Raw genomic sequence first — 70,278 nt, 5'->3', positions numbered from 1 at the left:
ATGCTCTCCTCGCGGGTGCGGTCGCTGGGCAAGGGTCACCTTACCTCGCCGCCCCACACCTGGGGATTCCGACCCCCCCCCCCCCCCCGGCCTCCAGCTCGCGACGCTACGGAGGCTTCTTCACCTCCCCCTCCCACCTCTAGTTCTCCGCTCCCGCCTGCGGAAAGAGTTCGGATTCTAACTCCGCTTCTGAGTGAATTTAGTTGGCGTCTCTGGCCCTCTCTGAGCCCTAATATCTGCCAGGTATTTCGATAATTATGACAAAGGTGACGATATGTCGCGTTCTTACATGATGCCAGGCGCTGTGTGGAGAGTTTGCTTTCTCTATCTTCTGTAACCCTTCCCACGACTCTAAAGAGAGGAGCTGTTTGATTTCTTTATACAAAGGAAGAAACTGAGGCTCAAAAAGCTTTCCGGAAGCCAGAACCTGTTGTAATGGGTGCATTATTACAGCAAGGGCACTTTATTGTAATGCATTTCCTTCCTGCCCGGCTAAGCAGTCAGCCTCCTGAGCCCTGGCTAGGCCAGAGGCAGGGAAACTGAGACTTAGAAGAATCACCAAGGTCACACAGCATTAGCAGGGCTAAAATTCTGTGCTCATGTAGAAGATGTTATTATGGACCCTCCTCCTCCTGCAGTTAAATTACTAAGTATCAGCAGGTTTTCTTTTCCCACAGAAGTTTGCAGGAGGTGGCAATAAACCAGCCCCCCCCTGTCTCCCCTTCTGGAAACCAAGAAAGCTGATCCTGAGATCAGCTTCAAAGAAGAGAGATCACTAATTAATTACCTGAACTCCTCATCCCCTTAACCAGCTCCCCACCCTACCCCCAAACTCCCTAGGCCATGTTTAGCAATATTTTAATGATTTGGAGAGAACATTTTGCCAAGCACAAGAATTGCTAAAGAATTGGATGGATAATGACCAACTAGAGGGAATTAAAATATTACTTCGTTACCTAGTATGTATTAATTGACCAGCAATTCTACCTGCTGTAATCAATTCCAGAGAACCCTACAGACATCCACCGACACAAAAGATGTCTGCTCAGCAAGTTTCACTGAGGTACTTGCAAGGGGAGAAGTTGAAACAACCTAAACGTCAACATGGTATAAACTAGGAATGGAACATCGCTGCCAGAGGACTGGCTCTGCAGCAGGTGGGAAATGTGGCTCTGAGAGGTATCTAGTTCCTACTGTTACTGGAGAAAACAAGTGTTAGACTTGGGTCAAGATAGAACCCATGTGTATCTGGAAATGAATTTAAAACAAGAGAGGAGTTCCTTTGGTGGCACAGCAGCTTAAAGATTCGGCTTTGTCACTGCTGTGGCTCTGGTTGCAGCTGTGGTACAGGTTCAATCCCTGGCCCTGGAACTTTTTGCATGCCCCTGGCACAGCCAAACAAACAAGCAAAGAAAACACACACACACAATTTCCAAGACAACACTGTATGATTTCTCTTCTATGAAATCCTAAGAGACACAACTAGGAGTTCCCTTTGTGGCTCGTTGGGTTGTGAACCCCACAAGTATTCATGATGATGCGGGTTCAATCCCTGGCCTCGCTCAATGGGTTAAGGATCCTGCATGACCATGAGCGTGAGCTGTGGTATAGATCACAGACATGGCTCAGATCCCACGTGGCAGTGGCTGTGGCTGTGGTGTAGGCTGGCAGCTGTAGCTCTGATTAGACCCCTAGCCTGCCAACTTCCATATGCTGCAGGTATGGCCCTAAAAAGCAAAAAAAAAAAAAAAAAAAAAAAATTTAATTTTTAAAAAGAAGCACAACTAACCTAGGGGAAGAAATCAGAATAGTGGTTGCCTCCGGGAAATGGAAGGTGAGAGTTGCCAGGGAAGGGGGTACGGGGGGAGAGGGAGGGCCTTTCTGGAGGGATGGAAACGTTCTGTCATGATGAAGTGTGAATTATATACTTTTGTGGCTTTCATTGTATTTAAATTCCAACTCAGTTAAAAGATATTAAAGGAGTTCCCAATGTGGCACAGGACATTAAGAATCCAACTCCAGTGCCTCAGGTTGTGGAGGTATGGGTTCAATCCCCAGGTTAAAGGATCTGGTGTTGCTGCAGCTGCTTTGTGGATTCAGTCAGTGGCGGGGGGGGGGGGGACGACGACACTTCCCTATGCTGCGGGTATGGCCATAAAATAAAAAAACATTAGAAAGAAAAAAAGGAGGATAAACAGCAAATTGTTAATGTCAGCACTGTGAAGAGGAGTGAGAAGGGAAGGAGAGCAACATGAAATTGGATGATCTTCAGAGAAGTATTTCATTTCTCTTTATTTATTTACTTTTTTCTTTTTAGGGCCGCACCAGCAGCATATGAAAGTTCCCAGGCTAGGGGTCAAATCGGAGCTGCAGCTGCTGGCCTACACCACAGCCACAGCAGCACAGGATCCAAGCTGCGTCTGTGACCTACACCACAGCCCACTGCAATGCAGGATCTTTAAACTGCTGAGCAAGGCCAGGGATGGAACACACTTTGGCATGGATATTCGATGGGTTCTTAGCCCGCTGAGCCACAACAGGAACTCCTCATTTCTCTTTTAAACAGTGTTATTGAAGTGTAATTGACACACACAAACTGCATATAATTAAAGTGTCCGTGGGAGTTCCCATCGTGGCACAGCGGAAATGAATCCAACTAGGAACCATGAGATTGCCGGTTCCATCCCTGGCCTTGCTCAGTGGGTTAAGGATCCGGTGTTGCTGTGAGCTGTGGTGTAGGTCGCAGACACAGCTCGGATCCGGCATTGCTGTGGCTGTGGCAAAGGCCTGCAGCTGTAGCTCCAATTAGACCCCTAACCTGGGAACCTCCATATGCCGTGGGTTCAGCCCTAAAAAGCAAATAAATAAATAAATAAATAAATAAAGTGTCCCTGGTGGCTCCGAGGGTTAAGGATCCAGTGCTGTCACTGCTGTGGCTTGAGTCACTGCTGTAGTGTGGATTCGATCAGTGTGGATTCGATCCCCAGACCAGGAATTTCTACATGATGTGGGTGAGGTGAAAAAAAATGAAAAATTTCTCCAATCTGGTAAGTTTTGACCTACATATGTACTCATGCACCATTACCACATTTAAGAAAATCATATACTTCATCATCCTTAAAAGTTTTCATCTGCCCTTTGGCATCCCTCCCCACCTCCCCTTCCACCCTGTGCCCTGGCACTCCATAGATCAGTTTGTATTTTCTAAATTTGACTCTATTAGAATAGTATCTACAGTCTATAATGTATACAGTATATCCTTTTTTTTTTTCTTTTTCTGCGACATACGGAGCTGCCCATGCTAGGGATTAATCAGCTGTAGCCACTGGCCTACACCACAGCCTCAGCAACGCCAGATCTGAGCCACATCTGCAACCTACGCCACGGCTCACGGCAATGCCAGATCTTTAACCCACCGAGTGAGGTCAGGGATCAAACCTGCATCCTCATGGACACCAGTCAGATTTGTTTCCGCTGTGCCATGATGGGAACGCCAAGATATGCACTTCTTTTGCTCATTAAAAATTATTTCTGTGAGTTCCCTTCATGGCTCAGCGGTTAATGAACCTGACTAGGATCCATGAAGATTCGGGTTGGATCCCTGGCCTTGATCAGTGGGTTGAGGATCCCGAATTGCTGTGTCTGTGGTGTAGGCTGGCAACTGTAGCTCCGAATCGACCTCTGGCCTGGGAACTTTCATATACCACAGGCGCAGCCCTAAAAAGCAAAGAAAAAAATTTTATTTGGAGGAGTTCCCTCATGGCTCAGTGAGTTAAGGATCTAGTGTTGTCACTGCTGTGGCTCCAGTTACAGCTATGGCATGAGTTTGATCTCTGAAATTCTGCATGTCAAGGGTGCAGCCAAAAAAAAATTTTTTTTTGGATAATTACAGACACACATGCAGTAGTAAGAAATGATGCACCCCTTATATCCTTCACCCAGTTTCCCTAATGGTAGCATCTTGCATAACTACAGCAAAATATTACAGGATTTTACCTGATTTCTAATGAAATTCGGATTTCATCTGATTTCCAGGCACACACGTGTGTGTATGTGTGTGTGTTTAGTTTTATGCAATTTTTTTCCTTTCCTTTCCATTTTTTTTTTGGCTAAGCCCATGGCATGTAGAAATTCCTGGGCCAGGGATCGAACTCGTGCCACAGCAGCGACCAGAAATGCTGCAGTGACAACACCGGATCCTTAACCCACTGCTCTGCAAGAGAATTAGTTCTTTGCAGTTTTACCACATGTGAAGATTCATGTACCACCAGCCGAGTGAAGACACAGGAATTCTGTCACAAGGATCTCTAGTGCCACACTTTAATCTTTTGTTCATTTATTTTATTTATTTATTTATTTATTTATTTTTGTCGTTTGTCTTTTTAGGGCTGCGTTTGTCTTTTTAGGGCTGCACCCATGGTATATGGGGTCCAATCGGAGCTACAGCTGCCGGCCACAGCCACAGCCACAGCCACAGCCACGTCAGATCCATACCACGTCTGTGACCTACACTGCAGCTCACGGCAATGCCGGATCCTCAACCCACTGAGCGAGGCCGGGGATGGAACCTGCACTTTCATGGTTCCTAGTCGAATTTGTTTCCCCTGTGCCACGACAAGAACTCCTGTCCATTGCTTTTAATTTGGTTGTTGTTCACTTATTATTGAGTTTGAGAGTTCATTCTATATTTTGAATACAAAGAATTTATCAGATATATGATCTATGTCTGTTATCTCCAGTTTGTGTCTAGTCTAGTCCTGAGCTCCGAGGCCAGGGATCGGATTTGAGCCATAGTCTTGACCTGAGCCGCAGCTGTAGCAATGCCAGATTCTGACCCACTATGCCAGGCAGGGATCAAACCTGTGTCCCAGCACTCCCAAGATGCTGCCATTCACATTGTGCCACAGTAGGAGCTCCCTCCTTAATGGTATCTTTTGAAAAGCAGAAGAGTTTTAAATTTGATGAAGTCCAATTTATCAATTTTTAATTTTATGAATCATGGTTTTCTTGTCATATCTAAAAAATCTCTGCCCCACCCAGGAGGAGAAAGCTTTTCTCTTTTACTTTCCAGAAGCTTTATTGTTTTAAGGTCTATCTATGATCCATTACACATGGATATTTCTTGAATATATTTTTAAAGAGAAGTGTATTTGTTTTTGGCCACACCCTCAGCATGTGGAGGTTCCCGGGCCAGGGACTGAACATGTGCCCCAGCAGCAACCGAGGAATTCCTAGACAGAAGTGTATTCATATAATACTCTTTGTAATACAAAGCCAGCTCAAAATGTTTAGTATAACTCCCTCTGGCCCCACAGCTGATTAGGATGAAGCGGAATGTCAGAGACATTTTGCAGGAGTTCCCTTGTGGCTCAGTAGGTTAAGGAACCAGCATTGTCACTGCTGTGGCTCTGGTTACAGCTGTGGCGTGGATTTGATCCCTGGGCCCGGGAACTTTCACATGGTACAGGACCAGCCAAAAAAAAAAAAAGGACCTCCATTAGTTAACTGCACTTAACATTCATGAGTGTCCACCTCCTCTGGTCCTGTGTGAGCCAGATCAAGACTGTTTATGAAAATTGCCTGATAGGCGCCTTAGCCACACAAAGCAAGGCTGAGTTCTACGTTGGAGGAAATCAGGGAGGCTTCCTAGAGGAGGTGACCTACCCTGTGGGCACTTTTTGTGGGAAAAGCACAAGGAGAAAAGGCCTGAATGAAGACACTTGGGGGCATGTAAGGCTTTGACAATGTGAGGAGAGACAGTTGGCTGTGGAATAGGGGAAAGGGCTGGGGCTTGGGGTCCAACAGCTCAGGATTTAAATCCTTGTTATACTGTGTGACCTAGAGCAAGACCCTTTCACCTCTCTGAGCCTCTGCTTCCTCATGGGCAAAATGAAGTAAGAGCTCCTACCTCTTTAGGTTATTTAAAGGAGTCACTGAGATTAGGCTTGCAAAGCTTCTAGTGTGGTGTAGGCACATAGTAGGTCCCCACTAAACAGTAGATAGTAATAGCATCTGTTCACTCCTAGGCCAGACCCCCTGGGGACCCATTCAGTTGTAGTTTTGCTTCTGGGGCAGGGGGAGTTAGCGAGCCCCAAAAGATGGTCTTTCACACCCCTTGAAATATTCCCTTCACTGTGTTCCCCTCAAACTTCCCAGATGAAATAACGACACCCCCCCATAATACATACCCAGCCTAAGCCTGTGGGGAAACGCTGGCTTCATGTCACTCCAGAAAACGTTCAGTCCTCCCAGACACTGGTTTTTATCTCTTGCATTTTTAAGGCCTGACAAGGAGTTTAAATAAAGACCAAAGACCGCCTGTTTATATTTTTGCCAAATGGGCATTTCTCTGGCCCTCTCCTTGGGAGTGTGAACTGAGAGAACAGTTGCCTCCTGGTCCTACGACCAGGTCAGCTCAGGCAAACAGTCCCTTCTTTTGGGGGCCGGGAGGTTTGGAGGACTCATTCCATGGACCCCCACGTTCCCGTGACTTGTCTCTCCGGAAGCCCTTACACACACCTGGCACCAGCTGAGCTTCAGGGCTGCTCCCGGGGGCTGGCAGCAGCTGCGTGATTATAATGCCCCATTTTACAGATGGGGATACTGGGGCCCAGAGAGGAGAAGGGACCAGCCCTTTCCCCCTTCAAATCCTGGCTTTCCCACGGACAAGCCGTGTCTCAGTTTCGTCAGGTGTAAACTGGACCTAAAACCTTACTTGTCTCTGCGGAGTGGCTGTGAGAATGAACTAAGCGATGCCATGAAATGATGAACGGGAAAGCCTTTATTGTGATCGTGTCTCTGTCACTGCTGCTCCCTTTCTCCAGACTTTTTGTTTTTTGTCTTTTTAGGGTCACACCTGCGGCATATGGCGATTCCCAGGCTAGGGGTCAAATCAGAGCTGCAGCTGCTGGCCTACACCACAGCCACAGCAACACGAGATCCGAGCCACGTCTGCAACCTACATCACAGCTCACGGCAACACTGGATCCTTAACCCACTGAGCGAGGCCAGGGCTCGAACCTGTGTCCTCATGGATCCTAGCTGGGTTCGTTAACCACTGAGCCACGATGGGAACTCTGACTACAGCCCCCTTTTTGCCTTTACCATCCCTCCTTTGGTTTCCAGTGCTCAAGGCAGACAGCTCCCATTTTCTAAGTGCTCCCTCTGAGTCATGGTTCCAAGTATGAAGCTAAGACAGGGAGCTCAGGAGGGCAGAGACCTGTCGCCTTCACTGCTGTAACCCAGGGCTGAGTGAGCGCAGTGCCTGGCCCACAGAAGGTGCTGAGTGAATGTTTGATGATGAGAGTAAACCAACCCACCACATGGGTGATAACATTATGTCCCCTTTACAGCCGAGGTCACTGAGGCCTGGAAAAGTCGAGTTAACTTCTTTCAGATCACTCGGCAGGGATCTGGTCCTGAACCTAGGCTGTCTGTGTCCTAAGGCAGTGGCTGGGAGGGGCTTGTGTGCATGTATGATGTCTACACTGCAGGGCGCATCCTTGTGGATTCGTGCTCATGTCCAGCACATTCCCCACTGCCCCTACCTCCCGGGAGTCTTGGCCTTGTAGGCTCCAGGGCGGTCCTGCCTGTGCCACGTGACCCGCTCTGGCCCTGGCCCTGGCCCGGCAGCTGTTCCCCAGATGTGCCCACAGCGCTGTCTTCCAGCCGCCAGGCTGGCGCCTCTGGGCTGGGACTGCCGGAGCTGCGGGGGAGAGACCTTTGGCTCTGGCTGTCCCCGCCCCCCTGTAACGGGAGACTACAAGCGCCTCCTCCACACTCTACCCCCAGAACTGTGTGCTCAGCCAGCACGCCTCTCTGCCCAGCACGTGGAGCAGAAAATCCAAACTCTTCCCTGGCCTGCAGCCCCTGCCGGCACCACCAACCCCACCAGCCGCATCTCCTCCCCCTCCGTTGCTCTCACCAGCCATGTGGCCTCTCCTGCTAAACTAGGGTGGTCCTACCTCAGGGCCTTTGCCCCTGCTGTTCCCTCTGCCTATAACACTCCTCCAGGTCTTTACAAGACTCCTCATTCTTCAAGCCAAGGGTAAAAAGACACCTCCTCAGAGGTCTTCTTCTTCGAAGCTCTTTGGCTATTCACCTTCTTTCACGTTCTCCTGGTCTCCATTATTCAGAGAATGTCAGACTCTCTGAAATGATCTTTATTTTCTTGGGAATTCCCATCCTCCCCTGCCCCCACACCCTCCCCATGCTGTGGCTTCCAGGGGGGCAGGAAGCACAGCTCCTTCTGTCACTGCTGTGTCAGTAGAGCTGAGCACAGAGAAGGTAAGTGACTCACGCAAGGTCACACAGCATGGTACTTAGAATAGAGTACTATTTAGAGGAATCTCTGTGGAATTAATGAACTGTTACCTTATGGTCCTCAGTTACCTCATGTGCCAGATGGGGACAAAATTTGAACTTGACCCATAAGGTTATGACACTTCAGCACTTAGCACATGGAAAGCACTCAGAAAGGGAGCCAGAACACAGTTTTGTATCCTTTTGGGGGTCTCATTTTTTCATTCCCCAAACCAGGAGGAGCCCGTGCATGAGGGTGTGGGGGCTTCAAGCTATCCGTCCATCATAACTGTGCAGCCTCTGCCAAGTCCCTTTCCCATTCTGGACCCCAGCTTCCCCATCTGTGAAATTAGATCTGTCTTCGGCCCTTCATTCTGGGGGTTCTGTGCTGGACTCCTGGGTCATATGGGGAGAAGAGGGATCCAGGCTTGAGTCCATCTTTTGCTTCCCATCTGTTTTCCAAAGAGGCCCCAGAACAATGGACAGGGAGACCGGAGCCTGCCAGTCGGGGCCCCTCCCTGGGTCCCCTGCAGATGGAGGTGGGGTGGAACCTTCCTGTGGCCTGACAAAGGACCACTGCTACTCTGGGGTCTCAGGGGCCAAAGGGAGGAGTGGAGTCAGGGCCCGGGGACCTCCAGTCTTAGGTCACTCAGCGCAGGCCCAAACTGCAGGGTGGCAGGAACACACTGCTACACACACCCACCGAGTGACACAAAGGCACACACCTGCACGACCAACATAGCACATGTGTGCATACTGACACTATTGATGCCAATGTCTCAATACACACAACCAACAGAGCAGCCTGCCAAACTCACAACACAGCAGCACACCATAAAGGCAATCAACACACTGGCCTCAGAGCACACAACCCAAAGCCATATTCCCACAACCGACACAGCAACGAAAGTACAGAGACCGAGGAGGCAACACATCAACACACCAAATTGTCAGGCCAAACAGAACCACACTAAATCAATACACCACGACACCACCCCCAAGAAGCACAACCCAGGAGTTCCCGTGGTGGCACAGCGGAAACAAATCCAACTAGCATCCATGAGGATGTAAGTTTGATCCCTGGCCTCGCTCAGTGGGTTAAAGATCTGGTGTTGCCATGTGCTGTGCATAGGTTGTGGACTTGGCTCAGATCCGGCATTGCTGTGGCTGTGGCGTAGGCCGACAGCTACAGCTCCAATTGGTCCCCTAGCCTGGGAACCTCCATATGCCATGGGGTGTGGCCCTAAAAAGACAAAAAGACAAAAAGAAAAGAAGAAGCAGCACAACCCAGACAGATGCCCTACACTACGAGACACATTCACCAAACACAACAGACACACCCAGACCAGTACAGCTCACACCAAGATGCTGACACACAAGTGCCCACATTCTTAGAGAAAACAGCCAAATGTAAGTCAACCAGCCAGCTTCCCCTGTGCACCAGCTGGTTGGCTCATCCTCAACCAGCACCCACCTTCCCCAGTTCAAAGACCCCTACTTCCTCCTACCATCCCAAAGTCCTTTTAGATGCAGACACCTCCCTCCAACACCCACCCACCCACCCACCCACACACACACACACACACACACACGCACACACACGCACATACATGCACACACTCAGAATCCTGTATAAGGCCCAAGGACACACAATCACTCAACCACACCCACCCAGACCCCAGGAACTTCTGCCCAGGAATGCAGATCTGGGCTCTGCCCAGGGCAGAGGAATGGGAGCTGGTCTGAGCCTGAGAGCCAGAGATGCTGATGCTCCCAGCCTCCCTCAAGTCAGGGTCCTCTGCAGAGTTCAGCAGAGGCCACTGTCCCTGCTGCAAGGCCCATGCTGGACCACGGAGGTAGAAGGAGGGAGACTGGAACAAGAGGGCCTCTGGTGGGGGGCTTCAGTAGATCCCCCACACGCCCACTGGGGATGCACAGAGGTCCGTTTCCTGGAAGCCGCAATGCCCTCCCCTGCCTGGTGCCCAGCCAGGCCCTCCTTTGACTCACCTGCCCCAGCACCTGGTGCCCCCTCCTGCCCTGGGGCCCGGAACCGGGAACCAGGCTAGGGTGTATCTCTCAGGGCCTGCCCAGGTTCCTTCCCACCCAGAAAAGCCTGGAGCAGTCCCACCCTCTCTGCTCACCCCAACCTTAAGTACGTTGTCACCAGGGGGTGGCACCTCCAGCTGCACCCTTGCTTCAGGTCATGGGTGGGGCTGTACTCCTCAAATACTATGACTCAGGACGACTTTTCAAGTCTTTTTTTAAAAGGTCTTATTTTTTTCTGATGCAAAAACAGAACTGTTCTGGTTAAAAGGAAGTTGACATCTCAGAAACACTTAAGGAAGAAAGGGACCCTTTTCCTAGAGGACTGCAGGAAAAGAGCGCTGGGTTCACAACCCGGTTCACAGCTTTTAAGCTGTGGGTCTGTAAGTCACTTCTTTCCCTCCTGTCTTAGTTTCCCCATCTGTGGACCTGGGGATGTATGGGTTCCCATCTCTGTGAGGATCAAATGAGTTAAGTCGCAGAAAGAGCTTAGAACAGTGCCCAGCAAAGTCAGTGCTCAATAGACACTAGTAATGGTTATTACGTTATTATTATTCCTGTGACAATTCCACCTCTTCTAGAGTTAAAAAAGTGGTAAATGCTTCACCACTGAATTACAGAACTTTGTGGGTTTGTTTGTTTTTTTTGTTTTTTGTTTTTTGTTTTTTTTTTTTGTCTTTTTGCCTTTTCTAGGGCCGCTCCCGCGGCATATGGAGGTTCCCAGGCTAGGGGATGAATCGGAGCTGTAGCCACTGGCCTACGCCAGAGCCACAGCAAGGCCGGATCCAAGCCGCATCTGTGACCTACACCACAGCTCATGGCAACGCCGGATCCTTAACCCACTGAGCAAGGCCAGGGATCCAACCTGAAACCTCATGGTTCCTAGTTGGATTCGTTAACCACTGTGCCACGACGGGAACTCCTGACTTACAGAGCTTTGGAATCGTGATATGCCAACCATCCATTTTGTAAACAAGTAGTCCTCACCAACTTTTGTGCCACACACAGACATGAAAGGACAAGGTGCAGGTCGGCACTTTCAGGGCCATGTTCACTAGCCAGGTGGTCCACATGCTGCGGACGCGGATGCTACCAAGGGGGCACTTTGTAGGAAGGAGAAAGAGGAGCCCCTCATTTTGAGGGGATGAAGTCTTCCAGAAGCGCTCTCTACTGTGCCTCAGTGCTCCTCACAGCCTGCGCAGTGGCCCTGCTCACAGGGTCCCTGCCTGGGGGGCTCACAGTCTGGTGGGGCAGGCAGTGACCCCCCCAGTTCCCAGTGCTGTGATGGGGAAGCAGAAGGTGCTGTGGCCGGCATGGGCTGGGAGATCAGGGAGGGCTTCCTGTAGGTAGAGGCTGTATGTCAACTGAGAAAAAAAAAAGGGAGGAAGAGTGAAGCAGAGGCTCCCAAGCCTGAGCATCTGCACATCTGGGATATACACAGGAGACAACTGCCACGTGAAACTGCAAAAACTTCAAAGACTGATCATGTAAATTGAGGAGGATGAGGGAAAAACAGAAAGTCTCGGCCACCGACCGCTGCTGGTGAGTATGTAAACTGGTATGATCGCTTGAGAGTTCACTCTGGCAATATTGAGTAAAAGTGAACAGGGGAACGCCCCATGACCTAGCACTTCACTCCCACGGACATACCCTGAAAGTCCTGCCCTCAAGATGCCAAAGACACCGGAGCAGGAAGAGGGTGGCTGTGTCGACAGATTGAAAACTACCCACCTGTCCAACAACAGCACAGGGAAATGAAATGGCAGTGGAGTGGCAGACAACCATTAATAGGAATGAACTAGACCTGCACGAATTCTGCTGGATACATGCAAAAACATGATGCTGCTTGGGGGAAAACGCAGAATGATTTTTTTTTTTTTTTTTTTGGACACCCCACGACATGGAGTTCCAGGGCCAAGGACCAGATCTGAGCTGCAGTTGCCACCTAGGTAGCAGCTGCAGGCAACGCTGGATCCTTAACCCACTGAGCTAGGCAGGGGCTCCAACCTGCGTCCCAGCGCTCCCCAGACGCTGCCGATGCCGTTGCGCCACAGCAGGAACTTTCAGAATGATTTTTTAAAGTGTAAATTAAACCAAAAAACAAACAAGAAACCCACAAACGATGTTAATAAATTTGTGTAAGAAAACTATAAGAAAACATGGTCTGGAAGAAATACGCCCAGGACTGATGTTAATTGGGAGGTGGAGAGGGTGGCACGTCGTCTTGGAGAAAAGGGCAGAGGCATAGGTTACCAGAGAGCTAGCCCTACCTGCAAAGTTTTATTCTTTAAAGAAGATAGGAGGGGAGCGAACAAAGCAAACCGCCAGTTGTTAGCTGTGGGTGGTGGGAGCAGGATACTGGGAACCCAAATCGCTATATTTCACCGTCATTTTTACCCCTCACAAAATAAAACGTTAGGAAAGCAAGGAGGGAAAGGGCCATGCCCAGGCAGAAGGGCCAGCGCAGTTGCAGGGTGAAGGGCTGGAGTGGAGGGGTGCGCGGGGGCGCGGGGACCCGGGGCTGGCAGGAGAGGTGGGGGTGGGGCGGCGGGCAGGCTGGGGGCGGGGCGGGGGGGGGGTCCTTCGTTCCAGGGCCCGGGCTGTGCCTTTGGGCCAAGCTGTCCGAGAGCGGCCCCGCACCCCGGGCTTTGTTCCGGGGAGTCACCCTTCTGAAAGGAAGCCCTGGGTGCTGTGCCCGCCCCTTGGGGCCGTCCGGCGGCCAGACCCAGCGCGCAGGGCAGATGCGCCGCCTGGCTTCCCGCGCTCGCCCCGTGGGAACCGATCGGGCGGGGGCGGGGGCGCCTGGAGCCGCCCCGGGGGAGCGGCGCACAGATGGGCGCGGGGCGCGGGCGGCAGCAGATGGGTGCGAGGCCGGCCTGGGGCCTGACGACAAAGGCTGAGGGCAGATGTTCGCGGCCAGATGTTCGCGGGAAGGGGGAGCCTGGGAAAAACCGGCTTGCTTTCCTGCCGCCCTCCCCACAAGGCTGGGGACGGGAGCCTCCAGGGGCAACTGGGAAAGAGGGAGCGGAGGACAGGGTCTAAGGGCTTCTCCAGTGGAAATATTTTATCTCTAGCGGCTCCCTCACCCCACCTCCACCCAAACCGTCCCTATCTCTTTTTTTTTTTTTTTTTTTGTCTTTTGTCTTTTTAGGCCCGTACCCGCCGCATATGGAGGTTCTCAGGCTAGGGGTCTAATCGGAGCTGTGGCTGCTAGCCACAGCAACCTGGGATCCAGAGCCGCGTCTGCGACCTACACCACAGCTCACGGCAACGCCAGATCCTTAACCCACTGAGCTAGGCCAGCGATCGAACCCGCAACCTCATGGTTCCTAGTTGGATTCGTTTCCGCTGTGCCAGACGGGAACTTCCGCCTCTACCTCTTGCTGTAAAGTACAGTGAAATTCTTAAGAATCTAATCTGCATGCCCCTCCCCTATATGACCTCCTTCCCCATGCCTCCTGTATTAGTGGGGCATCTACCTGTGGAAGTTGTCTGCACACACCCCTGTCTGCATCACCATCACCACCACCATCGTCCTTAGCATCATTAGCATCATCATCGCAGCCGCGGCAACACTAGCTGACATCTATGAAGCACTTAGCAGGGCTTTAAATCATTATCTCATTTACTTCTCACAGCCCCCTGAGCAGAGATGCTCTAAGCATCACCTGCAATTGAGGGATGATGAACACGGAGGTCCTGAACGATAAGCGACTTGGTGAAGGTCACAGAAGGATTGGAAAGGGTAGGGTTGGAGCCCCCGGTTCTCAAAGCCTGTGGGTACCCATATATCATGCTTCCTTTGGCCTCCTGTGCGCTTAAGTGCTTTACAAACCTCATTTCTTCAGTCAACAGATATTTGTGGAGCACCCCTGGCTCTGCGCAGTGCTTGAATATTACAGTAAGGAGAACAGACAGAAGTCACCATCCTGGGGCGTTTATATGGGGGCAGGGGTACACAATGAGCAGGGTAAGTGCAGAATATATCATCTTCTCTGGCGATAAATATTATGGAAGAAAATGTCAGGAAAGGGGGGGAGAGGGAGGACTGGGGTTGGGGTGCGTTGCAAGCTTGGGGGCTGGGTTCAGCAAAGGCCCCTCTGGAAAGGTGATATCTCAGTAAAAAAAATTTGCTCTCTGGAGTCCTGTTGTGGCACAGTTGGTTAAGGATCCTGTGTTGTCACTGCTGTGTCTCGGATTTGATCTCTGATGGTGAAACTTCTACATGCTGCAGACAAGACCAAAAAAAGAGAGAGAACTCGATCCTTCAGCTATTGAGGGCAAAACATACCAGGCAGGAGTTACAATCAGTGTAAATGTCCTCTGGTGGAAAGCTGCCTGGTATGTTCCAGAGGCCAATGTGACTTCAGCTGAGTGAGTGAGGAGAAGGCTGCTAGGAAGGGAAGGTCATGGAGACATGGGGGTTGGGGGCATAGCTGGATCAGAAGCCACGGGGAGGATTTTGGTGAGACAGGAGTCCTGGAAGGGTTTGGAGCAGAAGATTGTGGCCTGACTCATTAAGCAGGGTCTCAGCCGCTCTGATCCAACCATGCACGGCTGCTAGTGGCACTGTATTGGAGGCATGCACCTGCCCCTCTCTGACCTTTGTGTCTCTGTGTGACAGCAGTTGGTTTTGATCAGTTTCCTTGAGGCTCTTGGGTGGGTTTCAAAGTTAGGTGAATTTGATATGTTTTTTGGGGGAGAAAAGATCCATAGCTTCTAACACAGTGCCAAAAGGGTCTGTGAGGAGTTCCCGTCGTGGCGCAGTGGTTAACGAATCCGACTGGGAACCATGAGGTTGCGGGTTCGATCCCTGCCCTTGCTCAGTGGGTTGACGATCCGGTGTTGCCGTGAGCTGTGGTGTAGGTTGCAGATGTGGCTCGGATCCCGAGTTGCTGTGGCTGTGGTGTAGGCCAGCAGCTGTAGCTCTGATTCGACCCCTAGCCTGGGAACCTCCATATGCCGCAGGAGCGGCCCAAAGAGATAGCAAAAAGACAATAAATAAATAAATAAATAAACAAAAGGGTCTGTGAGGATTATATAAAGTGTTCATATCAGTCTTGTTCATAAGAGTAATCAATTGGGAGTTCCCCGGTGGCTCAGCAGGTTAAGGATTTGGTGTGGCCACTGCTGTGGCACAGGTCTCTTCTGAGGCGCAGGTTCGATCCCTGATCGGGGAACTTCCATATGCTGTGGGTGTGGCCAAAAAATAGAAAATCAACCAAGTGGAAACAATCAAAATATCAAGGAGTTCCTGTTGTGGCTCAGTAGTAACAAACCCAACTAGTATCCATGAGGACTTGGGTTTGATCCCTGGCCCTGTTCAGTGGGTTAAGGATCTGGCATTGCTGTAAGCTGTGATGTAGGTTGAAGACACGGCTCAGATCCTGTGTTGCTGTGGTTGTGGCATAAGCTGGCAGCTGCAGCTCCCATTAGACCCTTAGCCTGGGAACCTCCATATGCCGCAGGTGTGGCCCTAAAAAAGAAAAAAAAAATCCATCGAAAGGAGAATAGCTAAATGAACTATGAAATACCATGTGACTTTGGGAACTCATGAGACAGCACTTCCACTTTCAGGAATGTATACTAAAAATACACTCAAATGTGTGGAATGATATATGTCCAGGAAGAACAGCCGATTGGAAAAAAAAATAACTAGGTGATTGGTTGAATAGTCTGTTCTCTTCATATAACGAAATCCTAAAGCACTAAAGTCTCCAAGTACTTTGCTAGGTGGGAAAAAAACTTAACAAGTTGCAGGGCAGCGGGCATCGACCACTGCCCCTTGTATTTAAAAAGAAGAAGAAAGAAAATATACATATTTGCTTATAACTCACTAGGAAACTAATCACCATGGCTGCCTCTGGGCCAGGGAAGTACTTTCTGTCCTTTTAGAATTGTGTCCCATGAACTTGTATTACCTATTCAAAAATGCAATCAAATTCAAATGTAAGGGGGAGGCATCTGGGAGTTCCTGCCGAGGTACAGAGGGTTGATGATCCAGCTTGTCTGTGGCATCGCCTGTTTGATCCTGAGCCGGGCAAGTATATTAAGGAATTGGTGTGGCTTCCGTGGCATCGTTTGCAGATGTGGTTCGGATTCGATCCCTGGCCTGGGGACTTCCATGTGCGTCAGGTGCAGCCAAAAAGGGGGGAAAAGAGGGGGAGAAGTCTGGACCCAGAAAAGTTTAAGGGAGAGTGTTTTTGTCTGTGGGGTTTCCCCCAGTTTGAGATTGTGCGGTTTGGAGACATCTGTGAGTGAGTCTGAGAAACTCACCTGGACCCATGACTGGGCCTGAGAATCACTCACGGTCACAGTCACCTGAGGTGGGACTTGGGGTGTGGGATGGTTAATACCCTGCCTGTGGACCAAGGGCTCTGAGACGGGAGCATTTCTAGAATTTACTTCTTTAACAGCTTTATTGAGAGCTTTATTCACACATTTTACAATTCACCCATTTAAAATGTGCAACTCAAGGGCTTTTAGTGTATTATGGGGTTCTGCAACCATCACCACAATTAATTTTATAACTTTTTTTTTTTTTTTTGCTTTTTAGGGCCGCACCTGCTGTATATGGAGGTTCCCAGGCTAGGGGTTGAATTGGAGCTGCAGCTGCTGGCCTTTGTCACAGCCACAGCAATGCAGGATCTGAGCTGCATCTGTGCCCTACACCACAGCTCATGGCAACCCTGGGTCCTTAACCCACTGAGTGAGGCCAGGGATTAAACCCGCAACCTCATGGTTCCTAGTCGGATTTGTTTCCGCTGCACCACGACAGGAACTCCAATTTTATAACATTTTCATTATCCCCAAAGAAATCCTGTATGTATTAGCAGTCGCTTCCTATTTCCAGCTCCCTCTCAGCCTTTGGCAGCCACTAATCCCCTTCCTATACATAGTCTCTATAGATCTGCCTATCGAGGCTACTTCCTAGAAATAGGAGCACACATTATGTGGTCTTTTATGACTGGTGGCTTTCATGTAGCATCATGCTTACGGAGTTTCTCTAAAACACACTGGTTTTTTTTGGCCTTGCCTGTGCATAAGGAAGTTCCTGGGTCAAGGATCAAACCCACACCACAACAGCAGCCTGAGCCACAAAAGTGACAATGCCAGACTCTTAACCCATTGTGCCACCAGGGAACCCCTAGAGTATACTTTTAAAATAGCCAGATGAGGAGTTCCCATCATGGCGCAGTGGAAATGAATCCGACTAGGAACCATGAGGTTGTGGGCTCGATCCCTGGCCTTGCTCCGTGGGTTAAGGATCTGGGGTTACCATGAGCTGTGGTGTAGGTTGCAGATGTGGCTCGGATCCCGAGTTGCTGTGGCTGTGGTGTAGGTCGGCAGCTGTAGCTCTGATTCGACCCCTAGCCTGGGAACCTCCATATGCCACAGGTGTGGCCCTAAAAAGCAAAATAAAATAAAATAGCCAGAGGAGTGTCCGCAGTGGCAAAAGGGGATCTGTGGTGTCTCTGCAGTGCCAGGATGCAGGTTTGATCCCCATCGAAGTGGGTTAAAGGATATGGAGTTACCACAGCTGAAGCTCACTGGGGAACTCCGTATGCTGCCAAAAAATAAAAAAGTAAAAAAGAGTAAAAATAAATAAATAAATAAATAAAATAAAATACCCAGAGAGTCCAGCAGGCCGCGTAGGTGTTTTCTCTGGGGTTGGCATGTGGGATCAGGTGGGGGACTCCGATTGAAGGTGGACCTTCTCCCTTTTTGTGCCCTGTGCTTGTACATGATTTTTTTCATAACGTACTCCTGGTATTCAACCTGTTTAAAATGGTAACATATATTCATTATAGAGAATTTGGACACATAGATCAGCTCTAAACAAAAGTCATCCTTAATCGTATCCTTAAACCCATAAATGCACAGAGAAAACTTCTGCATATTTAAGGGGGTGGAGCTGGATTTGGGCAGGGTGCAGGAGAGGCAGTTTCTGCCCTGGGGTGCAGCAGTGGCCAGGTGGGTGGGGTGTGGTGGTGGTTGTGGCCCAGGGATTTCCAAGATCCCACTTAAAGAGGTAATGATTTCGATTTTCTCTCCCTGCTGTGAATGCCCTTCCTCTCCCCTCACCTATCACAAGGTGGAATTATGCATTTATTTGGGGAATAATTTTTTTTTTTTAGGGCCACACCTACTGCTGTGGCTTCTGCGGTGTAAGACTGGCAGCTGTAGCTCCTATTTGACTCCTAGCTGGGAACCTCCATATGCTGCGGGTGAGGACCTAAAAAGCAAAGAAATAAATAAATAATCATTAAAAAAAAAAAAAAAGAATACAGCATTGTCACTGCTGTGTCTTTGGTTACAGGTGCGGCTTAGGTTCGGTCCCTGGCCTGGGAACTTCCGCATGCTGTGGGTGTGGCCAAAAAACCCAGTGATGATCACGATGGCAGTGCTGTAAAGTAGTGGTTAGGATTGCAGGCTCTGGGGTGAGGCAAACTGGATTCACGGCTCTGTGTGTGGCTTTGGGAACCATGGTGCTTGGGGCATGATGTCCATCTTCCCTGGGACTCAGCGTCCTCTCCTACGAATGGGTCCTAGCTGTGCCCCCTGCAGGGCTGTGATGAAGAGGCACAGTGACCACGATGCAACTAGCCTGGGCCAGCGGAGCCCGCTCCCCATCTGCCTGCAGTTCACTCAGCACCAGGCCCACGGGACGCCTTCCAGCCGCCCTGTACTCAGGCGCCATCAGCTCCATTTTGCAGATGAGGAAACTGAGGGTGCAGACAGCGGAGGAGGGACTGCGGACAGGGGCTCTCTCACCATCTGACTCCCAGGTCCAGGGGGGCAGTGGGCTGGGGGCGGGGAGGACGGGGCTCTCCGCCACCTCCTCCCTCCCTTCCCTGGGAAAATCCAACAGGTGGTGGGGCCTCGGTGCTGGGGGCCATTGTGCAGGGAGTGGGGGAGGGGGGCCAGGAGGGTCGAGGGCCCAGTGTGTGTCTGGGAGAAGATGGATGCCTTCATTACCATGTGAATCCTGGGAAACTGCCTCTTAGGCTGGGTGGTGGGTGGGCGTGGGCCGCAGGGGGCTGGGGGCGGGCTGGGTGTTCTCAGGCCTGGACCACACAGCGGCTGGGAAAGGGGGTCCGGCGTGGAATCCTGAGGGACTCATTAAAAGAACAGATAATGGGATTTCCCCTCTTGTTTAATTTCTTATTTTAGGACATCTCCATCCTGTGGGGCTTAAAAGAGACACAGATCGAAAACAAAAAGTTTTTTTAAAGGAAGAAAAAAAAAAAAAAAAACCCTTTTTCCCTCTCCTCTCAGTTGCAACTTTCCCACTGATTGCACTGCACATTTGGGCCAGAATGGTTAAAGTCAGAGCCTGCAAAAATCCAAGTCTCTGTGGAGGCGGTTCCCTGAATGGCTTTTTCACTCACGTAAAGCATGTCCTCAGTGGATCCAAGGTGACACTAGCAATAGTTGCTGGACAAACTGGGAGAAGCATGTTTCAGGCTTAAAAAACAAGGTGTCATCAGTTTGACCAGAGTGGAATGGACTGGCCAGTGTTCAGACAGGAGGCTGATGGAGGAGAGAGGATAAGATCATCAGAATCACAACAAGCAACTATACGCCAATAAAATAAGATTTATTTATTTATCTTCTTTTAGGGCCGCACCTGCGGCATTTGAAAGTTCCCTGGCGAGGGGTCAAATCACTGTTGCAGCAGCCGAGTCCGGGACCCACAGCTCTCGACAAGGCCGGATCCTTAACCCCCTGAGCATGGCCAGGGATGGAAACTGCATCCTCATGGATACTAATTGGGTTCGTTACTGCTGAGCCGCAGTGGGAACTCCCAATAAAATAAGGTTTAAGAAAGAAAGAAAGAAAAAATCACAACAGCAACCAGTGTTTGGGTGTCCCCAAATTACAGTTGAGGAAGCTGAGGCTTTGGAGTCAAGGTGTGAGGGGCGGAGGGGGCACAGACCACAGCGGGAGACATGGGACAGACACACCCCCCAACGCACACAGGTGGGCAGAGGCAGGTGGAACAGCTCACTTTCACCAGTGAAGCCTTTCCAAAATCCCTCCCCCCCGGCAAACCCGCCCCCAGTCACAGGCTCTCCCTCTCTCTTGCTCTGCTCTGTCACACACACACCAGTGCAGGCGCTGGCTCACAAGCATTCTCACAAGCAAACTCTCAAACACGCCAAGAGGGATCCAGATGCATAAACACAAGGTCGAAATCACCAAGTAGAAATACAAACAAAACACTGTCCCACGTAAGTTTCCACACCCTCACACTTACCCACGTGCTTCTACAAACCCCAAACTCAGATTTTCGCAAGAACACACACTCCTCTCTCTCTCTCTCTCTCACACACACACATGCACGCATAGTTGCACAGAGAGTCTCTCAAGCAGAAAGGGGCTTGGCCCCTCCCCCCAACTGCACACCTTGGCAGCTGGTTTTCCAGCCTCGGCCGGGGGTTTTTTCTCCTTCCCCCATCACCTGTGACGCGTGTGTCTCATGTGCCTCCACCTCCCCTCCCCACTCCAGGGGAGGACCCTGGGGTAGCCCGAGAGCAGGTGGGCCCCCAGCTCTTGGCAGCAAGGGGTGGGGGTGTGCCTGCCTAGAGGCAGAGGCCTGGGGAGAGGCCCTGAACACAGCGCCGAGGAGCTCAGCCTTCTGTGGGTCCCCTCGGTCACCTCCATCTCCCAGCCATCCCCGGGCTGGTCCCCAGAGGGCAAGGAGTGGGGCCCTCCACAGCTTCGAGGGCAGGGTGCAGGAGGTGGGGGAAGGGCCCATTGCAGACCCCAGCGGGCCTCCTCGGCCCCCCCGGGGTTCTGCCTTCACATGCAGATGGCCTGTTAGCCTCACCCGGTCTGCCTTAAAATGACAAAGAGGTTGGATGGTGTCTGGGCATCTCCCGAAATGAGGAGGGGAAAGATTGTTGTTGTTGCTGTTTGTCTTTTTAGGGCCACACCTGCGGCATATGGAGGTTCCCAGGCCAGGGGTCGAATCAGAGCTGTAGCCGCCGGCCTCCACCACAGCTGACAGCAATGCTGGATCCCTTAACTTGCCTCGCGGGGCCAGGGATTGAACCCACATCCTCATGGATCCTCGTTGGGTTGGTTACCGCTGAGCTGCAACAGGAACTCCTGAGAAGAGGAAGATTGTTAACTGTGGAAACAACCTAGAGTCAAAAGAGTTTGTGTTAAAAAATATGTACATGATAGAAAAAAAATCTGAAATCTGTGTCAAGCTGGTAACAGCAGTCCTCTCCGGGTGGCAGGAAGATGCTGTTTTATTTATGTGTTTTGAAACACATAATTCTAATTTTCTACAAGCTATGGGTGCAACTTTTGGATAATAAAAGGTTTTTATAAATGAGTATTTAATGGCATGAAAAATGCCCAGGTGGTGGTGGCCTCATGTGAGCTTAGAACTGGGAGGGCTCTTCAGTGCCGGGGGTGGGGGGCAGCTCCCTTCTCTGTGCCTTTATTTCCTCATCCGTAAGATGGAGACTCACCACATGGAGGATGCAGACACTTGGGATGGTGCTTGGCACACACTCAGTGTTTGACAATGGGAACTGCTGTGATTTTTCCATGAAGGTTTCGTTTCTTTATATATATATTTTTTGCGGGGCCCACACCTGCAGGATCTGGAAGTTCCCAGGAATAGGAGCTGCAGCCACCGATCTAAGCCAAAGCCACAGCCACAGCAACGGGGGATCGGAGCTGAGTCTGCGGCCTACACCACAGCTCATGGCAACACCTACTGAGCGAGGCCAGGGATCGGACCCACATCCTCATAGATACTAGTCAGGTTCTTAACCTGCGGAGCTGTAGCTCTCTCACTCTTTTCTGCTCTATTAGTCTCTTCCCTCTACTCAGACTGGCATCCCCTCCTGGAAATAGTAATGAAGGGTAAGTGAGCTTCCTTTCCTCACTCCTCTTTGCTTTTAATTTAGAGTTCAACAAATTTGGGTTCAAATCTCATCTTTGCCATTTTCTAGCTCTTTGCGACTCTGGGCAGGTTAACACACTGTGCCGGGCGGGGATGGAGCCTGAGTCCTGGTGCTGCAGAGATGCCGCCAATCCCTTTGCCATAGTGGAAACTCCTATTTTTATTTTCAATTGCATTTACTTATGAAAAACCCAAAATTTTAAAAATACAAAATATGCAAAAGATTACATATACAGAAAAAATTTCCTCCCAAGCCACTTAGATCCTTTGTATCTCTCTTGCCCTCAAATTTACCCCAATAGTATCTATTTTTTTCACATCTTGTAGACTTTTCTGAAAATATTATCTATTTACATTCTCTGCTGCCTCGATGGGTTAAGGATCCTGCATTGTCATTCCTGCGATGCAGGTCGGACTCCTGGCCTGGGAATTGCCTCATGCCATGGGTGCCGCCAAAAAAAAAAAAAAAAAAAAAGGCCTCTATTGAGGACTTGCTGTATGTGCTTTCCATGGATTATTCCACTTCATCCTCATTGCCGTCCATGAGGTAGATGGGAAACGGGCTCAGAGAGAAACTGCTTGCCTATAAGCCACGCAATTGGTAAGCAGTACCAACAACACACACAACTTGAGTGTGTCCATTTCTAAAACGCTATGTGTTAGGCCTCTAGGATTGTCTAGACAAGTCATTTAACAAATACTAGTGTCACTCTTTAGGTCACTGGGCTAGGTGCTAGGTTACAACGGTGGGGAGGAGAGCAAAGGCTGAGCCCTCTCAGAGTTTATATCTCGGCAGAGGTGGCCTGCCGCTGTTGCCCCACTTCTGGGTAGGAAAACCAAGGAACAGAAGGGGAAGAAACTGCCCTGAGGTCACACAGTGATAAAAGAACCGGGATACGCAGCTCCATTTTAGGTGGGGAAACTGGGGCACAGACAAGGGAAGCGAATCGTTCAAAGGAAGCCCCCTCGTAGGTAGCAGAGCCGGGATTCAAAGGCTCACAAGGTCTAGGCTGTCCCTGCGCCTGGCCCCACCCCTCAGGGGCGTGTCCAGGCGGGCCCCCGCCCCCGCCGCTCGCGCCCGCCTTCCTGGCAGCTCTGGCGGCCTTTTCCTGCCTGTGTTGCTGGGCGGGCGGCCGGCCCATCTGGCGGCCCCCACGGGGCGGCGCGGGGAGGCGGCCCAGACTCGTTGGAGCCAGGCGCCGGCCCGGGCCCCCCTGCCCGCCTGGAGAGCCCAGGTGTGGCCGCGGCGGGGGTGGGGGTGGTGCCTTCCTTCCCGCTCGGCCCTTCCTGACGCACCCGGGCAGGATGCTGCCTCCTCCCCGTCCTCTGCCTCCCACGACCCTGCTTGGAACGTGGAGGAGGGAAGCCTGGCCGTGGGAGAGCAGGGTGGGCGGGGCGCCACAGACCTTGTCCCTGGTCTCTACTCCTTAGGAGACCCCAGCAAGGCAAGTCTTGCCCTTATTTTTTTTGGGGGGGTGTCGGGGGTTTCGGTTTTCCTATTTGTGCAAGGACGGCTGAACTCCGACCTGGACCTCACAGGCTCTTGTCCTACCCCTCAAGGATCCTGGACAGGATTGTGGGAGCCCGAGGCATCTCTCCAGCCTGGTCTATCATTGAATTGAATTATAGCCATTTATAAACCCATTTCAAGTGTGACTTCCTGATGATCGCAAGTCAGCTGAAGAACTCGCGCTTGACCTGTGTTCCCTGCTGTGCCCATCCGCCTGACCGGTGCCCACTTCCTACCTGGTGCTGAAGCCCAGAAAGGGCATCTCAAGGCTGTCCCCCCAAAAGCTGCAGCCACCCTAGGGTGGGAGGGTCTTATTCATTTCATAGCTGAGGAAACAGGACAGAGGGAGCAGGCCTGCCTGTCACATTGTGGCGGCCAACCCTGCTGTTAGATGCTGTCCCTCTTTTTTTTTGCTATTTCTTGGGCGGTTCCTGCGGCATATGGAGGTTCCCAGGCTAGGGGTTGAATTGGAGCTGCAGCCACCGGCCCAAGCCAGAAGCCGCAGCAACTCTGGATCCGAGCCGCATCTGCAACCTACACCACAGCTCACGGCAACGCCGGATCGTTAACCCACTGAGCAAGGGCAGGGACCGAACCCGCAACCTCATGGTTCTTAGATTCGTTAACCACTGCGCCACGACGGGAACTCCTGCTGTCCCTCTTTAATGCTGCTCCAAGACAGGGAACCCGGCATTTATTATCCTGCTTTATGTCAAACAGCACCTGTGGTAAACACCATGGTCCTGGAAGCCAGGGACCCCTGGTTCAACGCCGCCGCTGCGCCCCCACCCCAATATCTCTATTTCAATTTCCTTTATCTGTAAAAAGGATAATACCTACCTCACAAGGTTGGTATAACAATTACTTTTTTTTTTTTTTTTTGTCTTTTTGCCATTTCTTGGGCCGCTCTGGCGGCATATGGAGGTTCCCAGGCTAAGGGTCTAATCGGAGCCGTAGTCACCGGCCTACGCCAGAGCCACAGCAATGCGGGATCTGAGCCGCGTCTGCAGCCTACACCACAGCTCACGGCAACGCCGGATCGTTAACCCACTGAGCAAGGGCAGGGATCGAACCCGCAACCTCATGGTTCCTAGTCGGATTCGTTAACCACTGCGCCACGACAGGAACTCCACGATTACATATTTTTAAAATACATAGCATAATGCTAGACACATCACATACAAATGAAATAGTGGAATGGCTGTCCCCCTTCCCCTCCCATCTTCTGTAGTCAAGGGAGACTGAGAACACAGAGAAGGACGCCTAACACAGCAGGGGCAGAGCTTGGGGGTTTTGGAGCAGTTTCCCAAAAAGCCACTCGCACTCTGGGGCGAAGCTGGCACCAGGCCCACTGAGGGCCCTGCCCAACCACCCACCCCCGCCTCTCTGGCGTGCAGGCCCAATCCATGCCAGGCCCAGTGCCATTTTTCCATGGGACTCTGGCTGTGGCAGTTCACATCTGGAGTCTAGACTCGGAGGCTCTGCGGGCCGGGCCTACCGCCCGGGCTGGGCCACCGCTGCCCGCTGTTTGCTCAGCTGAAGCTGGTTAATTGGAATTAGAGTGGCCTCTGCGGTGCAGGCTGGCCGGGCGGGCCCTGGGCGGCTGCTGCCGAGGTCTGTGGAACATCTGGCTGGGCCAGGACGGTCATTAGGTGGCAGGCGCCCGGCGCCACTGCCACCTCAGCCTCTGCCGGGGGTCGGCGGTGACTCAATAAGGTCTTTGTAGGCTCTGGGCCGCAGAACCAACCATGCTGTGTGCCTGGGCTGCCTGCCCCATCTGCTGCCCTCAGAGAGGCCTTGTTCCAGGACCACGGGGCCTCCCCTCTGAAGGCAGCTGGAGTTGTCGGCAGAGATCCGAGAAGCCCCTGAAAGGGACCCCCTTGGCTGGGAGAAGTTTTTGAGATTTCCTACCCTTCCTTTCCTTTCTATACAATTCAAGGCCCAGAGAAGTTGCTAGCTGGCCCAAAGGTGCCCAGCATACCCGGCGGTGACTCAGACCCAGGGGTCTGCAGAATTGCAAAGTCCTTACAACTCTGGAACTCAATCGGGATTGCTCAAGGTCAAACCCATGTCTATGGGTAAGCTGCCTCCATGTTCTCACCTGTACCCTGGGGCTAATGCTAGCACCCACAGCCTAAGAGTACGGGAATTAAGTGAAATCCTGTATTGAGGTGCTTGGTACATGTGACAGTTCAATACCTAGTGAGGTGATGACAGTGTACTTCCCATCCTCTGCTCCTCCGTGTCCTTTAGCTATCTCCAAACTGTCTGCAAGCCACTGTCACTTTCAGACTTCACACCTGAAGCATGGGCCAGAGAGAGCTCTGGGTTGAATGCTGAAGGCCTGAGTCTCAGTCCAGTGGCCACCAGCTCCCACCTCAGTTTCTCCACCCAGTGACCCCACACCAAGCAGGTGGAGGAGGGCTGTGCCGCCCCTTGCCTGGTTCACTGGGGGTTCCCCTACAAGCCATGACTGCTGTCTTTAGTGAACCTTGGGGAAACTCTGGCTCTGTGATGTCCAGCTCTCGGCTTGGATGGCCTCTCAGAAACACTGGACCCAATCCTCTCCTGGGGCCCAGGAGGTGGCTCCTCGAATCTGGATGCTCTGGTCTTGCAGAAGCCATTCTAGGAAGAAGCTCAGGAATGGGGTAGAGTGGGAGCAGTGGGACCCTGATCTAGAATCCAGGGCGATCTAGAATCTGAGTGCTCTTGAGCTGAAGTTGTGTGGCTATGGGAACCAGGGAAGCTGAGGCCTGCCAGCCTAGGAATAAAGTCTAAACTCTTCCCTGGGGCTCAGTAGCCCTGCCTGTTTCCCTGGCTTTATAGATACCGGTCCCTTTTGGTAGCATGGCCTCCTCCTTCCAAACCTTCCCCCCAATAGGTGACATGTCCAATACCTATCCAACACCCTCGCTGCACCCAAGCACTGGGAGGAATGTGGTGAGGAAAACTGGCTGGCTGGGGAGGGGGCTCGTGGGCCTCCTCTGCTGGTCGGAGGGCACCCCCAGGGTGCTGAGCTGGCATAAAGGCCAGGAGCCAAGTGGACACCGAGAAGCTCAGGAGGGGGCCAGAGTCAGGGCCTCCGCGCAGGCTGCCACAGTCCACAGTCCTCAGGAAGGGGCTTAGAGGAAGCCTCCAGGTGGTGAGAGGGTCAGCAAACCCACTGCAAGATACTGGGTGAGAACCTTCCAGAAGCGCAGCAGCCTGCCCAGGCAATGGGATAAGTTTTTAATGTGAGGCAAAGTCAGTCCACAATACAAAAGTCTAAAAATCAGACCCACTTTTCCCACCTGGTGTCTGGGGGGTGGGGGCAGGTGGGGGCCCCCGTTGCCGTCAGGGGAGGGGAGGAGCAGAGGAAGGCCGAGAAGGGGGAGAGGGAACCAGGCCCCGGAGGCCTCTCTCCCGGAGCCTCCCGCCCCCCTGCGGCAGGACCTGCCGTGCGGGCCTGTGTGGGGCCACCGGCCGGTGGGTCTGGCCCTCAGAGGGTCAGGCGGCAGCCACATCATTTCTCCTTCTTCTCCAGCCCCTTCGACGTTGAGGCCTCTGTTCCCTCTTTGGGTTCTGTCACTGCTACTGGATCCTTAGAATTTGACTCCTCATAACTGACCAAAAAACAAAACAACAATGAGGACACATTTAGAGGAGGGAGGAGCAGGATCTTTGTGCCCCACCTCCCCACCACCCCTGGCAAACCCCCGGGCGCACATCCTCGGCCCGGCCCCGCCACGCGCCCTCCTCAGAGAGGCTGCTTGCTCTGCTTTCTCTGTGCCCGCTGGTGCCAAGAGGCAGCCAGGGCAGCAGCAAACAGAGGAGGCTGGGCTTGTGCAGACCAATTTTAAGCTTCTTGAACCTTCTGCTGGAGAAGAGTGGGGGAAAAAAAGGGTAGCCAGGATGAGGCTATGGGAGATGGGCACAAGGCAGGAGTCAAACAGCTCAGCCCCAAGGGTGTGTGTGGGGCTGCTCTGCCGGCAAGTGGCAAGGTGCCACTCTTGAAGGCGGACACCCTGGCTTAGCTCTTACTATGGGCTCCACTTATTGACCAAGTGAGCTCATGCCAAGAACAATACCCACATTCCCCCACCAGATCAACCCTGTGAGGGACGTGTGCGCCCACCTGCAGATGAACTGAGAAACTCTGAAAGAAGAAAGTGACTGGCCCAAGGTTACGCATATGCAGGGCGGTACCAGCATCTACTGGGATGACAGCCGACACCCACTCGCATGTGAGCCCCACAGAGCGGGTGAGGACGCTGAGGTTCTGCAGCCCTGCTCCCCAACCCCGTGTCTGGGCGCGGTGACTGCCCGGTGGGGATGGAGGAGCTGCCTCCTGCCGCCTGCCCCTGGCAACGCTCCCTGCCCCGTACGCTGGAGCTGGGGTGTCTGCCCTACCTTGGGCCCCGGGGCAGTGGGGGGAAGTGGGCAGGTGGGCACCCGCTGGGCATTACATGGCGCTGGGACTCTGCGGGCGCCGGCGGCGAGGGCCAGCTAGCTTCTGCTGCATGGAGTCGGCCAGGCTGGCTGGGGAGCCCGAGACTGTGGGGAAGTGGGTGAGCCTCGGGGTGTGAGGCAGGATTTCCGCCGAGGACTCGTAGCTGTGTGAGAGACAGACAGAGAGACAGAAAAAGGAGATGGAGAGGAAAAGACTAAGGGAGGACAGACTTCTCTTCCAAGGAGCAGGGAGAAGAACTGGGTCCTACTTTTATCTGTCTCTGCACTTTCAGACTCCGTGGAGAGAAGCCAGCGTTACTCGGAGAGTAAAAAGGAAAAGATGCACCCACACAAGAGGATCCTCCGCAGAAGGACAAGGATGCCCGAGATGCACGTGTGCTGCTGCGGCAACATCTCTCAGAGACACCCTTGTGCCCGAGCTGCAAGGTGCGGGATGTCCCCGAACGTCACCATCTGTGCAAGAATGTGTATACACGTGTGTGCTCGGAGTGCAAGGCCATCTGAATGTCTAGCAGCAGAGCTGGCCTCTGGGGGCTGCCGGCGTGTGAGGGGTGGTCTCCTTCATGCTACAGAATTTTGAACCTAGTGAAAGCGTTACTAGTATAAAAGGAGGACGTGAGGAAGAGCAGGGAAGAGCCAACAAAGGGAAAAGGGAAACCAGGGAGAAGGCGGAGCTTTAGGGAGAGAGATGGACGGAGCGAAGACAGAGGTTGTATGTCAACCGAAGAACCTTCTGGGCGGTGAGGGGCAGAAAATGCCCACATTCGTGACGGGAAACCAAGCCCCCAAAGGGGAAGGTGGGCACCTTCTGTCTTGGCTGGGGCTGGGGGCCGAGGCTGGATGAGAGCCGAGGGCTCAGGCCCCAGCGCTGCCCCCGGAGCTGCCCTGGAGTTCACCCCAGCCTTGCCTCAGAGTCCGCAGGGCTCTGCCAGGCCAGCAGCGCCAGGTGGGCAGGTTGGGAGCCTGGGGCGACTAGGCAGGGCAGGGAGGGCAGAGGCAGGTGCGGGGGAGGGTGAGTCACAGGCTCCCCTACAGGCAGCCAGGTGCACACAAGGCTCTGGCAGGCGCTCGAGGGACAACCTGGAGGCCAGGCAGGTGGAGCTGGGTGGAAGGCCCCCGAGTGGGCAGCATCAGTTGCAGCTGGCAGCTATTTCTGGGTCCCTGGAGGGTGGGGCTGGTGCTGCCCAGGAGCGGACACCTGTCAGAGTCACGCAGGCCTTGGGGTCAGGGTGGGGCTGCCCATGGGCATGGCAGGTGCGTGTATGGCCATGGGGAAGGAGAATGTGTGTGACCGAGACAGAGAAACCAGCTCGCTGTGGGTGAAGCCACAGACGGGACTGGAGAGACTGACACTTGTCTTCTAATCTGAGGCATTTCCATCACACTAGGGTCCCTTCTATTACTCACATGTGAAAGCTGAGGCCTGGGGACGGGAAGGCTGTGCCTGAAGTCGGGTGGCGGCAGAGCTGGGTGAGAGCCCAGTGGGCATCAGGATGGTGGTGGGCAATCTACACTAGCCAGTCCCTCCTCAAGACTCCGCTGGCATCTGGAGGTTGTAGGGGGGCTGCCTCAAGAGCCTTGAGGCCTCACCCTCCCCTGCCTCCCGGTCCAGAGAAAGGTTCCGCTGGTGCCCACAGGCTTGGCGCCCATGTGCTGGTGGAAAGGGCGAGGGGTGTGGCTGGTGGCAGGGACGAGTGTTCCCCTGGAGATGTGACCAGCAGCCCTGGCAGGTGCACATGTGCCATGCAAACATCTGCCCCCAGCCCTCTTACCTGAACATCTCTGTCACTTCTCCCTTGGCCAGGGCCACCAGGACAGGAAAGCCGATGCAGGCGGGGACCAGGTACAGGAGGGCAGGCTGTGAGAAGACACAGACTGGTGAGGTGATGCCCTGAGAACACCCACTCCGGGCCACGCCCATCAACCCAACCCTCCCCCGAGTGGGACTGAGGGTCACTGACTGCCCAGATTCAAAAAACAAGTCAGTGGCTCGAATCCGGACTCCCACATCAGGGCTGTTCCTCCCTAGGAGGGAATGCAAGAAGCCCAAAGAAACTCAAGCATGCAGGGCTTTAAGGGTGCCCAGGAGTCTGGGTGGCAGTAACCCAACTATCCAGATGTCAGGGTCAAACAAGCAACATCCTGACTTGGTTCTATTCCCAGAGACCCTGCTTCCCTAGGTCTGGGGCTGGATATCTGCATTAAAACAAAAAAGCAGGAGTTCCCGTTGTGGCGCAGTGGTTAACGAATCCGACCAGGAATCCTGGGGTTGTGGGTTCGATCCCTGGCCTTGCTCGGTGGGTTAAGGATCCGGAGTTGCTGTGAGCCGTGGTGTAGGTCGCAGACGTGGCTCGGATCCCGCATTGTTGTGGCTCTGGCGTAGGCCAGCATCTACAGCTCCGATTAGACCCCTAGTCTAGGAACCTCCATATGCCGCAGGAGCGGCCCTAGAAAAGTCAAAAAACAAAAAAAAAAAGCTCTGGGAGGAGTTCCTTGGTAGTCTGGTGATTAAGATTTGGTGTTTTCACCACTGCAGCCTGGGTTCAATCCCTGGTCTGGGAACTGAGATTCCACATCAAGCCATTGCACAGCCCCCTCACCACAAAAAGCTCCAGGAGATGCTCTTGTGATGATAGCAACGATGACAACTGGCTGCTATGAATGGGGCACTCGCTGTGACCTGGACTGAGGTCACTCAGCTAGTCACTGGCTCTCCCAGGATTCCCGCCCAGGTCGTCTGGGTCCAGAGCCTATGAGGAGACTCCTGGTGCAACTGGGACTGGAGGACAGGACAGTTACACTAACAGGTCCTCTTCCAGAGCACGTACTGTGTGCACTGAGCCTAGGTGTCCTGGTGTGCTGCCATCTCCCACTGGAGGGACCCTGTCGTCGTGCACAGGAAGAAGGCTGATGCTTCTGGAGGAGAGGGGGCGGCCCAGGCCTTGGAGGCCTAAACGATAAACTGGGATTGAACTTGGGCATCTCAGACTTTTCTAAAGCCACACTCCTCCTTGCAGTGTCCGAAAGCTGGACATCACTCCACTGTTCAACTCTCCATGGCTCCCAATGCTGCTGGTGGCCTGAGGTCCCTATGAGATGTGACCCCTGCTTCCTTCTCCAACCTTACCTGCCCTATCCTACTTTGGCCCCAGTGGTGTGTCTCATTTTGGTCCTCCTTGTCACCTCTAGCTGTAGGACCTCTGCCTGTGCCATTTCTGGAAGGCTCGTCCCACCTGTGCCTAGTTTCCCTCCTCCTTCAGATGTCAGCTCAGCTGTTACTTCCATGGAGAAGCCTTTGCCTGCTCAGAGCGAGGCCCTCTTGCTGCACATTCTCAGGGCTCCGTGTGCTTCACAGCATCCTCTGGCAACTTGGAATGAATCGCCCTCTGCCATTACAGACTGGAGTTTCTCTCCTGCTAGGCTGTCAACTCCATGAGGGCAGGCTCCTGAGCCGTTTTGTTCACTGCAGCATTCCTGGCACTCAGAAGAGGGCCTCGTAAACACTAAGCCAATGGCTTCCTCACAGGTGCTCACAGAATGAAGAGGGTGTCCTGGAGATGATTAGCCCCTGGCCAGAGAACAAGGCTCCACAGCCCCCTGGGCCTGACCATCTGACCATTTCTGCCATGAGTGGGTTTGCAGGGTGCATTTATGCTTAGGGAAGCATTTGGACCTGAGTTTTATAGATGATGCAACTGAGGTTCAGATGGGGGAAATGACTTGTCTGAGATCACACAGGGTGTGTAAGTGGCTGAGATGGGATTTGAACCTGGGCAGCTGATCTTCTTCCCCTTGTGTTAGGTCTTTGCTATGAGATAGGCTTTGGGCCAGAAGTGACAGAAATCACAGTGACAAAAGTCTGCACCAACACTTGTGAGAGGCAGCCAAAGCAGTACTCAGGGGAAAACCTATAACCCTAAGTGCATTTATTTGAAAGACTTGCAAACCTAAAAGCATTTATTTGAGAAAATTGAAATAAACAACATAAGCTTTCAAATCAGGAAGCTAGAAAAAAAATAAACACCCCCGAAATAGAAAGAAAATGAAGGCAAAACCAAAAATTAATGAGATAAAAATGAATACAAACCTAAATTTAATTTCTGAAAAATAGATCCCCTTATATCCACTTTTATAGATCAGAGGAGGGCAAAGGGCCTGCTCTAAATGACATAGTTAGGGAGTTCCTGTTGTGGCTTGGTGGAAAGGAATCTGACCTGTATCATGAGGACACAGGTTCGATCACTGGCCTTGCTCAGTGGGTTAGGGATCCGGTGTTGCTGTGAGCTGGGGTGTAGGTTGAAGATGTGGCTTGGATCTGGTGCTGTGGCTGTGTCATAGGCCAGTGGCTACTGCTCTGATTCAACCCCTAGCCTGGGAACTTCCATATGCCCCAGGTGTGGCCCTGACCAAAAAAAAAAAAAAAAAAAAAAGACAAAAAAAAATTACACAGTTGATCAGGATGCAGACCCAGGTCCCTCCTCTGTCTCTAAGGCCAGGCTGGGGGAAACAAAAGGCTTCCCTGAAGGAGGGCGTGTAGAAGGTTGGCTCCATTAGGGCCTGCCTTACTTAGGAGCTGGCAACAACTGAAGGGCTCCTTTGGGAAGAAGGGTGTTTGCTTGGTATCAAAGAGATACAAGCCTATCCTTTTCCTTCCTCTCAAGGCGCCAAGGACCCTTTCCAAAGAAAGCCAGTGCTAAGGAGAGGCTGGGATGTAGAGCTTGAGGCAGTGAGCGGGGAGTCAGGACTCCTGGCTCTACACCCTGCCTATCTGTGAGACCACAGATAAACCACTCCCTCTCCATCAGGACAATGACATCTAAATATCATTAAGGGCCTTTCTAGGAGGTTTCTAGTCCTGGCTTGGAGTGCGTTTTTGTGACAGGCCACATAGGCACAGGTGACCCCTCCCTAGGGAACTGTTGCCTATGTCCTGGAAAGGGAGAGGAACCTCAAAGAACAGGTTCCTCCTGTGTCCTGATATCCTTCCCAAGAAGATTTTCAGGGAGATGCCATGTGGGTCACTGGGGAGAAGGGCTGCTCTGCTGCTGGCGAGAAGCACAGGCCTGCGGCCAGAAGCCTAGGGCTCGACGAGGGCCCAGCTGACTTGCTGTGTAACCAAGGGAAGGCTCCTTTTTTCTCTCCCGCTTCTGCCCCGTCGGTGTGGGGCTCCCGGTGGCTTGTTCTGGGAGTCCAGCTCAGGCAGAGGGCAAGCCTGCCACCTGGTGGCCGCCTGGGGAATGGCTCTGGGTTTGGAATCCAGGCTGACCGCTGGAGGAGAGACCTCCAAGCTGGGGCCCACCTGTGCCCTCCTTGGCAAGGGCATGTCCCTCTCAGCTTGCACAGCCATTTGGAGCAGAACTGAATGAGAGGTGCTTCCCCATGGGTTCTTGGTTTCTCTACCTATGGGGCCATAGGACCTTGAGTCTTTTGTAAAAAATCAGTATCAGTTTCACAGATATTGTAGATATGAAAATATTGTAAAGACTGAATGCATTAATGAGCAAAATCTGCACAGTGCCTGCAACGGAATAACTAGTCAACAGCTCTTGTGATTACTTCAAAGGTGGCTCCTCTGTGGCTGGTGCCCTGGGGAGGGAGAAGGAGGAGGGGAAACAGCATACCACCTGGGCCAGGCATGGTTCTGGGCACTTTGCTTATACTAACTTATTTCACCCTCACACAACCCCAAGGTGGCTACTATTACTTAACCTCATTTTCTGTTTTCATGAGTCAATGAGGAATCCTGCGTGTAACTTCAGCAACCTGCCTGGAGCCCTGCAGGAGCAGACCTGCGGAGCAGAGGGTTCCCTTGGCCACCACTCCACACCGCCTTTGCCGTGGCTGGGGGGTTCAGAGTCTCAGCTTGGTCTTTACATGACACAGGTTTGAATCCTGGCTCCACCACATACATGCCAAGTAGCACCTGAACTCCAGTTTCCTCATCTCTCCCCAGGATCCGGTGAATTACTGAGCAGAACCTGCCTGGCACGTGGGAAGTCCTGTCTGCTCACTCTCCCCTCCCTACCTCCTCCTCTCCAAGCCACACTGACAGCTCCCAGCCCCCATCTTGGTGGGAGAAGGAGGCAGAACCTGGCCTGCCTGAAGAGTGGTGGAAGGGGACCCTGATACCCTACCACTTACCTCGTGGACAGGCAATGGACTGAGACACCCAACCCACCCAATCTCATTCTTCTGTCTGCCCCCACTATGAGAAGCCACGGCCTCTCTTTCAGCTGCATGACAGCTGGGGCCACGCCTGACTCTGAGGACAGTCTCGCCCTCCTGATGGAGGCGACAGGCAGGGCTGGGATCAGCCTTCCTCCTCCTTCTCACCGCCGGTGTGCATGTGCTGCCTGAAGCGGTGCAGTCACCTCACAACAGCCACTGGTGAAAGGCCAAAACGATAGCAGACGTGCTTGCTTTCCTCTGCACCCTGGACTGCTGGCATGTGTGACACAGCAGTCCCTGTCACATGCACTGAAGGCAGTCCCGACGTACCGGGGAGGGTCCTGCTCACCTGGGCGTGCTTGAAGATATGCATGATGAAGATGGTCAGGCCCAGGCCGAAGATGTAGGCTGCAAAGCTGGTGTAGAAGTAGGTGTGGGTGTTCTTCTTCAAGCTTCAGGGATGGCCGGCGCGGGGAGAAAAGAGGAGGGTTAGATGGCGGCACTGCAGCGGCAACACCCCTTCAGAGGAGAGGAGCCAAGGAAGACCCGGAGGCGGAGCGGGGTGGCTGAGAGCTCTGGGCGGGGGGGTGTGGAGGTGGGCGTGCACTCTGGTACTGCCCAGTTAAGTGTCTTTGGACAAGTCACCTTTCTTCTCTCAGCCTCAGTTTACTCATCTGCAAAATGGGAAAACCATGAGCCATCTCCCTGGTGGCTGTTGTATGTCAAATGTTATAGCCTAGAACAGTGGCTGTAAGGCTTAGGCCAACAGAAAATCACCTGGAAAGCATGTCAAAATAACACAGAGTTCTAGGTCCAATGTCCAGGGAATCAGATCTAAGAGGTCTGGGAATCCGCATTTTGAGTCTGATACAGATGGATCGCGCGTCAAGGAACACTGATACCGAAACTGTAAAGCTGTTACTTGTGAGTGCAGTGGAGCTGCCAGTTCAGTAACCTGTTGTGAATACTAAATAGATGCTGCCTACATGGATACAATGCCAGTGGCTTACTGGGCGGTTCATCCAAAACCAGCTTCAGAAGAGCTGACCCACATGCAACCTGGCATTGCCATCACCTGACTGCCCTTTACATGGGCAGCTCAGAACCTCTGTGCGTGCCCAGCAGCACTTGGGACGAATGGGTGCTTCTGAGCCTGGAGCTGCAGTACACGGAGAGCTGTGCTGTTGTGCAGCCTGGAGTGCAATGGACTCCCTTCGGGAACGTTGCACACATTCCAAAACCAGCTCTGAAGGACTTGCTTATCCTGCAAGTCCAGGTTGGGAATGAGATTCTCCCTCTGAGGGTACCGGCAGCTGACTGTGTGTCTCTATAGCAAATGGCCCAGAGACTCTTGTGGGTTTCTCTTTGTATCACCTCTGAAAGGCCAGGAATAGAGTGGCTGGCATAGATGTGCTGCTACTTAAAACTGGCCAAGCCCCTTCCAAACGGCGTCTGTCAGCTGAGTGCTTGCGAGGTCCACAATGGTACTACCCAAATAAATCAGATCTAGGCCAGTGGGGAAAAGCTAAGTTTCACACGCAACTGGATTTCAGTGATCCTGGCACTGAATTTCTCACCACCACTGTCAACACTCTTACTATTTCTGTAACTACTGGGCACAGCGAGATTAAGAAGAAATCATAAACCAGCTCAAAATTAAGCGCACATACAGTAACCCCTCCAATGGGAAGACTGAGCGCCACCTACTGGTGGCAGGTCCAGCTGTAACTTGGTGTGACCTTTTCTGAGTTTCAAGTGATGGCTCAAGTTGGCCCACTTCCCTCTTCTTTGTGTTCACTTTCTACAGTGGACTGAAAAATGTCTGAGTAAGGAGACGGTGGGAACAGCCAGAGCAGCTGGGACATGGTGACCTGACCCCAGGCTGATAAAAAGCGATAAAGATGACGGCTGCGCCTGCAGCTGGCTTTCCCGGAGAGCCGCAGAGGTCAGCTTGTGCTCACACTCCTTCCACATCTCTGTCATCCCGAGGTAAAAGCTGCTATTTACCGCTATGTTAAGGATGAGAAACCTTAGCTCAGAAAGGTCCGTTACTTCCCAGGGCCACAAAGTGAGAAAGCCTATGCGTCCCACCAGGACCTTCTGGGTTTAAAGCTCTTGGCCTGTGAGTCATACCCCCGCCAGGCTCTTTGAAAAATTAGAACCTCAAAATGCAAAATGCAGGTAAAATCCGAATTTCTTCCCACTGCTGTAGGGGTGGAGGGTCTGGTCCCCAAGTTACCTCCTTTGGGCTCCCGAATGCTGAAGAACTCCAGAGAACCTCCCTGCCCTGGGAAGGCCCCTCATTCGTGGAACCTGAGGGTTAGGAGTCCTAGGCAGCTTACCTGATGTCAAAACGCAGCAGCAAGGCGATAAAGATTCCTGTGGGGAGAAAGGTAGGGTGAGACAGGGGCAGGGAAGGAGCAGGGTAGTGAACTAATACGCAACTGGGTCCCCAGTCTGGTTGTTCTCAGTCAGGGAACAAATACGGAGGATCAAGGACATGGCTATTCCACTGCCGGCGGAAATCCAGTTTCTCTACCCTCAGGCCACCTGGAACAATCTGAAGGTTTCAGAGCATGGCTTTGGCTTCGGACCAAACCGACCTGGTACCTTGCAGCACCACAGTCACAATGGGTCCGTCCAGTCCAACGTTTATAGGGTGCCTAAGTACCAGGCACTGTAGGCAACACAGGGGGAAGCAAAGTCACTGCTCTCAGAGCCCAGCCAAGGAGTGGCGGGGGGGGGACACGGAGGGAACATGGAACACAGAACAATGCAGGGCTATAACTGTGAAAGGGCGCTTTCTATGTCCTGGAAGGTCCAGCAGGGGATGAGACCCAGGCTGGGGGACGTGGGGAGGAAGGAGGTCTTCTCCGAGCAAGTGACACCTGCCAGGAAGAGGGAACAGCATGTGCAAAGGCCCTGAGGAAAGAGGGCTCAGGAGGTGTGGCAGTGTCAAGGAGCCAGCAAGGCTGCAGGCCAAGGGATGCTGGGGATGGACCAGCCATGCAGGATCCCAAGGGTACGAGAGTTGGGACTTTATCCTGGGAGCGAGGGGACACAGTGGAAGCGTCTACTGGGAAAACAACCTGAACAGGTTTTTTTTTTTTTTGTCTTTTTAGGGCCACACCCGCTGCATATGAAGTTCCCAGACTAAGGACTGAATCGGAGCTGTAGCTGCTAGACTACGCCACGGCCACAGCAGTGAGAGATCTAAGCTGCGTCCGGGACCTATACCACAGCTCACGACAACACCAGATTCTTAACCCACTGAGTGAGGCCAGGGATTGAACCTGTGTCCTCATGGATACTAGCCAGGTTCATGTCCGCTGAGTTCATGGAAACTCCTGAATAGATTCTGAAAAAGACCCCAGTGGAGGCTGCTCAGTTGGAGGGACAATGAGTAGGAGCAGGCCGACCATGAGGAGGTTCAGCAGGATCTCAGGAGAAGATGGTGACCTCTGTCCACTCACTGCACCCCTATTTATACTTTGCGTTTTGTTTTCTTTTTCGGCCTTAGCCATAGCATATGGAAGGAAGTTCCTGGGCCAGGGATCAAATCCAAGCGACCACAGCTATAGCAATGCTGGATCCCTAACCTACTAAGCCACACAGGTATTTCACTCCTATTTGCGCTTTGAAACCCAGCCCAGACACCCCAGAAACCAGCCCAGACACCCCAAAAACCTGAGTTCCGGTCTCTGCGTGTGGCACACATAGCCATCTATCTGTGACATCCATGTGTCTGTCTCTCTGACTTGTCTCTGGGCTCAGACCGAGCAGGGCTGAACCTCAATCTAGCTGGGAGCAGGCTCTCAAAACACAAAACATCCTGTGCTGATCAGAAGCGACTGGCGAGGTGATTAATTTCAAAGAGGAAATGAATGAGTCCTCACTGAAGATGGGGCGTAGGAGCTGGTGGGTGGAGAGAGCAGACAAATGTCTTTCTGGAAACTAAGCCAGGAACTCAGTGGCCCCTGGTGGCTGAATTCTACAACTGTTCTTCAACTAATCCAGGGGTAAAAACAGCTTTTACTCATCATACTGCATCTGGTCCTCAAAGTGACATCACCGAGGCTCCAGAAGGGTACAGTAACTCACACAGTTGTGACTGCACAAAGTTTTAAATGCATAAAGAGAGATGCAGATATGCAGGCCTCAAGCCCAGAACTATGACCAACAAGGACACTGGGTACGTTGGAGGGTGCCTGTCACAGGAGGAATGTCGCCCTGCAGGGTGAGCTGAAAGCTTTATGGGACTGTTTCTTCAGTCTGATGGAGCTGCCTCTAGGGGAGCAAGCTTCCCTGCCTCACAGCACTGCTGACTACGAACACCTGGCTTCAAGACCATGGCCCCACGGCTGGCCCCAAGGCCTTAGGCAAGTCTCTACAGCTCAGTTTCCTCATCAGTAAAACAGAAATACCCTCTACCTCACTGGGATGCTAGGAGCAGCAAAGACAGTGTACACGAAACATGGAGAAGAGTGCTGGGCAAACAACAGGTGCTCGGCGAATGACAGCCCTGTGATTATCATCATACTGCTGTTATTCCTGCCATCAAAGCATTTCTGACTGTATAATCTTACTTGCGGTCAGACCGAGCTGGTCTGAGGCCTGGCCTTGTTGCCTCCTAGGCTGCGAATTTATGTGAACCCCTTCACTTCTGAGCCTCAGTTTCCTCACTGGTATGAGAAAAAGACTGCTCAACTTGGAAGTGGGCAGCTTAAACGGGTCAATTGTATAGTATGTGAACTCTAACTCAATAAACAGTTTGTAAAAGCAGCAGCAGCAGCAGCAGAAAGCTTCTGCTTTACCATCACATGTATTTGCATGATGACAAGTGCCGGTCCCATCCCAGGTTATTGGCAGAACTGCTATAACTTCCTACACTGCAAAATAAGTTGACTTTTAATTTGTTCCAAACCCTCCTCTTTTAAGCAGACATCGGGGGTGCTTCTAACCCTCTGATTCAGAGCCTCTGGGACTAGGGAAGTAAGTATGCCATTTGGATGTTCTGTCCCCTGTCACTAGGCCCCCATCTTGCAGACACAAGCAGCCAAGCCTCAGCCATTTCAGCTGCCCTCAGAGAGGCAGCTGAGCTTCGCCCACGGTCTCCTGCAGGCCCCAGGGTGGATGCTGTGCTCAGGCCGGCACGGGGAGCACCTGTTTATGCGCAGGTGCACTGACGAGCACCCACAGGCAGACGATAAGCTCAAAGGCGAGCTCAGGGAGACGACAGGTGTGTGCCGCCTGTCCCTCAGCTAATACTGCAGACACAGGAGCCACAGCCAAGGTGCCCTGTGTCCATACCACAGTGTGTGCTCTCCCTGGAGCCCTCCCAGCACTGGGGAGAGGAGGACCAAGGGGACTGTGGCAGTTCTACATCTGTGTCAGTTGCAAACACTGGGAAGGGGTGTGTACTTGAAAGTGTGTGTGGGGGGGCAGGTTCCTTTAAGATGTCACGGGAATGTGCTTTTTTAGTGTATTTCAGTCTGTCATACACATTTACTTCTGTCTTTTTTTTTTTTTTTTTTGCTATTTCTTGGGCCGCTCCCACAGCATATGGAGGTTCCCAGGCTAGGGGTCCAATCGGAGCTGTAGCCACCGGCCTACGCCAGAGCCACAGCAACACGGGATCCCAGCAGCGTCTGTGACCTACACCACAGCTCACGGCAACGCCGGATCGTTAACCCACTGAGCAAGGGCAGGGACCGAACCCGCAACCTCATGGTTCCCAGTCGGATTTGTTAACCACCGCGCCACGACGGGAACTCCACTTCTGTAATTCCTGAGTAGCATCTGTTCACCCAGCCAGAAGCTCTGAGAGGGCACCTGGCTCACTGTGGTCCCTCTGAGCCCCGCTCAGGGCCTGGCACAGGACCGGCACTTCACAGTGTGTGCCGAGGGCACCCCCTTCACCAAACCCCAGGTTGGTCCGGGTGGGGGTCGGGGGTCTCCCGGCCTCTTTTTCTCCTTCCCTCTCCCAGGGGGGTGAGCCCATTTCACAGACTCCTCCTCCTCCAGGGAGTCCACCTCCACTCCTTGCACTGTGGCCCCCACCCCAGCTGAGTCACCTGGAATGACGATGTCTCCGAGTCCCAGCATGGCGAAGTTGTCTGCCTCCAGGCCCTTCTCCAGCAGATCCTGGGGAAACACCACTGTAGGGGGAGGCAGGGATGCGAGGAGTTGGGGAGAGCCTGGTTCACTCTGACTGCTGGCCCTCCAACTCTGGCTTATGGAACTCACACACTTGCATTTCTGGGCTGGGGGACGGGAATGCGGAGGCAAGAGGATGCTGATGGGTGAGGGGCAATGTTTCCATCCGGTTAGAGCAGGGAGAAGTCTAGGATCATCTAGGCCAAAGCCTTAATGCCTTTATTGAGCTGTAACTCACGTATCATACCACTCCAATGCCCTATTATAGCTAGAGCTTTTTGGTTAAATGGGGTTGACCATAAAGCATGGGATATAAAAGATCAAAGAGCCCACACGGTGCTGACGTCTCACTACAGCAGGGGTATGGACAGCCCGTGGCCCTTGTTCTGAAGCAGGGGGAGTTTGGGCTCTAGGCTCTTTCTGTATCTGCTGGGGGAAAAGCGGCCATGTACCTACAAATTCCTTGCTGGAAGCCCCTGACTCAGAAACCCTGCTGGGAGCCTCATTTGGATAAAGAGATTGAAGGAGTGCCTCCCTCTGTGTCCAGTTATGGCAAGAGGCGGTTGTAACTGGATTTTGTCCACAGGGCCTTGGAGCAGAAGAGCAGCCACGTGAGAGCTTCGGAGTCAGACTGTGTGGGTCTGAATCCTGGCTCTGCTGACTTTGCACAGGTTACTTAACCACTCTGTGCCTTAGTCTTCACACTTGTGAATACATTCTTAACTGCTACACTGTGCCTTCGTCACCAACCCAGGCTGGATTCTGGGTGGGGCAGCCTTCCTGGGTGATGGATCAATGTGGTGTAAGGCTAAGACAATCAGGACAATCGGGTCCCCGAATTCCTGACTTGCCTGGCAGCCAGGTGGTCACGTGACCTAGCCAGGCCAATGGCATGTAAGCAGAGGTATGCTGGGGTTTCTGGGCAAGCTTGCACTTCCCTAAAGAACTGCACAGAAGCCCTTCCCCGCCCACGTCTTCCTGCCTTGAATGTAGTCACAGTGATGTACACCTCTCCTAATTCGGTCCTCCCAATCCTGGTACCATTCAACTCTGCGCAGCAGAGGTGGAGACCAGGGCCCAGCTTCCCTCAGGCCACACAGCTAGCAAGAGTCAGAGCTGGATCCAAATCCAGGTCTCCTGACTTCAGCGCATGTGCAGGCAGCCACTCTGCTATACCATCCCTAGCACTAGAGGGCAACAGGTTTTCTCCCCAAGCCAGAGAACCAAATTCCAAGTACCAGAAACCAGGTATGACTGTCCTTTCCCTGCTGGGAGCCTTCCAATGGCTAATCCCCTGCCTTCTGGGCAGCATCTGGGCTCCCTGACATGCTATCCTTGGCTTTCCCAAATCTGGCCTCTCTCCTGCTGTTCCCCCAAACTCAGCCACACTCCCTCCCCAATTCTCTGCTCCCTTCATGTATTCTCCTGCTTGAGCCCTTGACTGAAGCTGAGCTCTTTCTCTCTCTGTCTTTTTAGGATGGCACCCATAGCATATGGAAGTTTCCAGGTTAGGAGTTGAGTCGAAGCTGTAGATGCTAGCCTATGCCACAGCTACAGCAATGTGGGATCTGAGCCTCATCTGTGACCTACACTGCAGCTCATGGCAACGCCGGATCCTTAACCCACTGAGTGAGGCCAGGGATTGAACTCGTGTCTTCATGGATACTAGTTGAGTTTGTTACTGCTGAGCCTTGATGGGAACTCCCATGAACTCACTCTCTCAAATGCTCATACTACCCCTGCGTGCTTAGTAAACACGCAATCATCCTTCGTGACCCAGGAAAGTTTTCCTGACACCTTGGCTGGTCCATCCATCACAGCCTGGGGGGCTCAGCTGCTGCTCTGGCTTGCCCAGAATCTGTCCTCCGGCTCTGCAGAACCAGCCTCACCTTACACCCTTGGTTCCAAGGGGCTGCCACTTCAGACAGTCTGCCCCCAGTCACAGGAGAGGGCAGTGGCCTGGGCCTACCCGTCACTCTCAGGGGGAATGTCTAGCTCACAGGCCAGGCCAGCCAGGCCCCACGGGCTTATCCACGCCCAAGCTGGGAGAAACCTGCTCTCCTCGGGTCACTGAGCTGGGACAGCAGCATCTAAGCGTGTGGCCGTGAGACTCTCTCAGCCCAGGGAGAGACGTGTGTGCAGCAGTGGAGCCAGGCCACGAGGAGGACGGCTATTTTCTGACTCTCGGGGCTGACTTCACCCTGTTCCTTGTGTGCTGCTCACTGCAGTGTCTTTGTGACACGATCCCCTCTTCTTCCTTCCACCAGGCCTGACCGATTCCATCCTGCTCTTTTGGGTCTTGTGGCCCCAGGAGGTGATTCTTGGATTAGTCTATGGTTTAAACTCCAGGCTCATCATGCTTTCCCATCCCACACTGAGGAATGGTTTGGACTTGGGCCTGTGACCCAATTCTGGCCAATAAAACATGAGGGAGACTGCACAGAGAATCTGGGGAAAAAGATCCCTCTTTGATGAAAGAGAAATGTAAAGTTCCCCTTTCCTATCTGTGGACATGCTGAGAATGGTGGGATGGAGGGCTGAGGTGACCTTGGCTCTTGGCGACTCCACTGAGGGTCATAAACCCACCTCTAGATGCTCTACCCCTGGCTGTGCTACAGTATGAAGTAACGGCACTTCCTTATTGTTTACAGAGGCTTGCAGGTGGGCTTTTTAATGTTTATAAACAATGGAAACACTGAAGAACAAAACAGGGCAGTGTGAGAGGCATGGGGCCAACAGCACCTGACAGTTGTGGGCTAAAGGGACCCAGCAAGGGGGCTCTAGGTCTTGGAGTGGGGGTCTTCTCCTTTGGAGGCCCCTGCCCGCCCCATCGCAGGCTGTGTTAGGCAGCCCTCTCTGTGCTCGTCCCCATTCCAGCCCATCCCACAGCGCACTGCACTGGGAACCCAGCTGCCAAATCAAAAAGTAAAAGGAAACCAGGCCGGAGACATAGGGTGCCTGGAGGACGAGCTAAGGGAGGGCATCGACTGGAACAGCGACCACGAGGGGACAGGCCGGGCCACTGGGGGTGGGGGGGGCAGATGGGCTCCCCGTGGCGAGGTGGTCACTTACATTTTATTGGTGCCTCAAAGGACTTGGCCACTGTCACCATCACATTGGTGCCAAACACCTAGAAGGAGAAGAGAGGAGTCTGGAGGGAGGCGAGAACCTGGAGGGAGGGTGGGAAGGAATGGCCATCCCTGAGCTTCTCAATGTGCTAATGCCTGAGGTGGGCGGGAGAGGGGCAGGGGGGCTCCAGAGCAGATGGGAAGCTGAGGTTAGTGGCCACCCATGCTGGCATATGGACACCTCATGCAGCTCCTGGTTCTGGGCAGCAATAAGGGGCAATTTGAAAGAGTCAGAAAAGGGCCTCTGATGGCCCCAGCCAGGCAACCTATGTTAGTTCAGGGTTCTGTGCCCGCCCAGGAGATAAAGTCCTCCAGCTCCACCCACTTAAGGGGAGAAGAGGCTGCCTGAGGCCAGGAAGGGGTGCCTCTTGGCTGTGTGTGGCAGGTTCCTCAGCCCAGGGCTGCTGCACAGATGGCGAACACTGTCAGCAGCAGCCTCTGTCCTCATGGATCAGCGCCTTCTCCTCAGTGTCCCCATCTGCCTTAACCGCCCCCACCTCAACTTCTCTGAGGCTCAACTTGATTGCTGGGAGCCGTGGGCTAAGCCCCCGGCAGGGCCACTTGAGGAAGAGAAGAGGGGACTGGGGGGCACTGGGACAGGGTGGGCTCTCAGCAAGGACTTGTTCCGGGATCTTCCTTCTGGGCCTCGCAGCTGCCCTGCATCAGATGACCGCTGTGTGGGCCAGAAGACAGGGCAGGAGAAGGCAGGGGGCCTGGCAGCCAGCCATCCTTTGCCTCCCTGCCTGACTCACCCAGAAGACATCGTAGATGAAGAGCCCACCCAGCAGGATGCAGCCGGTGCTGACGTTGTTCAGGTGCAGGAGCTCCACCCCGTTAAGGGAGAAGGCCAGGCCGAAGAGGTTGTTGGCAATCCAGTGCTGGGAAAGCGGGGAGTGAGATCAGCTCGCCCTGCCCCCGCCCTGCCCCCGCCCCTCCACCCCCAGGGCCCCGAGCCCTGGCCTCTTACCTTCCTCAGCAGGTACCAGACACCAACGATGCTGCTCAGGCCCAGGCACACCAGGTCCTTGGTGTCAAACTCATAATTGATGATCTCTGGGCAGAGAGGCCGGGTAAGTCCACTCCCCGGGGGCGGGGCTGCCCCTCCCACCTGTCAGCCCCTGGACGGAGGAGGGCATGGCTGTGGGCTCTGTCACAGGCCCACAGGCTGGGGGTGCTCACTGGAGCCACCCCCAGCCCCTCCAACTTCCTAGAGGGGGAAAAGGAGGCCCAGGGAGAACCCAGGCCTGGCATGGGGTCTGTGGGAGGTGGTCCGTGGTGCTGGAAGCACAGGCTCTGCACTTGCAGCTGGGTGACCTCAGGGCATGCAGTTCCCTGTCTGAGCTTCAGTCTGCTCATCTGTAAAAGGGGACCATGGCACCTCCCTGACAGGACAGCTGTGGGGTGCAAGTGAGATGGTCCGCACATAGAGCTCAGCGCGGAGCCTGCACGAAGTAGGTGCTCCATCAATGCCGGCTGCACTGAGCTCTGGTCCTAAGCAAGATCCCAGTTCATCCAGGAATCTTCCTACTCTGCCACCAAAGGAATCAAGGTTGCTGGCAGCCCTAAGTCACCAGCAGTGGAGGGAGAGAGGGAGGCTCAGAGGCTGCTCAGGTGGGGGGCCCTGTGGCCGACAGCTGATGTTGGAGCCCTTCTCCATCACCTCCAATGCCCTAATAAGGAAGCCCAGAGAGGCGGTGAACTCGCACAGGGTCACAGAGCACGGCCCTTCCTTTCTGATTCCACAATGTAGCAGACTGTTGGTTGGCCCAGTTTTTATTCTCTCTGTGGCAACAGCACCCTGGTGATTTTTAACTGGACACGAGGCCAACTGGCTCACGACCACAACTCCCAGCTTCCCCTGTAGCTAAACGGGCCCGTGGCTCAGCTGCCTCTCCTTCCCTTGCGGGGGCCTGTGGAACGACGGTGCCCCGTCCTGGGCCGAGGGCCCCTTGAGCTCCGCAGAGCACAACACAGATGAGAAGACTCAACAACCACTGCTGGGCACAGAAGCCTAGAGATGCACAAAGGAATCATAAAATCGCTGCTCTCCAGGGACAAGGCAGAGTGTGCCGGGCACATCCACAAGCACGACATTCACAAGCTCAGACTTTGACATGAGAGAGTCTGTCCATGCGGCGAAGCCATTGCTAATCCTGCTACAGCAGTCGAACCCACACCCTAACTAACCCCCATGCCCCAGACTTTCTCCAATTCCCTGTGGGTTTCATTATTTTAAAAGCCAGGGAACCTCTTTTTCAACCCTTAGGTAGGGATGTAATCACACTAAAAATAGACAAGATAAAAAGAGCCACTACAGCCAACTGTCTACTGAGTGTTTACTATGAGCCAGGCAGTGTGCCAAATGCTTTCCACTCATTACTCACTCGCCGTCCTAACAACATGCCCGTAAGGGAGGGACTAGATTATAATGTTCACTTCACAGATGAACCCCCACCCCCAAACCCCTCAAACCCCCCAAGGTCAGAGAGGTAAAGGTGTGCACCCAGCGCAGAGCTGGGATGTGAACCCAGGGCGCACCCTCTCCATCACTCACTGTACTGGGAGACAACGGGGAAGGGGGTGCAAGATGCCCAGGGTGCCCCGGAGGCAGGGGAAAGTAGGCAGCACTGACCTTCCTTGCTCTCCCCGGAGCCCTGCGTGAAGAGCAGCTGGTACTGCCGATTTGGGAAGTTAGCTGGAAAAAACTTATTCATGAAGGGGCTGGAAGGAAAGACAAAATTGCAGGTTGGCAAACAGAGCCCCTACAGGCTACCACAGAACACCCTCCACCCCAGCGCCCAGGCATCCATTTACAAGCTGTGATCTCCCAATACCCTTACAGCTGACAGGTAGGTGTTACTGTGCCCACTATTCAGATGTGGAAACAGAGGCCCTCGGAGGGCAAGTGAGTGCCCAGGGTCACACAGGGAGTCACTATCTGAGCTGAGGCTCCAACCTAGGTCTCTGGACTCCTAGCGGTTCTGTACTGCCTCTTAGTTAACACTCAAGAAACACAAAGCAGAGGCAGACTTCCACATAAAGCAGAGTTCTTAGGAAAGCAATGGACTCCAAGGTTTGGTTGAGGTACCATCTGTATGAGAGTTCCTTGTTGAGAATGCATGTGAGAAAAACGTAAAAAAAAAAGAGGAGTTCCCGTCGTGGCGCAGTGGTTAACGAATCCGACTAGGAACCATAAGGTTGCGGGTTCGGTCCCTGCCCTTGCTCAGTGGGTTAACGATCTGGCGTTGCCGTGAGCTGTGGTGTAGGTTGCAGACGCGGCTCGGATCCCATGTTGCTGTGGCTCTGGTGTAGGCCGGTGGCTACAGCTCCAATTAGACCCCTAGCCTGGGAATCTCCATATGCAGCGAGCGGCCGAAGAAATAGCAAAAAGACAAAAAAAAAAAAAACAACCAAAAAAAAAGAATGTGTGTGTATGTATGTATATATGTACACACACACACATAAATATGGACTGGATCACTATGCTGTACAGCAGAAACTGACACAACACTGTAAATTAACTACACTGATTAAAAAAAAAATCATATTCAGGCTCAAGCCTGCTTGGGGCAAATCCTCACTCTTCCAGGAGACCCACTGGGCAGACAGCAGAGCTGAAGAGGTGCCAGCCAGGAGCCTAGGGCAAAAGCTGATGACTGGGCCCCACACCACAGCGCTTAGGCGGCTGGCAGGGCAGTGGCCAGAAGTCGGATGGTCCTAGTCAACTACTTCCTCCTGCCAGCTCCCTCCCCGGCCGTAAGAAGCTGACCTGGCCTGGGCCAAAACAGAGCAGAGGATGCACCAAACACGGTCAGGCCCGCAGAGGGAAATGCGATCTGCAGCCCCCTTTCCGGGCTGGTGGTAGAGGTGGATGGGTGAGGAGGCATGAATTTTGCTTTTGACTCTAGGATCGAACAGGTAATCCCTTGCCCCAATTTCCCAGAGATTCTGTCCCAATTTTTTAGTTTCTGTATTCTGAATGCCATCCAAACATGTGAAACGCGGCAAATCAAAGCTACAGTGTTGTCAGTTCCTTTGCATTTTGAGGTTGTTAAAGGGACTTTTCACTAAAATAGCCATCCAATTGCTCTTTCATGGGTCGCCTGTTAAACTGTTACTACATTTGCTAAACCTTATAAAAATCCAGCACGCTCCTCTCTTTAGCAGTTAGCAGACCCAAAGCGAACCCGAGCTGACTATAAGGTATAATGTATTCTGCTTGAGGGGATTAACTATTTCCTTTAATTATCAGTTTCCCAGAAACTGAGCTATGTTGACATGAGGCAATTCCTTCTGGGTGATTCTGTTTCCTTAAATATTATATAAACAGTGACAACCCAAAGCATGAATGGTATAATTGAATTATTGTTACTTTTATCTGAATAATAAGCCTGCTGTCAGCTTTGTAGATCCAAATAAAAGGAATTAAATATGGAAAAAAGAAAAGAAGGCATATTCCTGGACTCCCTGCCAAACCCATGAAGTCAGATGACTTGATGGTCACCCGACGCCATGACTTGTCAGGCCTGAGATTTTTAGACACAGCTGGAGCTGATCAGTTAGATGAATCACAGCCCCATGGGTGGGAGCAACCTCACATTCACTCCTTCCAGGCCTCTGTTGTTGCTCAGGATGGGCCTGGCCTCCTCTCTGGAAGCATTCGTTCTGACTACTCAGCATGATCTACTTCCTGGCCAGGCCGGGAGCAGAGTCTTTCTTTTCTAGATCACCTTCGAAGCAAGAAGAGAGAACCGGGACTCTGAGCCCCGCCTGGATGAGCCCTTTCAGTGGCTCAGCCTCCTCAGCTGTATGTGGGGATAATACCACCTGACTTAAAGGGCTGCTGTGAAGACGGGAGGGAAGGTGGGGAGAAGGTAAGCCCAGCACTGGCCCCTCAACAGGGGTCCTAAGGACCATGAGCTTTCACCATCGCTGGTGCTTAGATGGTAGTTAGTCTGGATTTGAGGTAGCAGAATCCAGAAAGGTGCTCCCCGCTGCAGGAGCCTGGAGGCAGGCCCAGGACTACCCGGGGTATGGCAGTTAAGGCCACAAAGTGTGAGCTCTACCAGACCTGGGGCTGGGAGGAAGAACCATCTGTGAGTCTGTTTCTCCACGTGTCAAAGAGCCAACCCCCTCTAGCCTGCAGGGCTGTGGCATGAATGACAAGAGGGCTTTGTGATTATGGAGAGACATGGTGGGCACAGGGATGGAACTGGATGGGAGTGGGTTTCTACAAATAGGCTCTGAGCAGGAGGGAGGCAGCAGTTGGCATCGACGAGCCTGGAAACTACCTTCAGCTTAGTCTGCTGAATCACTTAGGGAGTCTAAAGCCAGAGGGTGTATGCAGAGGCGGAGAGAAGGCCTGAGGCACTGAGCCCTTCACTCCAGCCTGGCTACTGCCTTAGGAGCTCAACCAGCAAAGTGCAGTGGATAAGAGCATGGACTCTGTACCAGGCTTCCTGGGTTCAAATCCTGACCCTGCCACTGAGCTGTGTGACCTTGGGAAAGTCACTTAACTATTCTGTGCAACTGTTTCCTCATTTGGAACACTCCAACAATATCCTTAGCATATATTAAGAAGATAAAAAGGAACACTTGGCACCTTGTAAGTTTAACTGGAACAAGTCTCCAGACTGACGTTTTTGTTATCGGGAGGAAAGAGTGAAGCAACCTGGCCTATGTGAGCCTGCCTTAAGGGCAGAGGTCTTGTCCCATCACCTTCACCCCACTGATGCCAGCCTGGGGCCTGGGAGACAGTTGGTAAACGCTTACTGAACATCTTGAATGTGGCAGACTCTTTCCGGCCCTCGATGGCTCATGTCAAACCTAAAGGTCACTGCTTCCTGTTGGGAAACCACATCCTGGTACCCTTCTTCCCTGGGGGTGTAAGGCAAGAGCCAGTGAACCTGGTGGTGCAGCCTCTCCCTCCTGGGTGGCAGATTCTGGCCTTATGGACCTTTCCCTATAAAGGTCAGCTGGGTGGGAAATGAGCTTGGAGGTGATAACAATAAGCTGAGGTTCCCTTGGCAGGAAGGATATCGGCACGGGCTTGAGTCTTGGTGACCGTGCAAGGTGAAGGCAGGCTGCGGCCCTGCCTTCTGCAAACATCCCAGGCTGCGGTTTCGTCCCAGGGAAGCTGGAGCTGGCTAGGGGAAGGGGAAGGAATTCCATGAGATCTCCGTGGGGCCCCATGGCCCCGGGCTCGGCGGCTATGGCCTCTCTTCTGCTGATCTTCCGAGACCACTGGCTCACTGGGACAGGGTGCCTCGCCCCTTCCCCAACCCCTTCAGCTTTCTCTTCCCTTTCACTTTTGCTCAAACTCGAAAGAATACCTGGCCGTGGAGTCAGACAGACCTGGGCTCAAAAGCTCACTCTGCTCCTACCAACTGTGAATCCCTCTGAGCCTCCATTTCCTGTCTGGAAGCCTGAGACCTTGTTGCCTGGAGCCTGGGGAAGGGCTGACTCTAAGTCTGTGGATATTGACAACTTGTTGAAATTCTAACAACCCTGTAGACTTCTTTGAGAAAACATTTAAGAAAACTCATTTAAAAAAAGTACACTTAACTCTTGGATTGACTCTCTGAATGGCATAATTAAATTCTGCCCTCTGCCTTTTCTGCTCAAATTATTTTCATCTGACTCAGCTGCTTTCCACGTAAATTTTACAGTAAGGATTTCTTTCATCTTGGTTTCTGGTCCATATCAGTTTTCTCAGAGGCGACCTCTGACCCCGTATGGCGAGTATCCCTATGCCTATGGCCATCCATTATTTTTATAAGGTTTAATTTTCCCAGGTCAAACTGTGTGCTCTAAATTTTACTAAGAAAACGTTTCTTCTGTTAATTTTCAGTCACTTACAAATTTTAGCACGTGAGGTTTTAATTGCTTTGGTTCTACTTTCTGTTGATAATTTCTATCAGTAAAAATTATGAATTGGTTAAAAGACAACTGTTTATTAGCTAATCCATTAGAAATACGGTCAATGTTCCTCAGTTACTGTTCTAAAAATTATTAGTATTATTATTATTTTTGCTTTTTAGGGCCTTACCCGAGGAAGTTCTCAGGCTAGGGGTCGAATTGGAGCTGTACCTGCTGGCCCATACCACAGCCACAGCAAAGCGGGATCTGACCTGCGTCTGCGACCTACACCACAGCTCATGGCAATGCTAGATCCTTGACCCACTAAGCAAGGCCAGGGACTGAATCCAGATCCTCATGGACTCTAGTTGGCTTCGTTTCTGCTGCACTACAATAGGAAACTCCTGTTCTAAAAATTAAAAAAGGTCTCTGGTGTCAAAATGACACAGGTTCAAAATACCCTGCCTGGGCAGCTGGGTGGTGATCTCTTGTAGAATTGTTGATACAAAATGAAATAGTCAACTCCTCAGCACATGGTCAAAAATACCCTGGGTTCAAAATATATTCACTCTGGGCTGGGGGCTGGCCTGTGGGGAGAGCCGGGCCTCAAGGGTCTCGGAGATGCTGGGGGGGATGGGCTAGAACTGGGGGGATCCTAACCAGCAGGGGAAGTGACTCTGCAGGAAAGGAGAGGTTTGCTCCTATCTTGCTGGGTCCAAGTTGGGTTCTCTGGGTTTCTACTTATTAGGACGGGAGCTGGACCAGAATGCTCCCAGGGTGGCTAGAACAAGGTCTCATGGGTGAAGGGTAGATGCAGCTGAAGACATCACTGAACTCAGTCAACAGACCAGGGCTGGAGTCCTGGCTGTGTGAACTTGGGCCAGACGCACTCTTGGTGTGCTCGTCACAGACGTGGCTCACCAGATCCTTTCCACGCTCCCCCACGGAGCTACACGCCCTGCCTCCACTTCATAGTGGAGAAACATGCTCAGAGAGCTCAAGTAACCTGCACAAATTATCAAGCCAGCAGAGCCGGGCCTTGGTTCCAGGGCCCACGCTCTTGACTCCCAGTGTCCTGCCCAGAGGAATGAGGCCAAACTCGCCCTGGCTCTCAACGTCTTCCGTGTGGGTCCTGCTCTCGCTCTGACTGCCCTGGGAAGCTCCTGGCTGCACCTCCAATGTGCACAGACCTTCCAGCTGCAGCTGGGACTCTCCCTCCTACACTCTTCCAGGTTTCCTACCCATTGGAGCGGAGTTCAAGTTGTGTTCTTGCCTTCTGGAAGCTTTTCCCGGTCTACTGGCCACCTCCCTCCATTGTTCTTGGCCCAAGGGGCCCGGTGGAAAGAGCGAGGGGTGGGCTGGGGGCACAAAGCCTGTCTGGTAAGCAGCCCCACCCAGGGCCCACTGGCCTGGATCCTTTATCCCCAGGGAACTGACACAGCATGTGATCATCTGAGCAGGGTAGCAATGGAAAGAGGATGGGCTCTGTGGCCACAAAGACCTAGGTTTGAATCTTGGCTCTGCTTCTTATCAGCTGTGGGGTCCTAGCAAGTATCTTAACCTCTCTGAGCTTCAGTTTCTCAAGGAAACACAGGATTAAACGCTACAGATAACACTAATAATACCAATGGTTAACAGTTAATGACCACACTGTGTGCCAGATACTGTGCTAAAAGTTTTCCACATGACTTATAAGGAAGGAAATACCGCTTTCCTTCACACTCAGGCGAGGAATTGAGGCCAGAGAGATTAAGTAACTTGCTTAAAGCCACAGGGCTATTAAGTGGCAGAGTCTGGATTCAAAGTCAGGTAGTCAAATTCCAAGGCCTGCACTGCTTATGTCTCTGGGTCCTGCCTCACTCTCCAAGAAGCCCAACTTAGTGCATGGTGCAGCAGGGACAATGCCTGCAGGTGGCACTGGCACCCCTCATCTCAGGACTGTGACAACTACCATGACACTACTGTTCACATAACCTTCCCAACAACTGTGGTGGGAAACATCGACTGGACACTCTTATCATTCCTGGTAGAGAAACTGTGGCCCAGAGAAGCTACGGTTCCTGTTCTAGGGCACCCTGTGTGAGAGGGGAAAGACTCCCTTGGGTTGTACAGCCAGGATTCAAACCTGGCTCTGAATGGTGCCAAAGGTCATGTTCTCCTCCGAGACCCTGCACCGGCTCCTGAGAAAGCTGCTTCAAATGTTGCAGAGATGCCTTCTGACCTGATGGTGTGGGACAGGGCCAGGATTCCCAGCACGAAGAAATACATGGACAGCAAGAGGTTGATGTACTCCTGGGAGAATATCTGAGGCAGAAATATAAAGAGAAATAGGAAGTCAGGGGGGCCGGTGGCTACAAAGAAACCAAAGTCCCCGCTTTTCTTCTGGAGGTGGTCTCACCCTCTGGAGCTGGGGAGTAGTGTCAGGAAGGCTCACAAATGGTCCTAGGGGCCTTCTAGTTGTGCGGCAATGGGAAGGAGGGAAGGAACCCCAAGCCCTCAGAGGCACCTCCCGAGGAGCCTGTAGGTTTGCACCCGGTGGCTCCATTATTTGGAGACAGGCAGTATTATGTGTGTGCCCGGGGTCCTGCGTGGGAATCACGGGGGAGGGCAGTCCGAAGTTCAGAGTCCCAAGGGAGTCACCTGACCTCAGAACACACTCTTCCAAGCTTCCTTCTCTCTGCTCAAAAATCTAGGGGGCCCCCTAGAGTGGCCACCAAGACTCGGAGCACGCCAGTTACGAGTCATCTGTGCCTGGCTTCACTTTCTCCACATCTCTGCCCTGCGGGCTGCCCCGCCCACAGTGATGCTGCAAGTTTGGACAGCAGGCCCTGACAGCTGTGTCTTGGTCCTGGGCCTGTCAGGTGAACCTGAGAAACATTCTCTCACAGCGCTCTAAAGCCAGTGGTCACGTGCTACCGATGCTGGACTCTGGGAAGGCTGTGCCGCATGGCTCCAGGGTCCCTGCACCATTTTCTAGTTTGTCACTGGGAGGCTCTAACTGGGAGGTGGTGATGTGCTGTGGTGTGGGGCCCAGGGTCACTGGCCACTCTCAGGTAGGGTTATTCTCAGATCTGTTTCAAGCCTGTCTGATCACTTTGATCCCCTGCTACCCCCTCAGCAACTCCCCTCTGCCCTCGCAAGCTCAAGGTCCATACCCTCCCCTTGGCCTCTCATGGCCCGTGTGGCGACCACCGTGCATCTTCTCAGCTGAGGCTCATGCTACGCTCCTTCTCGTTTTATGTGCTGGTGGCCATGGTGGCCTTGCTGTACCACATTCTCACCCTGGGCAGCCTGTGCACATGTCCCTGTGATGCCCGGGACCCTCTCCTCTTCACACCCAGGTTTCTGAGCGGCTTTTTTCAACTTGACTCCCTGCCCACACCCCAGTCCCTTGTTCGTTCAGCTCATGTTTACTGTCTACCAGGCGCGGCTGCATCGTGCACAGCACTGGAACTGAGGAATAAGGCAGAAAAGTCCCTGCTCGCATGGAGTTCATGCGCCAGTGAGGGAGAATCTCAAAAAAGATGAACACGCAGCACGCTGTCAGGCGGAGATGGGTGCTAAGAAGTCAAGCAAAGCAGGGCGAGGAGGGGTGGGGGAGCTCCGTGTCAGAAGGGTGGCCTGGGAAAGCCTCCCGATGGGACACCCGCTTCATTCAGGAGCAGGGCCCTTAGTGAAGCCAGGAAGCAGTTGTGAGGATGTCTGGGGGAAGGGCCTTTGAGGTGGATGGAAGGGCAAGGGCAAAGGTCCTGAGGTGGGTACGTGCTTATGTGTGCGGGGAACAGCGAGGGCCTGTGGGCCTGCAGCTGAGGAAGGAAGGAGTGTCAGGAGGTGAGGCTGGGAAGGCGGGAGGGAGACTGTGCAGTGATGTCAAACAGGCATGAGATTTGTCTGGGTGAGACAGGCTGGTACTGCAGGGCTAAGGACAAGGCTGTGACCTGATCTGAAGGCCCGAGAGGACCCCTCTGCTGCCGTGTGAAGTCGGCTGTCCAGCAGACAGCCCAGTGAGGGGACACTGCATCCACAATGGGCTGGGGGAGAAGGGACGTGATGAGCGGGGCTCAGGTTCCAGGTGTGTCCTGGAGCTGGAGATGCGGGCAGTGCCCAGGGCTGGCTGAGTGTGGAGACGAGGGAGGAACACGCCCAGTTTTCGGCTGAGCAGCGAGGGGATGAGGTGCTGCTGTCTGAGGGGGGGCTTGCGCAGGAACAGACACTTCTGTGCTTTCCTGGCGCTACAGACCTCGCCTTCCCAGCACTTCCTAGGACCGCAACTTCCTATCTATGTGAGCGCCTGATCAGGGTCTGTCTTGCAACAAGAAGCTCCTGGAGGGCTGGGATGGGCCAGCTGTTTTTCTCACTGTGGTGTCCTCCGCAGCCAGCACAGGACCTGGTGAGAAGCGGGCTCTTGATACATGTTTGTAGAATGACTGAATGGATGAACACAATCCGTGGCCGTGGTGTGACTGCTCCGAGCAGCCTAGGCGCACGGATGGTGTTTTAGTCGTCAGGATGTGCCACGCTCTCACACGGCCTTCTTTCACCGTGGGCCCTGGGGACACACTTTTCTCTGGCCACACCTTTGAGCTTTTGGTCAGCCTGACTGTTGGACAGTGGATTGTGTACCACGTCTTGCTTTCCTTGTACTTTGGCTGCTAGAAGGTCAGAGGCGCTTCTGGTGGGAACACAAGTGTTTAGCGCCTGGGGTCTGGGTATGGTCCAAAGCTTCACTGTTTTTTCCAAGTTTTTTTTCCTCCTTTACCCCTGTCTCTTCCTTCATTTTTCTTTGCTGTTGGATTTCATCTTTATAAGCTGTCTCAAAGCAATGAGGTTTAAATGTGGTGGGAGAAGGCAAATTTTATGATTTCCAGTGTCCCAACCAGGAGAGGAGGAGAAGGGCTGAGCGAGAGCCACTGATAAGCCAACCCCCAACCAGTGGCCAGTCTTGAGTTTGGTAGGAACCTGGTGGCTGGTGCTATCCAGGCAGCCGCCTTTCGGAATCTCGATGTGGACACTCTGGTGACTTGGGGAGCAGGCAGGCTATGTCCTCTGGCACAAGGCAGGCTGGGGCTTACCTGCTTGGAGAGGAGGACAGGCTGAGCAACAGGCATCCGGGGCCTTAAATAAATACGTTCACACCCTCTGCTGCCAGCAATTCCTTTCTGGGGAATCTAGCCTAAGGAAAGAATCCTAAATACTAAAAATGTTAGAGGATCCTGAGGCAAGGGCCTGAATATTCCTAGTACCTAGCACAGCAGACACTTGAGAAGTATCTGCTGGAAACCAAGTCAGAGACAATGGGCTAGATGTACCCAGAACCACAGAGAGATCTCAAAAGTACAGGGGAGAGGAAAAGGAACACAGTTCTATTTAAGAAAACTAGACTCTCACTAAACAGACACACAGATACACCAACACTATATATTTTATAAGGAGACACACACATCCGAGGACACAAATCAAACACATTAAGGCATGTACCTCTGGCAGAGAGGGAAATGAAGGTGGGAAATGGAGGTGGGCATCAGGGTGAAGGGAGGTAAAAAAAAACGAGGGGGGCCTGGCATGAGCTGGTGATGGTATGCTATGAACCAAAGCATTTGATAAAATCAACTCTTCTCCTGACGTCCAGGAAAAAAAAGAAAAAAATCAGCGAATAGCTAATACTTGCAAGAGTAAAAATCAGGAGAGTTCCTGCTGTGGCTCAGAGAGTTAAGAACCCGACATAGTGCCTGTGAGGATGTGGGTTCGATCCCTGGCCTGGCTTAATGGGTTAAGGATCTGGCATTGCTGCAAGCTATGGTGTGGGTCGCAGATGGGGTTTGGATCACATGTTGCTGTGGCTGTGGCACAGACCAGCAGCTGTAGCTCCCATTTGACCCCTAGCCTGGAAACCTCCATAAGCCGCAGGTGAGGCCGTAAAAAGGAAAAAAATCAGAACAATGTTTTCTTTAAAGTGAGGGGGATGCAGTAAGCCAGTCACAGTGCATCTGCTTGTGGGGATATTCTGAAATCGTTAAAAAGAATAGTTCTGGGAGTTCCCGTCATGGTGCAGCGGAAATGAATCTGACTAGGAACCACGAGGTTTCAGGTTCAATCCCTGGCCTCACTCAGTGGGTTAAGGATCCAGCGTTGCCGTGAGCTGTGGTGTAGGCCAGTGGTTACAGCTCTGATTGGAACCCCAGCCTGGGAACCTCCATATGCCGAGGGTGTGGCCCTAAAAAGACAGACAAACAAAAAGAATAGTTCTGATCCAATAATGAAAGAATGACAGAACAAGAAACAGGCATTAATGTTTCTGGCTCACTCAGACTGGTAAAAATAGAGAACTTGGATGCTACTCAGTGTAGGTGGGAATACAAGGAAGCCAGCACACTTGCAACTGTTACAGGGAATGTAAATTGGTATAATCTTTTTGGAGGGATTTGGCAATATCTGCTCTGATTACAAATGGAGATGCTGTTTGAGCTGGTGATCCTACTGCAGATACACTTGAAAAAATGTGATTGTGCCAAGATCTGTACCTAAAGATGTTCATGGCAGAAGCGCTGTGACCATACACTACTGAATGCCCGTCAGGGTACAAATATAAATCTCCCTGGTAACAACTATATATGTATATATACATATTTATTTTTTGGCTGCACCTATGGCATGTGGAAACTCCCAGACCAGGGATAACCTGTGCCACAGCAGTGACTCGAGCCACTGCAGTGACAACGCTGGGTCTTAACCTGCTGTGCCAAAAGAGAACTCTTTGCTATATTTGTTTTAAAATTTTTACATAACATAGATCTATGCATAATAGAATGATTCATAAGAATCTAAATTGGGGAGAGGATTATAGCTCATTTGCACCTTCCCTTAGATTGAAAAAAAAAATAAAACTATGTACATGTATTTTTAAAATGTAAATTAGAAGTTATCCTTGAGGAATTTTCAATGGCCAAGAAAAAAGTGCCTGTGATGTATTATTAAAAAAATTCCAGTTAAAAAATGATTATAATTAGGTTAAAAATATGCTTACAAAAAGTTTGAAAGGAGATATGCTAAAATGTTAATAGTGATTAATTACCTCGGTATATTCCCCCCCCCAAGTTTTCTGTATATACTACTTTTATAACTAGTACATGTCATATATATATTTTGTGTGTGTGCGCGCGCGCGCGCGCGTCTTTTCTAGGGCCGCACCCTCGGCATATGGAGGTTCCTAGGCTAGGGGTCTAATTGGAGCTGTAGCCGCCAGCCTACGCCACAGCCACAGCAACGTGGGATATGAGCCGCGTCTGCGACCTACACCACAGCTCACGGCAACGCTGGGTCCTTAACCCACTGAGCGAGGCCAGGGATTGAACCCACAACCTCATGGTCCCTAGTCAGATTCATTAACCACTGAGCCATGATAGAACTCCCCATGTTTTAAAAAAGTTTCAGAGCTTGCAATAACATGAAAAAATGCTTATGATGTTATTAATGTGAGTGAACAAAGCAGCTACAGGACTGAATACAGCACGTGGTCACAGCTACGGAGGAACCATGCACAGGGAAAAGCAGAGGAAGGACACACCTCAAAAGGGACTCTTTGACTGTCTCTGGCAGGGGGGTTTTGGATGGCTGCTGTTTTCCCCTTTTTACTTTTCTGTGTTTTCCAGGTTTTCAACACTGAGCCTGTGTAACTTTTATTGGGAAAATAAACCTCGATAAATTAAAAAAAAAAAAAGGCAATTAGTATGATAGAGGTATGTCCGAGAGACACAAGCTATACCCCACCCCGACACAATGAAACCAAACTGGTGTCACAACAGCAAAACAAAAAGCTCCACGGAGAAGGGAAATGAAGACTGGTGGGAAGGAGTCCCCGACACCAACTGCGGGGGGGCGGGGGTGGGGGGACTCTGGGTAGGGGTCTAGGCTCGAAGTATTATTTTTCCTGATCTTCATATTTTCTATAAATGAACATGCATGTCTCCTGTGATGGGAAAAATGAAACATAACAAAATAAAGTTATTTAAACCAAATGACACATGGGTGACAAAGGACTTACTTTGAAAAAGAGGTAGAGCCCCAAGAGCGTGCAGCTGGCGATGATGGGGAAGCGGGCGGCGTCCCGGCTGGTGATGGTCTCGGGCATGTCCGAGGCGTTCTACACGAGAGAAGAGAGGCACCTGCTGAGCAGGGGGAGTGGGTCTCGCCTCCAAGGGCTGGAAGCTGGTGGCAGTTTGGTGCCCCAACAGCTTGTTCGTCTCCTTCCCCTTCTGCCCGGTCACTGAGGTGCCTCAGTGGTCCCCCATGTTTTCTTGAGGCAAGGTTTTGTTAGTGCCGTTCCCTTGACCAGGGCTGCTGCCCACCCACCCCTGGGCTGGCAGGATGCTCGGTTCCTGCTGTTTTGCTATTGAGGAGATCTAGACCTCGACAGAAGCAGTCCAGGCAGGACCCAGTACACACGCAGTGTATGTGGATAGAAGGGCAGAAGCAGTGGCTACGTGATAACTGAAAGAGGACACTGGTGACAGTAGTATGGTCCTAGACCTTACAAAGACTATTTCCAGTTAGTTTTCTTATGGATTAGCTAAGAGGTAAGTACGGTCAATCTTTCATCCAGTAGGCAGTGACTATTACGAGTGGAAATAAACCAGCAATACACAAAACTAGCAATGGCTAAAATCTATCGTAGGAAGATGCCAACTGCAAGGAGAAGCAAACCATGACAAAACTCAAACTCAAAGAATCTGACTGGAAAACTGAATCTGGTCAGAGTGAAAGCCACAGCGAAATCCACAATGGCAGATGCTACAGCTGGCAAAAAGGCAAGCTGGGTAAAGAGCTAAGGGAGGGTAAATATTTACATGAAAAAGAACTGAATGCAATCAAAATCACTTCAGTATTATCAAAAGGGAAAAAAATTGGAACTGGAGTAATAGTACAACATAAGAAATTAAATCAGCTTCACAGAACTCATGCCGAAAGACTGTCTAATGAAAACCCATCAATAACAGTATAACTCTGGTTTAAATTTATATTAAAAAACACCAGTCAAAAGCTTTCAGGGCAGTTCCCTTGTGGCCAGCAAGTTAAGGATCTGGTGTTGTCACTGCAGTGACTTGGGATGCTGCTATGGTACAGGTCTGATCCCTGGCCTGGGAACTTCTACATGCTGTGGGTGTGGCCAAAAAAAAAAAAGGAAGAAAAAGAAAAAAAGCTTTCAGGACCATGATGCTCTCAGTACTTGCTCTGTGGTAGGCAAAATCCTCAGTCCTCAAGGACCCAGCAAATGTTACTAATACTGATGCATCTAATGCACAGCCGTGGCAGTCATCCAAGGTAGCGCTCTCTTAAGGGCTTGCTGGGTGACTGAGAATTGTTTGCTCTCTGGGCCTCAGTTCACTCATCAACCAGGATGACAATCTCTAGCTTTACTTATCTCTGAAAGGGCCAAGAGGCTTAAACTAAAGCACGGGATGCCAAAGAGGCCGGCAAACTGGAAAGTACCGTGCCTGGGAAGCTGTGATTATCAGGGAGAGGCGAGGTGGGAGGCCCTTAACCAAACCCCAACTTATGCACGGCGAGGCAGCCCAGGCCCAAGACCAAAAGGGAGACCCTGCCCTCTGGAGGGCCCAGGCAGCTTTGCTGGGAGTGGGAATGGGGCGGGTGAGCAACACCGACCCAGAGAGGCAGGGTCGGCTTCCTTCCTGCTTCTCTCCTAGCCCTTGGTTTCTGCTTTCAGCAGCACTGTGCTGTGAGGCTTGGCAAACTTCTCGCCTGCTCCGTGTACCTCTGCAAAGTCAATATACGTCCCAGGTAGCAGCAGGATGGGCTCAAAACCCCCCCCTAGCTGCTGACCTCAGAGAGTTCACAGGTAGGTAGCCAAGACCATGACAGGTACTCAGAATATCACGATACAGTGTGAGCCCTGACAAAGACACGCACACTGCCTTGACACAAGCATGAGTGCCAATGGTAGGTGGGTGGGGGGGCTCTGATGTCAGCAAGCCCAGTTGCACCCCCGGCAGTTTCTTCCCAACTGCAGGACTTTGGGAAAGTTATTTTCTCTCTCAAAGCCTTGACTTTCTCAGAGGTAAGACAGGTTGTCAGGATTTGATGATTACTGCATTGGAAATACTTAGTGTTGTGCCCTGAGCTTCCCACAAGTTGTATAAACTACTTGCCTTATGTACAAGAGAATCATGAGAACGCAGACAGGATACTTCTTTTGCAAGGAAGTCAGGGACTGTCAGAGGTGGTTAGAGCAGATATCACTTACGCAAGGTCTTGAAGACCAAGCACAAGGTCTGGTATGCAGCAGGAGCCAGATAAATGCTAGGTGAGGTTTTTTTGGTGTATAAAGAAGGGAAGCACTTACCAGGCAGAGGGACCTGCAGATGCAGAGCACGTGGTGTGAAAGCGTTCACGGACTCTGGCTTTACCTACAAACCAGTGTTACGGCTCATTTCCACATATTCATTTAAATTCAGCCCAGGATCCCAGGTGGGAAGAGCCTGAATATTATTTGATGGCAGATCAAGGGTGGACAGATGCCCTGCCATACAGAGGAATCTGGCCTCTCTGTGGGTGATGTTCAGAAATATCCCAGGCTGCACTGTTGAATCTGGATGGGAGGCTTGAAGTCTGACTGACAATGACAGAGAAGAGGATAACACTTGCTGAGAGCTTTCTGGGTGCCAAGCACTGTTCTAGCCACTTTACAAGACTTTATCCTCAGAATAACCCCAGGAAGCAGGTACTTTTAATAGGTCTACTTCACAGATAGGAAACGGAGGCTCAGGGAGGTGATGTAACTTGCTTTAAGGTCACACAGCTTGCAAATGACAGAGCCAGGATTCACACTGAGGCAGTCAGGTCCCAGAGCCTAAACTCTCAGTTCTTACCTTCTAAATACCCTCTACTTTTCCTATCTAGAAATTTCTTCTGGGAGTTCCCGTCGTGGCTCAGTGGTTAATGAATCCAACTAGGAACCATGAGGTTGCGGGTTTGATCCCTGGCCTCGCTCAGTGGGTTAAGGATCCGGTGTTGCCGTGAGCCGTGGTGTAGGTCTCAGACGAGGCTCGGATCCCGTGTTGCTGTGGCCCTGGCGTAGGACGGTGGCTACAGCTCCGAATCAACCCCTAGCCTGGGAACCTCCATGTGCCGAGGGTGCGGCCCTAGAAAAGACAAAAAGACAAAAAAAAAAAAAAAGACAACAAAAAAGGAAATTTCTTCTGGAAAGCAGTGACAAGATGCTCAGGGAGCCTGTGACGTCTCTGAGGAAAGGAATCCTGAAGGCAACAGAATCTTGGTAGTTACATGCTGGAAGCAAAAGCAGTGGGGGAAACAGCTGCCAGCTTCAAGTCACTGGCTCGGCCCCAGCTCTGCAAGTTCTACTTTCAGGTCACCCCCTAATAAGGATCTGGGACTCGTGGACCATGCTGTTTCTGCTGCTCTAGCTGGAAAGCCCAGGGTCTCCTCTCCTCACTACCACGGGCATTCACCTGGGCATTTCCTGAACTTCCTGCCCCAGTTTTCACCAGCACCACCTCACCTGCCTCCTTCCCACCTGTCACCTCCTCTGCCAGGAGCTCTTCCTGAAACATGATCATCTCACACATCAGCTCAGAAGCCTCCAGGGAATGGACTACCCAGCGGCCATTAAACTAGAATTGAGGTCACTGCAGGTGGGAGTTGAAACTGGTGCAACCTCTGTAGTGGATAATTCGGTAAAAATCTATACATCAAACACGCACAGAGCCTTTGACCCAGCAAACCAATTCCAAGGGATTTATCCTACAAATACACAGAAAAGCATCAAGTAACAAATACACAAGGAGATGAATTTGGCCTGCGATAGCAGAAGACTGACACTACCCCGCCGGCCAGCGGAGGATCCTAAACCAGGGGTCCTCATCCTTGAGCGCGTATCCAAACCGGTCTGTGAACAGGTTTGCGGTGCTAACAAGTTCCCAGGTGAAGCTGATGCCGCTGCTCCAGGGATTATATTTTGAAAATCATGGCTGTAGGGCACAGGTGAACACCGTACAGCTGTTAAGAACACAACTGCTCCAGTGTGCTGACCTAGTCTCCAACAGAGAAGTGGTGAAAAAGGCAAAGGGCAAAAGAATGTTTATATAACTGCATACAAGAGTGTATATATAACAATAACAATGCTATTTATACAGCAAAAATGGGAGGGAGTATACGCTTATTTATTTGTAAAGGCACAGAAGCTCTCGATAGATATCCAATAAATAGGTACAGTGGCTGCCTCTTGGGGAGGGCAGCTGGGGTAGGAGGGAGACTTCACTCTACTCCTTTGGAATGTGGCACCATGGGTGTGAGTTACCCACCTTCTCTGCCATAAAACAAGGATGTACATTTACATGTACTGACATAGAAAAATGACCAAGACACATATATATTTTTTGGCCATGTCTGAGGCATGCAGAAGTTACTGGGCCAGGGATAGAACCCATGCCACAGCAGCGACAACACCAGATCCTTAACGTGCTATGCCACCAGGGAACTCCAAGACACATTGTTAAAGAAAAAAATTAAGCGTCAGAGCAACATATACTGCAGTCTCATTTTTATAAAAACAAATTTATGTATACACACACACACACACAGAGGAACATACATGTTGGTATATACATCGAAAAAGGCCTGGAAGATCACACACCAAGGAGCTAACTGGGTTACTTCCAAGGAAGTGGTGCTTTTCCCTTCCAGTTCTGCACTGCTTGAGTTTTTAAAGGCACATATGCAGTAACTATGAAGATTAACGGCTGTGTCGCTTTCAGGATTCTATAGCTCAGAAAGGCTGCAGGCTCCCAGAGCATCTTCTTGTTGAAGCACCCGAGCATCTGTATTGGGCGCACATCAAACTGCTCACTGCCTCCCTGACACACCCGTGGTCCCACACCTCTCTCTCCTGTCCTGCCTCTGGACTCTCACCCACCCTGGCTAGATCCTTTAGCAGGCACATTAGAATTCAGTTCAGTTGGCTGGTCACACAGCTGTCTCTCCTTGGTGACCGAGCTCTGTGAGGGCAGGGCTTGGACCTTCTTGGCCCAGCACCCCTGGTACCCAGCCCAGGAGCCCAGTCCAGCTGGCTGAGGGGCTCCTCTAAGTTACAGCCAAAGGCCTCTGAAGCACTCTGATGAGCAGCTCTTGCTTGGGCTGGGATTTGCCCGCTTCTGCGAACACAGGTCCCCAACAGGGATGGGCACTGCTCTCACACTGCTCCGCCCGTGGCTACTTCTTCCCAACACACTCCTGGACACTCCACCTTCTCCTGCCATGATTTCACAACTCGCCCTGCCTCTCATGGACAACTTGGCCCTAGGGAGCCTTCTGTCCTCGCATGTCCTCTCTCAGCTGGCTGCAGGGGTCTAACACTAGTGGGAAATCAAACCCCTTGGGCCCCCAAGCTAACTTTTCTTTCTCCTTGCCAAATGATCAGAGAAACATGACTCAGGGTAGAAAAAGGGAGTAGTTTGGCCAGCCTCCCCTCCAGGGCAAAATGCCATTTGTGTGAGTTTTTAGAGGCACCTGCATCAGGAAGCGAGCCCCTGACCAGGACCAGGGACACGTGGTTCTGCCTAATTGGCAGAGAAGTCATTTCTGTGATTCTCAGTTTCCTCTGTACAATGGGGATAATAAAACTGGCTGTCTGACTCACTCGATTGCTAGAGAATCAGAGGGTAAGGGCTCTGTAAACTTTATTTATTTATTTATTTATTTTATTATTTTCCCACTGTACAGCAAGGGGGTCAGGTCATCCTTAGATGTATACATTGCAGTTACAGTTTTTTCCCCCACCCTTTCTTCTGTTGCGACATGAGTTCTGTAAACTTTAGAATATCTTAGTTCCCGGTGGTGGGAGGCTAATGAAGGTCAGGCTGTCTGCAATTCCACACACAAGTCTTCCAGTCCCCTGTCCTGCAGGAGATGCTGGAGAGAGGTACTGAGATGCTACAGAGGCTTGAAAGCTCTCTCCTATCCCTACCCTCTGCTCTAGCCATCCCAGGCCTTCCCTCATCTCCTAAACCTGCTTCCCTGGTTTCCTCTGTGTAGCAGGTCTTCTGGTTGAAATCCTGCTTCTAAATCAAGGTTCAAGCCCAACTCCAGCACACAGCCGCCTTTCCCTGCCCCAGGTATGCTCAACCTTTTTCCCCGAACCCTACAGCACTACCTGTACCACGATCACAGATCTAGTTATTTCTCCCTCATCCAGACACCCGAACTCCTTGGTGACAGGGCTCTGGCCCACTCATCCTTGCAGCACCCCTCCATCCTGGAAAATGGTGCGGCTTCAGGAAATTCTGTTATCTGAAGGTGATTTCTGAAGAGATTAGTGGTCCACGTGCAGAAGGTACCAAGGAGAATGCCTCAGAAAGTCTGGAGAGACTTTCACATCAAGTGCTCAGCTCCCACCCTGCTGCCTTTCACCTCCTTTGTCTTGGGCTATTTCAGAACTACCCCTGCACCAAGTGTCTGCCCAAAAAGTACAGCAGGGAGGCTGAAAATGCCTGACCTCTGCTTAGAAGAGGCTGAACAGTAAGGCAAATGGGGCCACCTAAGCCCTGCCTGACCAATCCCCTTTGCATCTGACCACAGAGGGAACCAGCAGCAAGTCCTCTGATCTTGGGAAAGGGAGGCGGCAGCCCTTAGCCACTGCTCCAGTTGGGTAATGTTTCGAGAACCCAGGCTTGAGCAGTTTCAAAAGCGGTAGGTACTTTGTGGATCTGCCCTCTTTGGGTTAAGCTGGTTTCTGCTTAGGTTCAATTTCAGGTTTGGGGTGGGGGAGGAGCAGCAGGGAGCTGCAGATCAGGAGGTGGTGGTGGAGGACGATGGGAGAGACTGCCAGGAAGTGAGAAGCCACTGGTGCAATGGGGTAGAAAGGGCTTAATATAGGGAAGAAGGGTGGGAGGAAGTCAGAAGGTGGACAGTCCTGGGGTTCTCTTTGGTATCCAAAGGGACCGATGGTGAAGATGCTGAAGGTCGGGGATGGGGTCTGGCCCAGTCTCACGACAGAGGCAACAGCAGCTCAGTTACTCAGCAGGTAAGCCCAATTTGGTGGGGGGACTACTGTTTTAATGGGAATGAGGAAAAGAGCTCCTTTGAGGTATGGTCAGGGTCTGGGCTGGGCACAGAGGTAGGAGCTAAGAATAGGGTCTGGACTCAGGCTAGGACAGGTCTGAGATTGGTTGGTAGTCAGGAAGAGGAAGCCAGCAAACTAAGGGGAATATGCCTGGTTAAAAAGAGAGGCACCCAGGTACAGGTTCTGAGAAGCTGGCTGAGTGGAACTGGTTCCAGAAAGTGACGCAAAAAACCGGGACCTGAGCTGGGCCTATATTTCTGTGCTAATTTTTTTGAGGTGGGGTAAGGGCCTGATCTGAAGCTTCTAGGAAAGCATGGTACAGGTCAGAGATTCCAACTGGACAGGTGTCAGAGTCTAAGGATGAGTCTGGATGTAAGAATTTGCCCTGGGGTAGGCAGAGGAATGACAGGAGACTGTACCATTCAGAATGTGTCAGGACCAGTGCTCCAGATGGGGACGGACCTAGAACTTGGGATGAGGTGACTGTTCCAGATGGGATGAGCAGCCAAAGCGGAGGGTAGGGCTGGTCTGGCTAGGTCCAGCAGTCTCAGAATAATTAGTGACCAAATCATAGTGTGAGGGTCTGCCGATGGTGCTTCCAGCACGATGCAGAGGGAAACATGTGTCAAAGCACCAATGAGGGGGTACCACTCTCTATTTAAGGAAGGTGTCAGTACGCGGTTCGTGGATCAGTGCCTAGATCCTGGTGCACCTAAGGCCCCAGGGACGTGGGGCTAGGGGGAGATGGGGAAACGGTGGTGAGCAATGCTGGGGTGAGGGTCAGTGTCTGGGGAGAGGAGGTGTCTGTCCCGGCTAGGGTGGGAGGAGGTAGGGTCCGTGACAGCCGTGTCCGGGTGGGAGGTGGACAGTGCCCGGTTTTGCCGCTGACCCTACCTTGCCGCGAGCGCAGCGCACCGAGCGCAGGGCGCCGAAGAAGATGGGCAGCAGCGCCATGAGCAGGAGGCTGCCGTAGGCCAGCGCGATGCCCTCAGGTGTAGAAGGCGGCCGCGTCGTGCCATTGGTTGGGCCGCCTGCCTCGGCACTGTCATTATGCGGGTCGCTGAGGGCCGAGTCCATGGCGAGGCTGCCTTCGAGGTCCGACTCCAGCACCCGCGGACGGCCGCAGCAGAGACGCAGACGGGAAGACGGACGCTGTAGGGAAAGCCACGTTCCCCTAAAGAAACAGGAAGTGACGTGCCTTCCGCGCCGGCCCGCGCCGCGCACGCGCGCGCGCTCACGTCTCCCCGCCCGCGCGCCCTCTAGCGGTGGCGGAGGACTAGGCGGCCGGTTGCTAAGCAACATGGTGGCTGGGGGAAGGAGCCCTGAACTACAGCAGTGGGTGGGCGGACATTCATCCCGCCGGAGGCTGGAGGAACCTGTGCCCCAGTCCCAGTCGACCTCTTTAATTTCAGGCTGTCCCACTCCCCGCAGATCCTAATAACTAAGAATTCGTTCGCTCATGCATGCATCCATCCAATATTTAATCATTTCCTCATTCCTTAAGTATTTAAGTATCCCGTTATATGCAGGCACTGTCTAGGCTCAGGAGACACAGAAGGAAACAGTAGAGACAAAAGTCCATCCCTGCTCTCAGGAAGTTTGGATTTTTAGTGTGGTGGGAGGGGGTGTTGGGAGAACAATAAATAAAATGGATAAAGTCAAGTCTAGAGGATGTTAGTAGGTAGTTTTATGCTACATAGCATTTTAATGGAGATAATTTAGAGAGACCTACCTTTCTAGGAACCTAGTGCAATTTTGTACATGGGTTGGGCCAGGACCTGACAGCCAGTTCCAGAGGACAAAGTTCAGGTGGTTGGCACTTTAGATGGCCAGCCCCATGTCGCTCCCAGTGTATGTATGTCCAGGAGTGAGGAGAGAGTGTGAGCGACTTAGGGGCAGTCTCACAAGTCTGGGGCTCCTGGCTCTGCTACTGATGCCCTAGGTTAAGCGCTGGAGAAAGTATATGGCACCCTGCAGGCACCTAGCACTGGAGAAACTTTGGGCCAAGTAGTGGAAAATAAATGTTCTCTCCAGGAACCCAGGAAGTGGGCCAATCTGGAACACGAAGGGAAGATTCATTCTCCTCCAGCGTCCCTCTACTGAAAAGGCTTAACATATATCAGCTGGCAGAGGAGAAATATTTACAAGGTCCAGCTCCATTATTTCAGAGGCGGCAAGGAGAGTGGATTTAGAGCAGAGAGGCAATAAGTTGATAAGTGACACAGACAGTATAAAATCACATGGCCTGGTTCAAGCTGGGTAGGTGGTGCGGTGAGGTTGGAGTATAGGGTTCATGGTGAGAGGAGACAAAGGCAAGAAGTTTGCCTTTAAAAGTTTGATGATAGAGTTGTCTGTCTAGTTAATGCCAGAGAGGGCACTAGTACCTTTATGTGTGTTTTCTTTGATCTCAGCAACACTAGTAAGATATGATTTGTCCTATTTTGCAGATGAGGAAACAACCTCACAGAGGTAAACTAGCCAGCCAGGTCATATGATCCAGCAGAGGAAGAGGAGAGATTTGAATTCAGGTCTGCAGAAAGCCAAAGCTTCTATTCTTTCTAATATTCCAGCTACACTGAAGACTAAGGAGTTTGGGCCAAAGTAATTTAGTTCTGGGAAGATGGGATACAATTTTAGCCTCTGTTTTTCAGTAAGCTGGGCATGACCTGAGTGGATGGGTGAAGGCAGTGTGCCTGATGAATTCATCCATCAATAATTCAGGCCAGAGGATTTGCCCAGCAGCTGGGCCTCATGGCTCTGAGCCTCTCATCTGAGAGCATACAATTGGAAATCAGAGACACTCCCGCTTCGTGCTAGGCTGAGCGCTTGATTTAGTTTGGCCCGGGGCAGATCAGGCCATCTCTCTTTACACTCGTGGGAGACTGTGAATATGACCCAGGGAACCGAGGGGTCGACTCAAGTTCAGAAAGGCCCTTATCAAGGCTTCTGGAACGTTGGCTTTCTGGCTTGGAGCCAACCTGTCTTGCTATTCTCCATAGACAGGGCTGAGGGGAGGGCTGAGGGGGATGGTGCCCCAAGGCTTTATCTTTGAAGCCTCCTGTGTGGTATTACTTTCCCAGAGGAGATCTGAGCTGAGGTCAAGAATGGAGCCTGGAGTTCCCATCGTGGTGCAGTGGTTAACAAATCCGACTAGGAACCATGAGGTTGCGGGTTCGGTCCCTGCCCTTGCTCGGTGGGTTATCAATCCGGCGTTGCCGTGAGCTGTGGTGTAGGTTGCAGACACGGCTCGGATCCCATGTTGCTGTGGCTCTGGCATAGGCTGGTGGCTACAGCTCCGATTCGACCCCTAGCCTGGGAACCTCCATATGCTGCAGCAGCGGCCCAAGAAATAGCAAAAAAGACAAAAAAAAAAAAAAAAAAAAAAAGAAAAAAGAAAGAATGGAGCCTGTTTAGAAGCTGGGGTAGTTAAATTACTAAATACTTGTTCCAAAGAAAGATGCAGACCTCGATCCACCCCTTTTCACTTATGACTATTCAGTCACTGTGAGTGGATTTTAGATTTCCCAATTTTTTCGTTTGGGCTGCACCCACTGCATGTGTGGAAGTTCCTGGGCCGGCAACTGAACTCACGTCACAGCAGTCACTCAAGCCACTGCAGTGACCCACTGAGCCCGAAGAAAACTCCCAGTTTTTTTTCTTACATGTGCCTTACCCCACACACTATTGCATCTTAAAAAATTCTGAAAATCATAAATAAAGATCATAATGGATGCTAAAACTATGTATTGGGAGAAAAGTTTTTTGAGAAACATTATACTCACGGTCTTAAAGTTTTTACCCCATAGATTATTTGTTAATTATAAAAGGAACAACTTCCCTTTATAATGCAGTGATCTGCATTCCCTTAACCAAGCAATCAAACTTAGCATCACCAAATGGGATGGGACAAAATGACTCGATGTGATGCAATGTGTGGACATTTCACTGGTGGAGTCATCTTGCCAAACTTGTATAACCTGCATCTACTCATGAGAAAACATCAGAAAAATCCAGGACAACTAGCCTGAGCACTTCACAAATGTCTGGGAACAATGTAGAGGAAAAAAAAAATCCATGTTGTAGATGAAAGGAGACTGAAGAGAGGTGAAGAGCAAATGCCATGTGTTGGCCTTGATTGGATCCTGGATCACAACATTTTTAAAAAGGCTATAAAGAAAAATTTCAGACAAACAGGGAAATTTGAATATGGATTATTGGGGTGTGATAATGGTTTGGTGGTTCTGTAAGACCTTGCTATTCAGAAATGATCCCCAGACTAGTAACAACAGCCTGTAAGCAATGCAGATTCTCAGGTCCTACCCAGACCTGTTGGAACGCCAGGTAATCCCCATGCACATTTTTTCTTTTTTACCACGACTGAGGCATGTGGCGTCCTCAGGCCAGGGACTGAACCTGCGCCGCAGCAGCAATCTGAGCCGCTGCAGTGGCACTGCTGGATCCTCAACCTGCTGTGCCACAAGGGAACTCTGAAGTGCACATTTAGTGTGAGAAATGCTGGTGTAGGAGATCCTTTGTATTTGTAGGATGTATATTCCTGCCTCAGGAACCCGGGTGACCCCATGTTTTTTTTTAATTTTTAAAGTAATGAACATTATTTTACCTCATTGCTTATCCTTTCTAACTGCAA

General features: G+C 51.9%; 1 protein-coding gene across 3 annotated transcripts; it reads right to left on the bottom strand.

The window, feature by feature from the left end:
• Nucleotides 26,988-66,844, bottom strand: HM13 (histocompatibility minor 13). Of its 3 annotated transcripts, none has more exons than XR_002339841.1 (13): nt 66,525-66,828; nt 58,581-58,679; nt 52,761-52,843; nt 46,314-46,402; nt 44,649-44,734; nt 44,434-44,559; nt 43,626-43,683; nt 40,472-40,555; nt 36,740-36,776; nt 34,747-34,849; nt 30,002-30,087; nt 28,170-28,372; nt 26,988-27,382 (listed from the first exon to the last, which is right to left on the bottom strand). XR_002339841.1 is itself a non-coding variant. In XM_021077342.1 (13 exons), the coding sequence occupies exons 1-13, from the start codon at nt 66,705-66,707 to the stop codon at nt 27,283-27,285; spliced, it is 1,281 nt and encodes a 426-aa protein (XP_020933001.1). In that variant the 5' UTR covers nt 66,708-66,828; the 3' UTR covers nt 26,988-27,282. The 3 variants fall into 3 exon arrangements, 2 of the variants coding, with proteins under 2 accessions (XP_020933001.1, XP_020933000.1); XM_021077342.1 differs by having other exon boundaries at nt 28,226-28,372; XM_021077341.1 differs by lacking the exon at nt 28,170-28,372 and having other exon boundaries at nt 66,525-66,844.

The sequence above is a fragment of the Sus scrofa genome, chromosome 17 (assembly GCF_000003025.6).
Source record: "Sus scrofa isolate TJ Tabasco breed Duroc chromosome 17, Sscrofa11.1, whole genome shotgun sequence".
Taxonomy (NCBI): Eukaryota; Metazoa; Chordata; class Mammalia; order Artiodactyla; family Suidae; genus Sus; species Sus scrofa.
This window is presented reverse-complemented; position numbering and strand designations above follow the sequence as displayed.

Bases quoted from the DNA above. Each gene is read 5' to 3' on its own strand.
- HM13 (XM_021077342.1), bottom strand. From the start codon at position 66,707: ATGGACTCGGCCCTCAGCGACCCGCATAATGACAGTGCCGAGGCAGGC. The intron at 43,684-44,433 runs GTGAGTCAGGCA...TTCTCCTTCTAG, and splicing joins TCATCTACGATGTCTTCTGG to GTGTTTGGCACCAATGTGAT. The intron at 34,850-36,739 runs GTAAGCTGCCTA...CCATCCCTGAAG, and splicing joins CTGCTGCGTTTTGACATCAG to CTTGAAGAAGAACACCCACA.